The sequence below is a fragment of the Epinephelus fuscoguttatus genome, linkage group LG18 (genome assembly GCF_011397635.1).
Source record: "Epinephelus fuscoguttatus linkage group LG18, E.fuscoguttatus.final_Chr_v1".
In the NCBI taxonomy this organism is placed as follows: domain Eukaryota; kingdom Metazoa; phylum Chordata; class Actinopteri; order Perciformes; family Serranidae; genus Epinephelus; species Epinephelus fuscoguttatus.
The window spans coordinates 10,122,478-10,183,425 of record NC_064769.1 but is presented as its reverse complement, the minus strand read 5'-3'; the positions used below and the strand labels follow the sequence as shown (position 1 = coordinate 10,183,425).

At 40.7% G+C, this 60,948-nt stretch overlaps 2 protein-coding genes across 3 annotated transcripts; one reads left to right on the top strand and one right to left on the bottom strand.

Moving 5' to 3' along the window:
* The first annotated feature begins 3,204 nt into the window (after positions 1 to 3,204).
* Positions 3,205 to 25,804, top strand: agpat2 (1-acylglycerol-3-phosphate O-acyltransferase 2 (lysophosphatidic acid acyltransferase, beta)). The gene is made up of 6 exons (XM_049560023.1): positions 3,205 to 3,620; positions 12,210 to 12,343; positions 16,803 to 16,978; positions 19,190 to 19,285; positions 22,598 to 22,670; positions 22,806 to 25,804. Exons 1-6 carry the CDS (start codon positions 3,439 to 3,441, stop codon positions 22,961 to 22,963), a joined length of 819 nt encoding a protein of 272 aa, XP_049415980.1. The 5' UTR covers positions 3,205 to 3,438; the 3' UTR covers positions 22,964 to 25,804.
* Positions 25,805 to 27,810: 2,006 nt separating this feature from the next.
* Positions 27,811 to 44,208, bottom strand: egfl7 (EGF-like-domain, multiple 7). Of its 2 annotated transcripts, none has more exons than XM_049560021.1 (9): positions 44,029 to 44,208; positions 37,577 to 37,814; positions 36,856 to 36,978; positions 35,820 to 35,932; positions 34,554 to 34,649; positions 33,567 to 33,767; positions 31,600 to 31,676; positions 30,096 to 30,258; positions 27,811 to 28,325 (listed from the first exon to the last, which is right to left on the bottom strand). In XM_049560021.1, the coding sequence occupies exons 2-9, from the start codon at positions 37,654 to 37,656 to the stop codon at positions 28,306 to 28,308; spliced, it is 873 nt and encodes a 290-aa protein (XP_049415978.1). In that variant the 5' UTR covers positions 37,657 to 37,814; positions 44,029 to 44,208; the 3' UTR covers positions 27,811 to 28,305. The 2 variants fall into 2 exon arrangements, with proteins under 2 accessions (XP_049415978.1, XP_049415979.1); XM_049560022.1 differs by lacking the exon at positions 44,029 to 44,208 and adding an exon at positions 41,334 to 41,514.
* Positions 44,209 to 60,948: the final 16,740 nt, after the last annotated feature.

The window sequence follows — 60,948 nt, the reverse complement described above, 5'->3', positions numbered from 1 at the left end:
ACGCAACAACCTCCAAGGCTGAAAAATGAAGCCAAACTGCAGTTCCTCAAATGGCCACTTGAGGCTGGCTCTCGAAGTGAGTCAATCCCCATAGACCCCCATGTTAAAATGCCCAACTTCACAGCAGAAAAAAAACCTTCACAGCTTGGTGCAAAAAACTGTTGAAGTCTCTGTATCTAATTTAAATTTTCATGACAACTGTACAGGGGCGAATTTTTATATAACTTACCCGTTTACATTTTACTAAGACTTAAAGTTACACAAATTTAAGGGTGGGGAAGCTTGAGTAACAGGCTGACTGCGAGGCATCACTAAGGTCAAGGAGTGAGATCCATGGCAGCCAAAATGCTGAACTCGAGGCTTTAAATCTGTAGCCCACAGACCGATGGGTGACTTAAAGGTAGCTACACTCATTATTTTACAGAGTCTGTGCATTTGAGGCGAGAAACAGGCAATGCAGTGACAAAATCTTGATTCATATTTGATCAGCGCTGCCTAGTTTGACAGTTTGATTGAGGTTCATGAGAAGTGATTAGCACGATTAACAGCTGCTTTCTCATGACCTGTGATTGGCCAAAGTCCCCCGTCAAGAGCTAGATTTTTTTAAAGCCACAAACAAAGCCTAGCAGAGGTGCAAATGTCTGATGTTCTCTCAGAAGAAACTGAATGACAACATGCTAAAAGTTTGCTATGGGATTTTTGCCTAGTGACGTCAAAATTAAATTGCCTACCCCAGCTTTAAGGTGTATGCAAGTTCAGTTATTAATGGCTACAAAAGAAGGCACTGCACGGTACCCCTGTCCCTCTCTACTCAACTACTTCAAAACTGTCTGCTGCTGCTCAAAATGTATAGGCTGTCCAAACCAAACAAACATTGGTCCTATCATATAACCGCCTGCAGCCCTGCTGACTCCTATTTGCTCAATGTCTTCCAACCCCGACACAGTCATCCCTCAATCAAATCTCCCTCAGCTTGCTGGAAGTCTCTAGAACCCAAAACATGGCTCTTGCATTTGTTTTTTCAAAAGTTAGCAAACTAAAAATATAAGAAATTGCTAGGTCTGACAGGTTGCCACCCACAAAAGTGAAGAGATACAAAAGGATTACCCAGGATTGTGGAAAATAATTCATCAGGGGGGTTTGAACTTAATTAGAAAACACACATGGGGTGCAAACATAAGCTTCTTTATATAATTCTGTGCAGATATGGGAATAGTTGGTAAAAGCCTCTACAGTGAATGGTTCAGGCCAATAAATACTGAACTCAGGGGTTGCACACTCATGACTCTAGTTTATTGACTTTAACTCCACCTTGAACAGCATCATGCCATACCAGTTCAAAGGCAAACTTTCCTAACTTGTTGTTGACCTGTTCCTGATTAAAGCAGGGTTTGTATAGCAGAGTTCTTATTTGTCTGACTCCCATGCAGTTGATGCAACTTGAAGCTAGCTCAAAGCTGTGGACATGTTATTGCATGAACCCAGACATGCCATTTAAGATTTATGGATCCACCACTGCAACCTTTCACTCGAATTAAAACACCTATTCAAATGGAAAAGATATGTTCATCCTGCAGTGCCAGAGAGTACATTTCACAATCATTCGAAAGTGTACCAGTAAATTTAACAAATGATCCCATGATGTCGTCACAGAACACAGTTGAGTAATAAACTGTAAGATCACACCTACAACATACATGATGAATCACCAGGTAAATGAGCTTTTAAATCAGATCACTTGGACACACAATTAAAAACACAATAAAAAATTGGATGTCAGCAAAATTCTTGATCATCCATTATATGGTCATTCACATATATCCACATGGATCAGTATGACGGTGTTGTTTATTCAAAAAAAAATTCAAAAGGGCATTCCCAACACACTATGTTGTCTGTATGTTTAAACTGTGCAAGTGTACTCATGTAATGCATTTTAGAAGTAGAATAATGGTGCTAAAGTATGACTGTTCAGCAGCGCCATTGTTTCTACGAAGAAAACATTTCTATTCTATTGTACATTACTGAAAATTATCGTTTGCTCCTGTGTATCTTACAAATTAAATAGCAAATTAGACAGTCACATTATTGCTTCTGAGTGAGTAGACCGATGCCAAGTTTAGAGTCTGCCAATGATTAGGATCACTGCACATATTAAATCAGGACTAATGACTGATTGATCCTAATCTTCCAAATCATGTCAAGTAGAGCTCCTCGACATGGCTGAAACTTCATGGTCAGGGCTAACGTTGCTGGATATTGTCAGATTATAGCCGAGGATTGGATTATCACTGCTAATCCAATTATACATGTTGTGCTTTAATCGGCTGTCAAACTGGTTTCATTCTAAGGATAACCCTGCAGAGAGAGTGAATCCATATAGACCTATTATAGCAGCCTGAAATTCGGATGTTTGGCAACAAAAAACTTGTATCAAATATCCTATAAATTGTGACTAATAATCTGATAGTAATGCTATTTTATTTTCACCTCAAAGAGGCTATAAAACAGACATATACTTTTGAAAAAGAAACCCCTGAAGATTTATGGGGTAGTATATGTATAGAACAATAACAAATGAGCCATATGGTAAATCACACAAGACAAAAATATTATAAAACATACAGATACTAAGTGTTTTGACAGCCTTTAGGTTCGTCAAATAAGAAAGTGGTTTCACATATTGTTCAATATCCTCCAAGAAAAAAAAACACTATGCATTTTTTTATTGCTAAATTTATATTTGTGAAAAAAAAAATCATTATCACATTTGTTATAAAAAATATGTCTTTTTTTAAGAAATCAAATACCATATTTTTCTATGATAATGTAAAGTATTTGAAGATGTGATCAGTGATAGGTCTTGCCATGATTTTTCTTGGTGTGAAAACAATGTCAAGATTGTAAAACTGTTTATAAATGTACATCATAGAAAAAGCAAAATGTGTTTATGTATTTTTTTTTTTTATTTCTGCATGTAGTGATTGTCAGGGTAATAATTATGAATATTGTTTAAGGGCACATCGTTATAGACTTATTCACGTTTAGGTTTATGTGGAAGCATCCAGAAGTTCTACCTAAATAAGCATGCACTTACAGAGTTGTTGGTTTGTAGCTTGTGACATCAGACCGTAGGCATCAGACATAGTGGTCCAGCAACCGGAAATGGAAAAAAAACAACCGATGACGACTTGACTCCACCTCATGATGCCATTTAGCAACAGATGAGCAACGATACATGTTCATTTTGGGCAGCCAGAGACAAGCACTGCCATCGCCAGGGTGCCCCAAAGGACTACTCCAGACTGTGTAATGGTTGTCAGGGTCGCGGTGCTTCCCTTCCTTCTTGCACCGTAGCCTGGCCAGTGTTTTAGCGGCTTCCTCGTCCCCAACCCGCGTGTGTGTTTTAGCTGGCAGTGACTTTTGTGGTGGATCGCTATGGATGTGCTATGGGTGATAACGTTACCGCTGCTGCTGATTCCGCTCCTGATGTGGACCAGCAGCACGTTTGTTTTTTATTTCAAAAAGTGCTTTTACGTCGCCTACATGATGGTTTTGGCGCTGTTCGCAATTCCTCTGTGTATACTGAAAAGCGGAGGCAGAGACATTGAAAACATGAGGTGAGTTTGTTTGCATAATAAATGTAGCTCGCAGCGCCGTCTGACAGCTAGCCAGCGTTAGCATGCTAGCTGGCTGGCTGGCTAGCAGCGTTCGTAGTTTACATTAAACATTAAGATTTCGCCTGCTAGCAACGTCACCAATGTTATTGTGGTGAAAGGTTATGCTAACATAACAGCACTGTAACGTCAGGGAGCTTCTAGTCCACCAATATGTCTGACATGTAAAATGAAAACAAAAAATATATAAATACTTGATGCGTTTTAAATCACATATGCTAACATTAGCCCCCTTGACACATTGGTAGAGGAAATGTATGACCGTTAGCTGACGACACAAATGCTAACGTTAACGTGTTAAGTGCTCAGCGAAACAAGTCAGCGCTTGTTTCAGTGTGAGTGAAACAATACTAGCCTCAGATATCTGTAATTACATCTCTGTAAGAATGTCTGCTAACTTATCTTCCCTCCAGTCAAATGCCTGACATTAGCTAAGTTAGACGGGGTGAGCACATTAGTCTACACATCACAATCCTGTCGTTGTTTATGCTAACGTTAACGTATGTTCTGGTATTAGAGCTGCTTGTTTGTGGTGTTTAGTGTAAATTACGCTAGCTAAGTTGGTTCCCACTATATTGATAATGCAGCTGATGACAGTGTGCTCATTTTAGGTACACTTGTGCACTCTACATATACTATCCAGCACCATAGCCCTGCAATTAATCCTATCTTCATTAAGCTTTTAATGCTCTCTTTTCTGGAAAGTGTGTGAATGAGGTGTTAATTCAGTTATTGAGGCTATAGTTAGTGGTAGTACAAGTGGTAGTGCATTGATTGCACTTGTCAAATATATTGACACAATTTCAATTTCAGTGCAGTCCAACACAGCTGCCCTAACAACAATGACAATTCTCTTATGTTCAGTAACATATTGTAGGTTATCATAGGATATTGGCTCTGTTAGGGGTGACCCCTTGACCTTACCACTGGTGGAAATTGGTTAGTTTATACTCGACACACACCGACCGGGTTAACTGATACTGGTTGGGAGTGAAATGTAGCATGTCTTCAGTGTCAGTGTCCACTTTGTAGCAGGGGGAGTTTTTTTGTTGTGGTTAAACCTAGATGCCGAGGATAGGATATTACCGGACACAAGTGACTGCATTCGAGTAATTACCTTGAAGAGACAGATGCCAGATGGCAAGTTTCCTCCTGATTAAAGCTGGGTTACTGAATAACTATGAGCACCATCCTCAATGCAACCTCACTTGGCCTTGATCTACTGTCAGCAGCCCTGTCAGTTACAACAGCAGACCTTACTGCCTTGCTGCTCTAGGAATAACTGTTTCGCAGTCGTGTTAGCCATGGCGGTGGTGTCATGTTGCACCAGTGTGCCATTCTGTTAGCTCAAAGGTTATCTGGACCTGTTGACTGTGACAAAGCGACTGAATCGGGGTCAGACCTCGCTCAGGGAGTGAATAGAGTTTTTTTTTGGATGCACATTTTACACAGTAGCCAGCTCTGTCAGAAAGAGCACTGTGATGCATCAAGGACAGAGAAGTCTGTCACAGACATTTGCTGTCAGACGGGTACACAAAGACCCGGACTCTGGGTTTGACTACTTGTTTCACAGCTGACTTGGAGGACTTGAATGTAACACAGTGAACTATCGTGGGCCAGAACAGGCCTCTGCATGTACAGTCAGTGAAAAGCATCCATAGAACTCTGATAAAACTGTGCTTGCATTTCCTGAAACACTCCCTTGTTAGTTTTCATTTTATTGTCAGTGTTGGCACACTATTTAAAGACACAAAGTGTAACCTGTCACATACACAGGGTTGGAAAGTAACTTTTTTGCCTACCTGCCACTGTAGCTGGTGGATTTCAAAACACACCAGTCACTAAATAGATGACCATTTTTTGGCAGGTAAGTGAAGCAAATCATGCAGCCACTTGCATATTTTACCAGCAATTTGCTGGTGCTAAATTCTAGTCCGGCACGTACAGTACACGAGTGTCTACTTTTGGCCATGGCTCCAACATTAGTAATCAGGTAGGATCTTATGGCATCAGATAAGGGACAGAGGCTTAGTTTTCTCACTCACAATTGCTTGAGCTCAGGTTCCATACTGTGTAATGCCTTTTAAGATCAGTGGGAGACTACCAGTGTTTGACAAAGCAGTAATGTCACTCAGCCTGTTGAGTGACTGACCTTTTAAAGTCTACATAGGTTAAACTACCAATGTTCTTGTCCCTGCCTTTTATGAATGAACTTATCTTCTGCTCTGCCATTGTGATCATGTCACCATGTCCCTGTCCTGAACAACTGTCTGACCTTTAGCACCTGAAACGGCCACAGCACTGGTATCTTTGTTGGTACGATATTTTTTTAGGGACAACAGGTAGGGCTAATCTTTTCAGCCATGCACTGCCGGGTTGTATTCAATCTATTCTAGTAACAAATCTGCATACATGTCATTATGATCTGTAGGAACAGGAACTTATTCACAGTGATGAATGAAGTGAACCAGAGTAAAAGCTTAGTGGATTGGCCATAAAAAGATTCCAACCCAGGCAATTTCATTCCCCTTGAACAATCTTACAATTGCTGCAACACTGGCTGAGACATTGCATAACCAGTGGCTTTTGCACTTGACTGAATGTCTTATCACTGTACTGCTGTGTTACAAGATAACCTAAAAACTGTATAGTGGTTTAAAGGTTATTTTACTATAGTTCACCAATTAAACATATACTTTATGTGCTAGGCAAGCATAGCATCAACTAAGGGATGACCATGTTAGATAGAGTCACAGGGTAGTGAGTGCAAGCAATGAATTCAAGGGTTTCCTCGAGTCTTAGATTATAACATCATAAGCTTTACCTTTGATGTAGTAATTAAATCACTTTGATTTGATTACTATAGATAGAAAGTACAGAAAAAATCCTATAATGGGTCATCATTACCAGCCCATCTTTCAAGTAGTGAAAAAACTAAAGCTTGGTAAGACTTAGTAGAATAATATAAAATGTTCATTACAATGTCTGACCTTGGCTTAGGGTTGTCACGATACTAAAATTTCAAACTCGATATCGATACCCAGGAAAATATTCAATACTCAATACCATTTTCGATACAGCAGCAAAAAATTAAGAGGCATGTCATTTTTTAAATAAAGATCAGAACAGTAACATCAATGATAACAACAAAAAATCCCTCCAAAATAAATAACAACCAGAAACAAGATCTGTCCATACAAATGTATTTGTCTACAGCCCTGTTTATTTTCTGTGCTTCTGGTGAGTTGGCACCATATTTTCGTTGCTGATCAAATAGAGTTGGTAGTTTAGGCTCAGGATGCTCCTGTTTCTACCTCACTATGTGATCAGAGATCCAGGGGTTACGGGAGAAACCAAACGTTTTTTCAGCTTCAATCTGTGACTTTGCAGTTAACATAACTTTTCAGACACACATAATTGTGTTGTCCTGTTAAACTAACATTGTCTATTAATGTTACAGACGGGCATGACTGATAAAGTTTTCTGCTTAGCTCCCACATTAATTAACGCTAGAAGTTTTATTTTAGTTTGATGCTGGCGACGCCAGCTGCTCAGCTGCTAGTGAGGGGAGGGGCTGTACCTGCCGTCTGCAGTGTGCTGTGTTCACTTCACTAAATATTTCCAAAGAGCGCTTTTTCCTTTATCATTTTTGACCAAAACTGGCTGATCCTCCTGCAGCTGCGCTGGCCATATTACAGCAACAGAAATGTGTGCATGCATGCACAGTGACGACAACAAGCTGGGTTGCAGCGAAGGCTCTGTGCCTGCCAGACGCTGCCTGCCAGACGCTGCCTGCACAGCGCGTGTCCGTCGGACCCGTTGCGCGCACCCGACAGGCGCTGAGGTGGCGTGCACTCTTAGTATTGATACTTTTGTAAATTAGTATTGTATCCGGATACAGTGTTTGAGTATCGATACTTTTCAGAGTATCGATACTTTTGACAACCCTACCTTGGCTATGCTGATTTGTATTTCTGCAGAGTTTATCACCAGAGAGTGAATGGGGCGGTGTCTGCACACTTCCCTAAAATCTGAGATTCAAACATATGCTGGGCAAACTTGATTAGATACGTCACTGATAAGAAAGTCAATAAACACAAACCGATAACCACAAATTGACGGGAAAAATGACTTTATTCTAACACCAGCAAAGAAGCCCCACTCATCTGACTCTGGGCCGGACTGAGACCCAAACATGTTGGCTGGCTCCGATTTTTCCTCTTATGCTAACGCAAGCCATCTTGATGTGCGCTGCTCTTTTCACCCTTTCAACCTAGCGCGCGAGCAGCCGTGGAAGAAGCGAAAGTGAAACCTAATGCAAGCAGTGGTGGTGGGTGGAGCGAAGGCCAGATCCAAATTTTCTCACTGAGGGAGATAGAGTAGATTTGCTTCCATGGATTTGTTGGGACTCCAGTCAACACAACTTGATCTCTAAAATCACAAATGACTGACTGTATCTGAAGGGAAAACAAAGGCACATGCAGTTTTGTTTTACCCATCTCAAAGTGTCTTTTGTAAACTTTAATTAAAATCTGTAAACTTAGTTCAAGGATCAACTTTTACCTGATGTACTGCTTGTGTTATAATGGACAGTCCCCGTACATACTCCCTATTGTTAGCACCATTAGCTCTCAGATGAGTGACACTACAGTTTGAATTATGCTTACTTTATTTTCAATAATATTACATAAACTGTACCACTGGCATGTCGACCAAGTCATTAGTAGTCAATTAGAGCATCTCTAAATCCCTAAGGCTTCATCTTCATGGGGTATTGTTTCAGTAATAACACAACAAGACCAAGATGTTGGTCTGCAAATCCCTGCCCCCTCATTCACAGCTAACAGCACTTAAGTTGCCTTTCCAAAAGAGTGTTCATGTCCTGTAAATGTTCTCTTTGGTCTCTTTTATGATCAGCTCTGGCATCAGGGTGAAATACGGGCGATTATAATCCACTCAGTGGCTGTTTTCAATCCCGTAGTTATTGGGAAAGAATTACTGCAGCAAAAGCATCAATCATTTAATATCCTTTCATTTGGGAGAGAATATTGGAAATGATGACTGGAAATGTTTGATTATTGTACAAATTACTGTTGCACACTGTCAACATGGAACCCTTTTAGTTTGGGGGGCTAAAGCTGGAGATTTTCAAATTTCTCACATAGTGGCTTTAATACTTGATTTATAATTTATAAGCATGAAGCTTTCTAGGTATTTAGCTGATGCTCTATCATAAAAACCAAATTACCAGAAGATTAATAGAAGGCACTTTTAAAATGAGGGCATATTCGAACAGCAAAAGGAGGGAGAAGTTTGAGAGGGGATATGATTCACTGATGAGGAAGGGACATGGGGTATTTTTTGAAGAAGAGGAGACAGAAGGTGGGGAGTGACTGTGCTGTTTTCCCTGAGAGGGAAGGTCATTCAAGTTGGTGTTGTAACAGAAGCCAGTTTTGGCGATGTGCACAAGGAAAATAGCTTGTTTGTTATCCAAATTTTGCGGTACAGTTTTGCATAGGAAAATTCTTGTCGCTAAAAAACCGGTGCAGTCTTAGACTGTGAGCTGTGACTGTATGTGCATAGTATAATTATATAGTATTGCTATGATAGTGGGTTGTGTTTTTGTTTCTATAAATGTTCTTTTTTTGTAGTATTATTTGATCACTTATAGACTTGTTCACGGTATATTTGCATTCTTAATAAATATATTTTTATTGTTTTAAGATAGTTTTTTTTTTGTTATTATTTGACAGTCCGTGTAGAGGGAAAGATGGTAAGCGTGGAAAGAGAGGTGGTTATGACATGCAACAAAGGTCCCCTTGACACGAGTCCAACCTCGCCCTGTAAAGACATATTTTATTCAGGATCACCACATTTCAGTTTCTTAGAGAAACCCCACATCTGAACTGTGCCTTTCGAGGTACACTCACATAATGTGACTATAAGGCAGTCAGAGAGTCTGTAATTAGCTGCTGCTTAAGGAGAATAAGAGGCGTCATTTCATGGTATGGGTGCTTTAGTCCACCGTGAAGCGATTATTCTTGATGGTAGCTCGTAGTCTGCAGGATCTGTCTTCATCTCTGCTACGGCTGTTTGAAGTTTACAGCTTTCTGCAACTTTCCGTCTGTTTTTATCAAATGGGTGGTTAAGCCTTTATGATCTGCGCTCAGCTTTTGAATATTGTTCCAGTTCTCAGTAACTTCCACTTGGATGGCGTTCAGCCTATCTGCAGAGTTTGTGAATTGTTTTTCCACTAACGTTTGTTGCCCCCTCACCACTGAGGCTATCATTGACGGCAAGGCTAGCTCAAGTGTGCCATGTTTCTTGTCGTGCTGTGCCAGTTCTTGAGTCGACTCACTCCACAAACTGCTGCTTTTTTGTCCAAGAGGGAAAAGAAGTTATTCACAATTGAATGGTGATCAAATAAAGGCTAAGCGCACTAAATAGCTGATTGAAGTGTGGAGTTGGCCCGGACATAAAAGGCCAAGGCTCACCTTTCAGCTTTACACATCAACATCAGAGTTCAGATACATTTGAAATTGGCAGCCATGCCCTGTGTTTTGAGGTGAGAAAGTGTATTGATTGAGGACAAGGAACTTTTGGAAGTGTTATAGGGGTCAAAGAGAAAATGTCACAGATGTGATGAAAGTAAAAGCGCGATCAGGTTGTGACACGGGTCTCACCTTGGAGCTGTTTGTTTACAATGGCATTAAAACTTTTCAGGGGCAGAGGCCACCTTGAGTATGTTTCAACAGAGTTCATACTGTTATCCCCTTTATCTCTACACAGATGGCGTTTTCAAGTTCCTAAAGATAAACCCTGATCAGAGAGGGTAAAAACAGGAAATGACTGCATGAATTATATGTTTATATAGTGATCAAGTTTAGGACTATATTTAATCTGAACACAGTTCTTGAAGCTTAATTTAGTAATTGGATATTGACATTAAAACAAGTGACAGCGTGTAATCTGAAAGTGCCACTCATTGTGCCAAAATCACTGTAGATGAAAGGTGAATATTTGACACGCTATGCCATAACAACTTTGAAGAGCTGCAACAGTTAATCCATTAGTTAATAAATCTGCAACAATATAGATGTTTCCTTTTTTTAAGCCAAAATGTCCACCCTCTTGAGTCCATCATCTTGACTTTGAGGATTTAATGCTTTTCTTTGTCAGTTATGATAGTAAACTTAAAGGGACAGTTCACCCCAAAATCAAAAATTTGTGTTTTTATTCTGAAGTGCTATTTATCAGTCTGCTTATTGATGAGAGGCTTGTGCCTGTGACAGTGTGAGAGCTAATGGCATCCTTCTCAGCTGTGTTGTTATGTTAGCTAGCTCAGTGGTGCTAGGTGAGCTAAGAGTAGATGCATTCTTTGTCATGCAGAGATACAGTTATCAGGTGTAGTTTGGTAGAAAGAAAATAGTTCCTACGTGAAGCTGTGTCAACAAGGTCTGTGGATTATCTTGAGTAACCAGAGCAGGATTTCTGGAAAGACACATTGCCGTTGAGTTATTTGTGGCGCTTTGAGCCCGACAAGCCAAGTGCCATTTAGTTCATTATTTTGGAGATCACACAGACATCTCTACGGCCGATATCACCAACACTCAGCAACTCAACATCAAAACAAGGAAGAGGAAAAATAGGAATCTTCTGGGGTGAACTGTCCCTTTATTATCTTTGGGATTTGAACTAGTGGTTGAATAAGGCAAGAAATTTGAAGATGTCTCAGTATTTTCATTATTTTTCATCATTAGACAAAACAATTTATCAATCCGCAGATTAATTCATAATGAAAACTGACTGTTAGTGTCAGCCCTAATGTCTAATATCTATTCTATGTTATAATTTCTTAATTTCAGGTATTTAGAAAATTGTGTTTAAAAAAAGTGTTAAAACTGTAACGTGTATTTGAACAAGTAATTTAAAGAGGCATAAAGTGTGCATTCATCCCCTCAACAAAACCCATATCCTGCCGTCTTTGCCACTCTGCTACTGTGGAATGTCACCCCACTTGGAAGAGAGTGGTTCCAGACAAATCACAGTAATGATTATATCTGATAAAGCCTCAGATTGGTAGCATGAAATTACATTGGGAGGTCATACCTTTTGATTTTGTGTGGGGGTTTTTTTTTGTTTTTTTTTTTCAGTGTCAGACAGGCAGATGGGACATTCTTTCTCAAAGCTTACTGGAGCGTTGCTCTTTCTGCAGGCAATTATTCAACCAACCAAGAAACAAACAAAGCTAATAGGGATGTTGTATGCAGTTAATTTAGCAAAAGTATTTAATTTTTTTTTAGTAATTCCTGATTGTCTGATTTAGGTCAAATTTTAAATATTTGTGCTGGCATTCTTACAATGTGCTGTAATACTGTTGTATCACAACAGGCCTTTTACATTCCAGTGATACCTCCAACCTTTCCATGGAGGGTTCTGGTTAATAATATGTAGCCTGCTGCACTCAAATGACCGTGAACAGTAACCTAAACTTATTTAGAACTGTAATTAACCTGTCTCTGCCCCCCTCAGGATTATTCGCGCTTTGGTTCGTCATGTGAAGTATTTCCTGGGTCTTCGATTTGATGTGAGCGGTTGGGAGCATCTGCAGACAGAGGGACCCTATGTCATCATCTCCAACCATCAGAGTTCCCTGGATGTTTTGGGTAGGCGCTTCACTACCTTCATGTATGAAGACATTAATGTCACTCTAAAAATGACAGATGCAATATTCTGTTTCTCTTTAGCTTTCAGAAACCGTGAAATTTAAACACTTTCAAAACAGATATTTATAGCTTCCAACAGTGGAACTGATTATAGTAAACATTGCCCTGCATAATTAGATAGTTGTCATCATGGTTTAAAAGTGCAAAACAATGCTGAGAGGTTTGGAAATGCAGCCAGTCTCATCTAATTTGACTGAAATATTTTTGTGGTTTGCAGTAACAATGATGCAACATGCTTGTGCAAATGGCAGCTTTTCATCAACATTAGTTTTTGTTAGTTTTGTCTCACATTTCCTGCAACCCAAATAAGAAGATCAGACATACCAGTGAAGAAGTGCTGTACATTCAGCAGCTCACCTTGAGCAATTTGACACCAGATTTGACACACATGGGGAGTCTTCTGGACATTCCAGCCGAAGGAACAGCAGACCTCTGCAGCAGATGCAGAAGTCGCAGATAAAAGAAGTGCACCGTGGCACTGGGATTTTGGAATCTGCTCCGGAGCATACATGTGGTGAACCTCCACTCCCTGGCCAATGAAACGGACAAGCTTCTGCCACTCAATGGAACTAACAAGGATTTTTCCCTCTCTGCTGCCCTGTGCTGCATTAAAACCTGGCCAGGTGAATCTTTCCAGCTGCAAACTGTAGAAATATCGTGCCTGGTTTGAGTGCATTGACTACTGACCTGGATGAGCTCACTGACAAAGTGACACAGGAAACCATCCCCTCACACTGTAGACAGTTAACAACTGGTTGATGACCTGAATGTATTTTTCTGTAAGGTGGGCCCAGTTAACACCCCTGACCTGTTCCAACTCAGACTATGTCCTAATGAAGTCGGCTAATTCAGAAAAGCATTGTTTAAATGTGACAACAATTTTGGGGTTGACATTCGCTTTTTCAGGGTAAGGTCAAAGTTACCACCTTCAGGTTTCTGGAATCTACCAACACTGAGTCTGTCATTAAAAAAAGGGCCCAGCAGGATTTACTTCCTGTGCCAGCTGAGGAAGTTCAACCGTGTCTGTTCTCTGCAAATTAATGAACACAGCACCTGGCTGTATTGTGTCCTGGCTACACTTTGGCGATGCCACAATTTCTGTGTCTACTAGAAACATGGCAGAAGTGGAGTGTCTGTTCTTTAGCAGCCGCATCAGTAATATAGTTCAGAGTTGGGTTTTTGTTGGCTGACTTTTTGTATGTATTTGGAGGCACAATACATGTTTGTAGATCATTGAGATGTAGTCGCAGATAGATCATTTGTTGCTTCAAAATGTTTCTACAGTCATTTCATCTGCTGCTCAGCAGTTTGGTAATAACTGTTGGACATGGACAACATACTGTAGTATTCATGAGCCACAATTAAAGGCCCTGTCTACACATATACAGATATTTTCCCCATTTGTTTTTGAAATAATTCTGTCTGCACGACCTTCATTTTACAAAATATGTCTGTCCACACTGGAGTGCAAAAATAGCCCCAAGCACTTGCTGGCGCAAGCTGTCTTCTGAAGTCTCCCTCTTGTCACAATGGTAATAGAGTACACAGGCTAGCCACATCATTCTCACTTGCATATTGGAGATCTCATCAATGTTAATTCCCCTTTTAATGTAAGGATGAAGGCACTCACAAAACAGAAGTGATGCTTTTGCAATATGCAAAAGTTTTTTCTTCCACTTCTCATACAGTAAACAACAATCCCACTCTCAAAACTGTCCCACCTTCTGCTGGTTTGACTGGTCCTGCTGATCCAAAAACATAATTTCTGGTGGACTTTGAGCTTTGTAAATAATCTGCACCGTAAAATAGAACAACCATGTTGTGAATTCTGCTGCTTTAAAATACAGTAGTTGTGACCATAGGGAGCAGGATTGTCTCTGACAGCTGCGACACAACCGGAATGCAGCACTGCCGCATCCTGTTTACATTGGTCCGTTGATCACAGTCTGGTTTGGACAAGAACAGACTCTAATCAACAATAAGGAATACTGAAGACACCACTGGTGCTACCTTGCCTACCCTACAAGACTTACTACCTACATCCAAACTTTTAACCCCTCCTTATTCTGGGAAGAAACACATTTCCTTGTTAGGGTTGCTTCAACAGACTGCAGTGTCGGTTAGGCAATAGTCCTCCTAAAACTGGGACAAATGTAACATTATACCAGCTTAACTGGCCTAACAGCAGCCAGTCTGTGATTAAAAGCTGGTTTAAATTTACTGGATATCAAATTGGTGCAGACTAAGAGCACACTGCGTGTTTCATCTAGCCAATCTCCTTATTCAGTTTCAAGTGTTTGTGATTTTGCACACGTGGTCATGTCTTCTATTATTGCCACAACGCTTTTGGTCCTAAATCTAAGTGATCAGGACACTTACCTAGCAGAGGTATGATTTCTCTCCATCACTGCCTGAGAGAGAGTGCTTCTTAGTGCGGGTGAGTGATTAGGGCAGGCTCGAGGCCAGGGTGGTGACAGCAGGGGGAGAACTAGGCATCTAATTAGTGCCAAGAAAACTCAGCACGAGTCTGATTTGGCGTCCAAGTTGCCATGCCAACTGCTACACCCAGCCATTAATAGCTGCTCATCCTCGAGCTGATGTGATAGGACCATAAGGAGCTAACATCCCTCACCTCCACAGCTGGGTTTCAGGCACTTTTTCTCTGATGTCATTTATCTTTCGTTTGCTCTGTTTTTCACGTTCCAGTATAGACACTTTGACTTGCTCTGCTTTTTGCCATCCGTTATTCACACACTGTGACTTTATTTCTCTAGTATTGTGCGTGCTAGACATCTTACATTGCTCATATCTTCTGCACTAGCTGCGTCTGCACAAAGGTTAAGCAAACATGTCTGATTTCATAATGTATTCATGGAGATAATGTCCATCAATAAAGTGAGATGTCTTTTCCAACATCGCATATATTACACCAGCAGACTCTTAACTGTAATTGATGAAATCCAGGGTTTTGACATAGCCACAGAGAGATAAGATAGAGAGGCCAAAACTCATCCCAACTGAGCCCATGGAAGTTGCATTTAGTCATTTGTTCTTGTAGTCTCAGCAAAGTTTAGAATAATAATAAAGATATACTTCTTTAGCTGGATAAAAGAAAAACTTCAAACATAAAAATAATCTCCAAAAAATTAAACTTCTTTATTAATTCAGTCTCATTTCTTATGCTTGTGGTCACATGCTGCACTCATCTACACGAGCTTCAGACTTTATTTAAAATAATATGCATGAACTTAATGTATTAGAACACATTTGAGTCATGAAGTATTTGAAAATGGCAGTTCTCATTTATGCCATATTAGGGCTACACAATTTATCAAATATTAACCATGACCACAATTTTGGCTTCACACAATTAAATGAAGATGATGGACCGTGATACTGATGTTTAAAATGTGTGCTCTGCTCCTAGAAAACTCTACATATCAAATCAAGTGGTTCCTAAACTAACAGCCAGCCTTCACTTTTGGGGAGCTGTGATGCTGCTGCACATGCACCCTACAGCAGCATGCGAAAAATTTTACTGAATGTTGCAACTGCAGATGGGCAAAATGAAAATCAGATGTCTGGAGCGAAAGGCAAACAGCTAGTCCCTTAAAATGGATTGTCATCCGTTATTTAGAAATATTTTGAATTTAGGGCAAAAAAAAAAAAAAAAAAAATGCAAAGAGTGCCTTAGACTGTGACTGTGCCGCAAAGCAACACAACTAACTTGGTCAGCCACCTGAAAGAACACCAAAATCTGCAGTGCGATGACTGCATGGAGGCAACAAGAAGAGTGCCACTAATGTTACCTCACTGGATCCCCATCCTTGACCGGTGTCATTTCAGACATCCATAACAGTGATGCTGTACAGCAGTCACTGTATCCAACCAGGTCTAAAAGACAGACCAAATAACCAATGCAATCCCATTCCGTTTGGCCAAAGATATGTGTCCAGTAAACACTGTTTCCATTTGGTTGCATTCTGTGGTCGTATATTTATTTTTAGTTAGCTCATATTTTGGTTACAGTTTCATTTCTATTTTGCTTCTTGGAGATGCACTGATTTCAGCTCATTTGTTAATGAGCAGGAATAAAGCACAACATGAAAGTTAAATCAGTGCTGTGTTGATTTAATTTTGGGTAAAAGGTTTTGGTAAGCTTTTATTTATATTTTGTTTTCTAAGAGATGAATAAGGAGGAGTCTTATTTTGACCCCTAAAATCAATAATCATGATAAATGATTGTAACCTCAATATTGATCAAAATAATTGTATTTTGGCAATAACTGTGCAGCCCTTTAACACATCGTCAAATAAAAATGCCATGTATGTACAGTAGTTCTGACTGTCTTCCATGTTTTAAAATTGATGAGTAAGCCTCTTGCCCTCTGTCACTCAGGTTTGATGGAGATCTTACCTGACCGCTGCACCATGATTGCCAAGAAAGAGTTGGTCTACGCTGGCACAGTGGGTCTCGTTTGCTGGCTTGGTGGCATCGTCTTTATTAACCGCAAGAAGACGAGTGACGCCAAGAGTGTTATGGCTGACGCTGCCAAAACCATGTTGAATGACCAGGTAATGCCAACAGAGGATGCTGTTTCATCACTGATGATAGATGGAGCTGAATTTATCTGAGGTGAAGTGGCTGTTGGCAGTGTTTACACCCCTGAACAACTCATACTTCATGCTTTTATGTCACATTAACGAGGACCTATTATGCTCATTTTTAGGTTCACACTTGTAGTTTGGGTTTCTACAAGAACATGTTTACTATGGGTGGGAATCATCAGAGGACTCGTGATACGATATTTTGCGATTTATTACATTTAATAATAAATTTAATAAGCAAATTATTTCCCCAAAGGAAAACTTTGTAGATGTCAGTTTTACCCCATGAGATAAAGTTTTCAGTCTGTTCATCTGACATTAAACATTTTTATAGCAGCAAATGTGATGCAAAGCAGGCAGACTGACCAACTGCGTCATAAAACCTGTCAGAAATGTTGCATACACCTGACAAACTAAGCTGTTGGCAGATTTAACACCCTCTACAAGGCCAGAGAAAGCGTGTAAGTGAAACACTTCACATACAGGTATCCTGCTAACTGAATGGCAGCACTCATGTTAGAGGCGGTGTCTGTTACGACCACAATCCCCCATACTTGTGCTGCATGTTGCAGGATGTCTGCAATGTTTGCTCCGGTGTGACTTTCTTGGACTGCTTTAGTTTGGAGAACATGACACAGCAGTCGCCAGCTCTCTGAGATAATGTGCCATTACTGCATATGAATCCACTGACCTTAAAGTCCAAGTGTCACAAGTTAATGCCACCCTTCCTGCTGTATTCAAAGATTCCTCAGCTTTATGCTTCAGCTCTCTGTAGAGCTTGGGTACAGCTGTGTCGGTGAAAAAACGCAGTGATGGAGTCACATACTGACAGAGTGTTTTTAGCATGTAATGAAAGCCTTTGTTTTCAGCAACGCTGTATGTTGTTTCTTAGCTCTCTTAGAGGTGGTTCTTAGTTTTGTCAAGTTAAGTGTGTCCAGTGATGAGCGGGATTAGCATTAGCTTGGTTGTCAGGGGCTAACGCTATCTCTGGATGGTGGAGTGTGAGATGAGCCCTCATGTTCACAGTATTCCCGGAGTATTCTCATAGGACACTGCTTGCAAATTGCATGAGTCCGTCTGTCCTAAAAAATCCAAAATAAGTCCAGACGTTTGAGTTAAATGGTGAGTTTCTGATTTCTTTCTCCGGTGCCTCCATCTTTGTTTTGATGAACTTCCTGCCAAATGCTGCTGACTGACACCTCTGCTGACCCCACCAAAAAAATATCAGCACCAACTAGTGGACTGAAAAGGCATTTAATTTTATTATTCTAGCACCAAAAATAGTATTAAAATGTGTTTTTGCAAAAATTAATAATGTATGTTATAAAAGATCGATACTTCCTGCCTCCGTATATTGATATAATATCGCCACACAAATTTTCGTGATACTATACTGTATCGATTTTTAATGTTTTCATGCTTTAATGATCAGAAAACACTTCTTTCCTCATACTGTCTGTTTTGGAACACCTGTGTTCACCCTCTGTCTGAGACACTTCGTTTTAACGCCTGTCTCTTTAAAAACCCCACTGGAAAAAGCCCTTCCTGCTGCTGATTGGTCAGCTTTCTGGATCTTTCATGTCTCAGTATCTCTGCAGCGTCATTGCAGCCAGGGAAATAACTATAACCAAGTATAGCAACACTTTGTGCTGTGAAAATCACTAAAAGCTTCTGAACGCAACTGCACATGTTTAGCAGGAATATGATCCTAAATCAGGGAGAAATGAACAACATCAGCAACAAAGATTACATATTTCCCTGACATTAGCATGTAGCTACACGTAGCAGTGCCTGAAGTAGATATCTTTATTAAGAAATCCCTCACGATTTGATGTCATATTGTAGCCAGAGAAGAAAAACTGTTAACAGAGCATTTAGAGTGCTCTGAAGCCTGAGATTTTCACTCACAGGCATTACTTTTACATATGATGACCTTACTATTTGAAACTCTGGCCACCTTCAACATAAACATTCAACATTGTAACATAATATATGTGACAGTAATTAAGGAAAGGCATAATAGGTCCCCTTTAATTTGATTTTTAGTTATTTGTGGTTTTCTTTTTGCTCCTAATCTGTCACAAGGTTCTGGTTTTTGACACATTGAGAGATGAGAGGTGTCACGGGATGATTAAATTGCTGTTCTCTCTTTCCACCCTTGCCCTTTGACCACCATAGATTCGTCTGTGGGTGTTCCCAGAGGGAACGCGAAACCAGAGAGGCGACCTGCTGCCCTTCAAAAAAGGGGCTTTCCACCTGGCAGTGCAGGCACAAGTGAGTACTTTTTCTCTGATCTTCTCAAAATTTCTTTCGGGGTGTCTGTGTATTAAGTAGACCAGGTGTGAGTTATTCTATCCATATCCTATATACATATGAATTAAGTCAACATTTCATGCACTGTAATGCACACCCTCATCCTATTCATTCACTTAACCCTGGCTGTTTTCCAGGAGACTTCTGCCAACTTTCAACTCCTTAAAGAGAGAGAGGGGTAATGTTGCCAGCAGTGTGCTGAGTCTAGACACATGGGGGAGCCAGTAACCTTACACGGCACAAGGCAACATTATGATTTCACCATATCCAATATACAGATGGAGCAAGGCATGCTTTGAAATGGTTCAAATAGTTTGTCCTGTCTGAGCATTTTTATTGTCATTTTTCTCTTTTGGTCCATTCTGAAATTATCCCTGGTGATGCACATTTTAACCCCCAACCCCCCAGCTCCTCACGCAAATGATTAGAGGCAGGGCAAAAAACACAGACTGACTCCAGAGTAATTGGCGTATCAGCTGTGTGTGTTTATGTGCTCTATCTCTTCATGCATGCAGGTGGGAGGTCTCTGTTCTCGAGTTGATGTTTCGTAGCACACACACTCAGGGTCCGACAGGTGGAATGAATTACAAAAAAAAAAAAAAGACATAGTTGAATGAGATCTAGCTAGAAACCGCAACTTGGTTCTCCCCCAGGCAAAAAAAGTTGTGGTGTGTTTGTATGTGTGAGGCCATTTTTTTGTTACTTGCTGCTAAAATTGATATCGGATTGATTTAGAAATGCACTGAGGCTGAGAGGCCAGAAAAATAGTTTTCTATAGGGGCTCTCTTGGCTCTGAAGCTTGAAGCCTGCTCATATTGCTCATACGTTTCACAAATAGTATTTGTTACTCCATTTGGAATTGTGTGTGTGTGTTGGCGTAAGGCGGTGAAATAACTTTATTTGAGATCTGGCGAACACCGTGCGTTTTGGTTTTCCCTGTTGGCTTTGCTTCACACTTGAGACTATTCCTGTGCGAATATAGACTATTTCTATCTCTCTGTGTTTGCTTCTGCTGAGTTATAGTGCAGCCTTTTCCATTTGTACCCGGCCGGCCAGATTGAGTGGAAGCAGGACAGCCCCCAGGGGGAGCCACGTTTGGCTCAGCCAGTCCTGTTGAAGGGGCCACTCGGGGCCTCGAGAGAGCAACTCGGCCTCTATTAGTGGAGGAGATGGAGATTGCAAGTGTCGTGCTGATTGTGTGTGTGTGTGTGTGTGTGTGTGTGCGTGTGTTTGAGAGAGAGAGAGAGGGAATGTGATGTCAGTTCAGTGAAGTATTTCTGTCTGTTAGTTTCTCATCCCTTGGTTTTTCCATAGGTGGAAGAAAATGGTCAAAAGGAAAGTTTAGGAGTTTGATTACTTAAGATTTGTGTGCGTAACATGAATATTAAGGTCTTGTTTACACCTGGTGTTAACATCTGTATTGGGTGATCAGATAACTGGTAGACAGCTCTAAATTGGATGTGAATGCAACCTATGTATCCCCAACGCGTCTTGAAATTCGATGGCTCAGACCACATTTGGAGGTGGTCTGGGCTACATATGGCCACATTTTTTCAACAGTGTACACTCTTGTTCTGTGCCACACTGAAGGACCGCCTACTCAGCTGACATCCTGGCCATAGATTCAAAAAAAATGGATGTAGTGCCCTTGACGTCAGCCATAGGTTTCTAAAGAGCCTCTTTGTAGCTCAGAGGGAGGCTTCCAGCACCGCCATCTTGCTGGTGCCTGACTTTGCCTAAATCCTGGCTAATCCAAAAATGGGAAAAAAGGGTGTGCACCAGTGAAGTGATTTAGACGACTGCAGCCAACAGCTGTACCACTGTACCACATATTCAAATGTTATTCCCTACAATGCTACCTACAGGAAACAGCCGACCTACCCTCCTGACACTGAAACAGCTCCCCTGTCTTTCTGTCTTCACTGCTGGTGACACTAAAAGTCATGAATGGCACCACCGCAACCACCCCAGACATAGCATAAGCCAACTCTAGCATTAACATTACGTAAGTGTTAGTATGGCTAGTTTAATGTTACCATTGCATAACGTTAGCTTACTCATGTGGTGGACTTTTATTTCCAACCTCAAAGAGACATCTGTTGCTCCTGTAGTGGTGTATTATCACCCTAAATTCTTCAGTTCATGCCAGTTTAGTAACTGGCATAGCATATGCTCCTGTTAGCATTGTTAGCCTAGCTAGTTAACAAGCAAACTCAATTGAAAAAATAGAGGATAGACTTCTTGGACGGTCTAGCCAAATTATTTTATCCAATATTTGCATGAGAAACTCTTCAAAAAGAACCAACAACTCAATCACGGCCAAGACGTCACTCACCGTTACTAGCTGAGATGATGCCTAGCCTAGGCCACACCTTTAATTATGTGCAGATTAATAAAATGTGAACAGGTGAGTTATAGGAAAATTCATCCCCTGTACAGTTGTCAGGAATGTTGAAATTAGGTATAGAGACCAAAACTGTTGGGGGCTTTTTGTACCAGGCTGTACACATGTTTATTTCTGCTGTAAAGTTGGTCATTTTAATATGGGGGTCTGTAGGGATTGAGTCTGTTTTGGAGGCAGCCTCAGGTGGCCATTAGAGCAACTGCAGTTTTTGATACCTCCAAGTTAGCTTAATTTCTTAGCCCCAGAGGTTGCTCCTTGGTTCTCGCCTACTAAATCTCTTCCAGATGGTAACTTTTTGTTGCTGCCATTACACAGGTTAGATGCAGCGCTTAAGGACCAGCTCTGGTGTTGCTCTCCTCCCGGCAAACGGACAGTTCAACGCCTGCCTGGTTAGCATGAGCTAACACAGCAGCAGCTATTGAACAGACTCAACAGACTTGCACCAACAGCGAAATGGCTCGACTCTGTCATTAAATCCGTACATAACCATTAGGTAACATTAGCTGTCTGATGCTAATATTTAGCACCCTGTCACTGTGTGTGTGCGGGTGGACTCTCACCAACTGTCCCCAGTGCGGGGCTCACACTTCTACAGCAGTAGTCTTCTATAATGTTAACAGAATGTTGTAGGCTATGTATTTATTTGCATATAGAGCAGGGAGGTAAGATGCGATGACAACTGGTCACTACTTGAGAGGCATGTGGAGATGCATTCTAATGCCAGGTGTGAACAGACGGACATAAAGCTGTCCACTTGTGATCGGATCACCTGAAGACACATGTTAATACCAGGCGTAAACAGGACTGAAGAGGTGATGATAATATTTTGGGAGAGTCTGTTTGATCTTCTTGCCTCTCTTGTTTTTCAGGTACCCATCATACCTGTCGTTTTCTCCTCCTACAGCAACTTCTACCTACGGAAAGAAAAGCAGTTCAACTCGGGTAACTCAGCTTGATTGTTGTTGATTTTTCTTTCTTTTTTTTCCAGTCGCAGGCAGTCCTTTGTATCTGTATGCAAAAAAACAGCTACTTGATGTTCTGTGAGACTTCTGACAGTGAAGTTTTGTGCCTCCTCAGGGACCATCAGATTGAAGATCCTTCCAAAGATCGAGACAAAGGGGATGACGTCAGACGATGTTTCATCCCTCTCTGACAAATCCTTCAACCTGATGCGCTCTGCCTACCTAAGCGTCTCTGACTCCGTAACCCAGAGCAACGGGCCGTTGAGGCACTGAACATATATCACACTCCCGCCTCTTTTTCCTCCTATTTCCCATCTGAGACCCATTCCTCCCCCAGACCTCCCCCCCACTCTCCCCCAGGTTGTCCCATTACCTGGCCAGGAAACAACATGACACCGGTCTCTTGTCATGAAATCTCTTCTTGTCTAGTTGACGCCTGGTCCAGTCCGCCTCTGGCCTGGCCATACAGCACAGTCAGTCCCGACCCTCACTGTGTCTGCAGCAGCAGCACCAGCAGCAGCGCTGCTCTGCACGCCGTGAGCGGAGTGACGGACGGCAAGCCGAACAGTATGGATGTGTGTCGTTCTTCATGCATGCCTTTTGGATGCCTCTGTCCGCCTTCATCCTCGCTTTGTTCTCTGGCTATGGAAGCCTGTTTTTTTTTTCTTCTTTTTTATTGTCTTACTTTATCGCCATTTTGTACTTTTTCTTTTTGGCCTTTTTCTCCACCTGCCTTCTGTTTAGCAGATAATCCTCTGCATTTTTTCTTTTGTCTTCATAAATGTCTGGATATTCATCTGTTCTTCTCATACTGCCTTTATTTTTACACTCTTGCACACATACACGCACACACACATTCACCGTACCCCATCTCCTTCCTTCCTTTCCTTTAGTGTGCTCTCCCCCTTTCTGCATTCCAGTCTCTTGCCTAAAGACAAAAGGAGAGGGGTCTCCATGAGTGGTGGAGCGTGTGGAGGTGAGAGGTCAACGCCGGTCGACCATACACTTCTTAAGATCTGTTGCTATGAATTCAGCTCTATATCCATATTGGCTCTTCAACTCAATGAACAATAACTCCATGACATACTTCATGATGTCAGAAAGCAAGGAATTCAAGATTGCAAGATACAGCGCATAACAATAGCACCCATCTGTACTGAATTACTGGACTTAAGAGGACTGATCAGTTTTCAATGTTGTGCATTGTGGGTGTATCATTGTGCATTCTTTGAGTTTGTCTCTCCAAAAGATTAGGTATAACCTGCGTGCAGCATCGAGCAACCAGTGTCTTCTCACTGTATTTTTGCTTTCTATTTATTTCTACATCGGATAATCTTTTTTTTTTTTTTAGTGATTTTTGCTCCTCTGAAAGGAACTCACAAGTAAACCTATTTAAGATGTGTCAAAAAGGCGATTACATATTGTGCAATGTCCAACTGTTTTTACTGTTCCAAAGTGCAAGCTACCTGCTGTGCCATGACGAGTGTTTTTGGGAAGTTTCCAATGTAAGCCCGTTATTATCTCACTATGACCTGCTTCATCAGTCATCTCACTTCACCAATGATATAATTTACCTTTACTGATGATGTAAGGTAGCTCTTGTGTAGAATTGTGAAATGATTTTAGATCTCAATTGTTTTTTTGTTTTTTTTTTGTTTTTATTGATTTTATTTGTTCTGATTAACTTGAAGATTTGCTAATTACTAACAAACCTGGCTGACTCAAGTCTACATCTCAAGAGTTTAAAGTTTGTCCCTGTTTTTTTTTTTTAATCAACATGAAAGTGAATAACATTGTTTTAGTTGTGACGTTCTGATTCAGTTACTCCTTAACCTCCTAGAAGAGAATTAATTATTTAAGAAGCCGTGGGAATTTTGGCCTTAAGTTTGATTGGTTGTTGTTGTTGCACCTTGGATTGTTCGGATAGTTTTGCTCACGCTCGATTTATGTTTTCTAACATGTACTGACTTCTTACCGCATCATAGAACTTAACTGTTTACATCCAGGTCTTATATTTCACATTGCTCACTGCCTTCACACTGTTTCGCAAAATAATTTATTTTGCCGCTTTTGCCCATCAAACACAATCTGAGAATGTATTCCAGCATTCAGGATATTTGTGCACTAATAATTGCATCTTACTGTTTTGTTTTTTTTTCCTGAAGTTACTGTATTAACATGGGATGTTGTCTTGCATACACTTGGTGTCACATCTAGGGTATTTATTTGACCATTAAATGTTAAATTTAGACTGACTCGTGCACACAGACTGTTCAAGGAGATGATTTTGTGAATGGATTTATTAATACTTCGGTACGAAGCCTGTACACCGCTGTTCATAGTTGAGTGCAACAGTAGTTTTAGTGATACCGGCTTTAAGTACATGTGATGGTCAGGGTTTTATTTATGTTCAAGGCAGGTATTTAACCCATATTAATACGAATTAATCTGATCCTGTTTTGTTTCTTGAATCTATTTATTGACTTTTTATCTGTAAGGGCAGATTTGACCTTTGCAGCAAGTGGTTTGAATGCTATGACGTACTCTACCAAATTGACTTCTTCCAAAATATGAACTATACCATATAAATTTTGCTAGTGGAGTCTTTTATCCATTTATTTCCTGTTGATTTCTGAGTTATTTTGTAATACAGATGTGTGATTTGTAAGCTTTGTGTCATGAGCTTGAACTGATGGAGAACAGGCTCTGCAACAACCCCGCTGGCTGATTTTGGGCAGTTGTTTACGAACTAAGATACTGTAAGATCAAATATTCAAAGTATTCTAAACCTTAATAAAGCACTTTTCATGCTGAGTTTGGGTGAAACAATAAAAAAGGACTTCCAAGTTTTATTTTTTTCCTGATTTTCACCAAAGCTCTTAAAATGTAATTGATGGTAGCTTTACATGGATATGAGAAACAGAGCCAACATCCTGCAGAGCCTTGTATGTGTGTGGTCCCTTACTGTATGTGTGTGTAAATATGCACACATGGTATAGACGCCCATTATAGTATCTGGTTAATATTGACGATGTAGTGTTCTTGATTTCACCTATTCTGGGTAAACGTGAATGCCTTGCAAAAGAATAAATAAAAATCGATTCTTTTTTCTTATGTGATCGTGCACTGAAATGCCTGCTTTGCCTTCCTCTGGGATTTATATTACAGTCAGTGGTGGGAAGTAAACAAGTACATTTACTCAAATACTTCAGTACAGTTTAGATGTACTTTTACTTGACTTGAGTATTTCCCAGAGGTGGGATCGAAGCATTGTTTTGACCGTCACAAGTAAGTCCTAAACTTTTGAGTTTTGAGTCCTAAACAAGTCATACTGAGTTCTCAAATAAAAGTAGTGCCAATATAAATGTACAAAAATGCAGAATCTTTTTAAATTTGCATTTATTTGTTAAAATAAGTTTCTTAAAAGTTACTTTGCTGTTTAGATAACATTAGCTAAGTACTAGGTTGCTAACTATGAAGCATAGAGGTGTGGCATTTAGCTCACCAGGGAGGCTGAGTCCTTAGTGGCAGCCTGGGGTTTGTTCTCAACCTACGGCCCTTTGCTCTATCTCCACCTTTCCTGTCACTTTACAGCTGTTCTATAATAAAGGCAAAAGCCTCAAATAAATTATCTTAAAAAAACTATGAAGCCTCAACCTACTGGTCTTTGTGCAACTTCAAATGTCGAAACCAGTTGGAAGTTGTTGCCTATTTTTCTGTAATTATCAACCTGCATGTTCTGCATACTACTTTATTTGTAGTACATATTTGTTTTTTGTTCCCCACTGCTTTTTTGTGTGCGAACAAAATCTATCATCAAGTATCATTTTCTCCAAATGGTGCTCAGTAACTTAACATAGTTCCTCATGGGTCTGTCCTGCAACTTGATTGAATGTGTTGACTTCTACTGTGTAGAATTTAGTGGCACCTAGTGGTGAAGTTGCAGATTACAACCAACTGAAATTTCTTGGGTGTGCCAAGCATGTAGGAGAACTACTGTAGCTAGTGCAAAAATGTGCATGGTCCTATCTAGAGCCAGTGTTGGGTTTGTGCGTTCTGGGCTATTGTAGAAACAACATGGCAGACTCCAAGGATGAGAACTAGGCCTCCAGAAAAGCAGCTCAGCCTTGCTTCCAATTTTTCCCAGTGGCCACGCAAGGTATTACAGAAAAAAAAATCTAATAGACCACCATTACAAAAGAGATCTCTGTAAAACTGTTGACAAGACACTTCAAACTGCAAATCAATTATGACTCTTTTTTATTATTATTTATTCAAATCAATGGAGGTGTTATATTTTTTTAAACTTTCCTTGACATGACACCATCTAAATGTCATGTCTATGGGCCGTGAAGGAACTTGCGGGCGGGGCCGACACTGTAGCACATATTCAGGGATACTACAGAAGTAAACCGTAAGGCTAGAAACTTTTTTTTGGCGTATCCATCAGGCAAGCAGTTCCATTGGACTGAGTAGACGCCATCTTGGAGTCCAGTATCCAGTTATTATTATAAATCTATTAAGAGGACTGGCCTCCCATGTAGATATAAACGGCTCATTCTAAGGTAGCAGAAACACAATATTTAGTTTCAGGGGATTATATACTAATGAAAATATAGTTATGAATATAATATTCAATTTCTGCCTATATATCCTCCTAAATCCTACACACTGGACCTTTAAAATAAGTGGGGAAAAATGGTAATTTCTGTTGAAATAGTTTCACTGGGCTGACAGATTGTTTTCCACTCATTTTAAGTTTTCCTAAGTACTGTATTGACACACTTAGAAAATGGCCCCTCTGCATGATGAAAACTTTTGATACTTAAATAACATTTTGCGAGTACTTGCATACTTTGACTTGAGTTCAACTTGAAATGCAGGGCTTTACTTGTAACGAAGTGCTTTCAAATTTCAGTATTGATACTTTTACTTAAGTAAAGGATGTGAATACTTCGTTCACCACTGATTACAGTACATGCTGTATATAGCAGAGGTCAACACTGTGTCAGTGTTGTGTTAGCTGAATGGAAAGCTTGTCTGATCTTATATCAGCAGTGTATATAGGACTTTGTAAACATTATTCAGTAATCCGTTCATAATAGTGAGCACACACGGTGTTTTGATTAAAACGTTTTTATTACAAAATGTTACAAAACTAGTTAAAAATGTCTATTGGAGCACTGAGAAATAACTAAGACGTAATCATAATTTAAATAGATAAATACAGATGTCCACGTCTGCCCCAGGACAGAGGACACAGCTGCACTGATGCAAAACAAACACGGAAACAAAGTGGCCAGTTTGACTTTTGACCCTCCAGGGATTCATTCAGATGTTCCAGGGATGATGTCATGCTGAACATGACCCTGCCACAGGTACTGTTACAAAATCAAGATATTTGACAGTGATTCAAGGAGAAAAGTAAATGAAGCTGTTGGGAATAGTGAAAATCACAGATGATGATTTGTGCGATGTGTGCGTCACTGAGGCTGTTTCTGCTTTCTGCCGTCCCCCTTTCTTTCAAACGGCAGCCATCTTGGTGCGTACGATCTCTGACAGGCTGTGTAACTTCATGGGAGATGTCTGGAAATTTTGTGGCTTGTGTTGGGTGGCTAATTCTCCTGGCAAGAACCTACAGGAGAGAGGAGTGGAAAGAGTTACTATAATGGTTTGGCCATTTGCCATTAAATTTAAAAACAATTTAAAAATGGCAACTTAATTTTCTAGACATAAAAACTTAGTAAAAACAAGTTAGTTTGATAAACATCTTTATTGTTCATTACACTGCACATGCTACTTATTATTTATCATTTTCACTGAAATAGAGAGGCCAAGTCTCTCCCCTTCCTGTGGACCACTGTGGGACATTATTTGGGAAAATATATGTACGTTAGTTGATGTTGAGAAACAAGCAATCATTTGATCCCATTTAAGTTGTGTGGAATAGTACACATATGATGTTTGTCAATTTAAAAGATAGTTCTGCAAGTCAAGAAAGTCGAAGTTTGTCGTAAAACAGCTGAAGTATAAGACTGAAAATACATGATTAGAGAGACTACACAAGTCATGTACATAACATCATAGCTTTCTATTGCTAGCGATACGGCGCCTGTGTGTTTCGTACTGGAATAAATTCACATGAGCAGTGGCTCTTGCTCATTCTCAGCTGATAAGAAGACCAGAAGTCGCTGGAGAAACCACGTCAGATTATATAACATTAACTACGTCCATGAAACATTGCTAAGTTACCTAGCAAGCTAGCTAGCTAACTGGTGTTGGTGACATATATGGTGCGAGACGAGAGATGTTGCTCACTGAGCGGTTTCACACAAAACAGATTTTGATTGATCAATTTTTTTCTAGAATAAGGTGCCATGGGGGATAATGCCTCTCTACAAGCAGCCATTTTTAAGCGCTCAACAGTGTGCCGGTCAGAGGCCACATCCTCAGTGTCCCTCGGTCTCTCCAAGGCCATGGCATGTGCAAGAGCCTGCAGGTTTGGACAACACCTTTGCAGGTCTTTGAATGTTTGCTGACGGATTTCTTTGTATACATATTAGTCATAGCCAGATATATAGAACTTACTCCTAAAAGCATGGCGAAAACAGATTTTTTTTTTTATGGTTGTTGACAGGATTTTCTGATTTTTGGAGTGATGAAAAGAGATGTAAGAGATATTCCCTCTGTAAAAAACTGTCGACTGTAATATCTTGACAAAATATAACAACGATTTTGAACTTGGCTTTTGGAAATGTGTTAAAATTAGTGCATATTTAATTAGATAATGCATGATTTCACTGTGATATCTATGTGTTAAAAGTTTGACCCTCTTCACCTCTAGTGTCCCCCCTTAAGGAAAAACTAAATATAAAATACTAATTTACTGTTTTATTGCTTTATTACTGACATTCATGGTTCCCTGATGATGAATGCTGCTGACATTGGTGATCCCCTGACATTTCCTCTAGCGCCTCCATGAGGTTGACATTAGTGGTGCATGCTGACATTAGTATATACAGAGCCACTTACAGACTCCTTATCTAATCTTTACTACCTTAATTAGGTTATAATTTAAGAGCAAATGCATCATTTCACTTACAGTTTGATTTGCTTTTATTGGATCACTGAACTTGCTTAGCCAAAAAGGTTATTACATTACAGGCACAATATTTTATTATGTTATTGGATTTTTATTAATACATTATATTTTATTACATTATGAACAATTGTTACTTTTGGGGCTTTTATATGATCTTTTTGAAGATGTTCAAAAGCTGTTCCTGCTTTCCTGGGAAACACAGTTCCAGTGGTGTTGAACAAAAGGTTGGATTTTTTTTTTTCCTGCTCCTCTGCTCACAACTCTGAACAATCAAAGGTCAAAGGTCAGTCTTTGGTGACTCACATGTGCCGATGCGCTCCTCCAGAAAGCCAATCTGCTCACTCAGGGAGTCGATGCGGTCCAATTGCTGGAAGGAGTGGGACAATAAGGTGGTTTTCTCTGACCAGCCCTCATCCAGCGACAGTGGGAAGAAGCTGCTGAAGGGGGCCAACACCAGCTGCAGCTTCTGCGCACAGGGAGAAAGGGAAGTGAGGGAAAAGAGAAAATTGCTCCAGAGAAAGACTATTAGTCACCTCGTAAACAAAAAAAATCAATGTGACCTAAAGCATAATTATACTTCAACAAGCTAATGTGTGTTTCACTAAAAAAGAGGCAGGGTTGTAATAAAGGCCATAAAACATCTTAAAAGCCATTGTGTGGGTCTGGCATTTCAAAGAATCTTTTGTTTGGGGATTAAATAGCAACTAAGATTTTATATCACACTAGGACCAGAGGTTTTCCTAGTGAGCGAGGCTGGGAGGTATCTGGGCAGGTGGCTTTTATTTGTGCGTTTGTTTGAACATGTGTTTATCATGGGCGGGTTATGACACAATGGGCCCCACCACCTCTCCTACATATGAGCAAGACACAAAGACTTTTTGGTGGTTTTGCATTTCTCTGTCGTCATTACGCATCATTTTGCGGTTTCATGTCTCTTTGTGGTCATTTTGTCTCCTTATGGTTGTTTTGTGTCTCTTTTTCAGTCAATTTGTGTCTCTCTGTGGTTGTTTTGTGTCTTTTTGTAGTTATTTTAGTCTCTTTTAGCCAATTTTATGTCTTATTGAGGTAATTTTGTGTCTTTTTTGGTTGTTTTGTGTCAATTTGTAGTCATTCAGTATATCATTGTGGCTGTTTTATGTCTCTTAGGGGTAATTTTCTGTCTTTCTTGGTTGTTTTGCATTACTTTGTAGTCACTTTTTGTGTCCTTGGGGTAATTTCTGTCATTTTTAGTCATTTTTTATCTCCTTATGGTTGTTTTGTGTCTTTTTGTAGTTGTTGGGTCTCTGTAAAGTAATTTTGTGTCATACTGAGGCCATTTTGTGCCTCTTTGATGTCTTTTTTTGGTTGTTTTATGTTGTTTTGTAATAATTTTGTCTCATTGGGGTTGTTTTATGTCTCTTTAGGGTAATTTTTGTCTTTTGTAGTTCTTTTGTGTCTCTTTATAGTCATTTTGTATGCTTTTTGTAGTCATTTAAGTCTCTTTGAGGAAATGTTATGTCATAATGAAGTAATTTTGTGTTTCTTTGAAGTAATTTTATGTCCTTTTTGGCTATTTCGTATCGCATTGTAATCTTTTTGCGTCTCTTTGCAGTTACTTTGTGTAGCATTGCAGTAGTTTTGTCTCTCTTTGTGGTTATTTTGCCTGTTTTTGTAGTTATATTGTGTCTCTTTTTGGTCATTTCTTCTGGGTCGGTACGTGTTAATTTAAGTGACATTTTGCAGGTGAAGGCCAGGGGGGCCCCTGGGCCTGTGCCCTGTGGGCCTGTTCAGGAATCCTTACATGACGTTCATGTGTTTTCTCGTGTACCTTTTCCAGGAGCTCTACTCTGTTCCTCAGGCTCTGCACCTCCTCCGTCACATTCTCCATCTGGCTGAGCCCTCCACCTGTAGAAACCATACAAATACAGAAACATACATCAGAGGACAGCGACTGTCGGGTTTGAATTTGTGGAACTGGAAACCAAGAGAGGAGGGGTGGGGAGGGAAGGGTTAGAACATGGATCAAAGGCGAGAACAAAGTGTGTTTAATCCTCTCTCTCTCAGATCTTAAGTTTATATCTCGGAAGATTCCTTCGAGCATCCTGCCCCTCATCAATCCCTCTCCTCAAATGATTCATGGCCACTGCAACGTCTGTGAACTCAAAACCATGGAGAGGGCCGCAGAGCTGCAGGGAGGCTGGGGGAATTTAGGGCACAGAGGGGGAATCATGGATATGGGAACGGCTGAAAAAATCCGATACACAAGCCGAAAGAGGGGTCACCAGAAATAGACGAGCGCTCATTCATGCCTCCTGTGAACATGCATCAGTTACAGGGAAGTGTCTGCCCGGCTCCACCCAGGAGGAACGTCCCAGGAGCAGGCGGGACCCAGATCGGGATGCAAAGTTAGGGACCCCCTGCTTTCTGGCTGTGCTTTGGCAGACAAAGCTAAAGCAGCTCAATCTCTCCCAGATGTAGTCCATTACTGAGACAAGAATGGGTTCAGAAACAGGGTGAGGAGGAGGACGAGGAGGAGGAGGAGGAAAAGAGAGGTGGGGGCTGGCGATGACCCCCAGCAGACAGGGTTGATGGAGCTCGAATGAGACTACAAGTGTTGGCCAAGAGCACAGTGAAAAGGGGAGATAGAGGGGGGAAGATGGAGAGACACAAACGTAGTCCAACACTCCTCCACAGCAGCTTGGCAGAGTCAGAGTGATGGTCTAATTTTTGAGCATTTAAACCTGTGTTTATATTTGTGATCTCCATCAACACCCCTCTGACGCTTGCATAAAAGATAACGGAATGCAGTCTCAAGTAAAACATCTCTGCTGGGCTTGCATTTTTTGCATCTAAGAGCTGCGCAGTGAAACTGAGCGCGCTGCCACAAATAACACATCCGTCGCTTTCACAGAGGAGAAAGATCTGTCATATTTTGGCTTTTCATCCTCCTCTTTCTTCTTATGTCTTTTTGTCTACTCAGCAATACTTGCAGGACTCGCGGCGTGGAGTCGTGGGAGTGAACGGTCTCAATTTAGCTGAGGAGTTCCATTTTGTGTGACTTTCTTCACCACAAAAACACTGATAAAGAGGAGGGAGTTTGGAGCAGAGCCCGAGAAAATTTGGCACTCTCACATTTACATGAGAGCTCTTTCATTTCCTGACAAGCACATGAGACAGAATCCCTTTTAGATTTACAGTTTGGTGACTCACAAAAATCCCCAAAGGTGGAAAGATTTGGGAGAAATGAGGAAAAGGTATGTCTTCTTTAAGGCTTCATGTTGCAATAATTCCCAAAGCGGCAATAACGTTGACACAGAACAGGAATTAAAAGACATGTCCTGAGGTCAACTACTACATTTGTAGACATGGAGGGGGGTTGTATTATTTTGTTGCTAAGTTACAGGAAGCACACACAAATGAAAATAGACTTTTTCATGGTGAGAGACAACATGGCAACATTTTTGTCTGTATTAACGTGGGAGCTCTATTAGAGTCAGATGTTTGCTTTACTTGCAGGACTCATAGGAGTCAACTGAGTCATTATCAAAGAGCAACTGGTCCCAGGCTCACCGCATGGGGGCCAGACCGCAGGACGTCTGTCTGGAGTCGGCACCAGTCGCAGTGCATTATTACTCACGGTACGAGTTGAGAGTGGCATAGCGCGTACCAAAAGTAATAATGGACCGCGAAGCTGGCTATGTTTCCTTTCTTCTGTGCTCCAGACACTTTGCTGCTGCAAGAAAACACCAAATGATGCTATGTGAATGCACACACACTCCTACGCTGCTTATTTACCCGCATCAGTGTGACCACCCACTGTTGCCTGGCTGGTGTGGGTGGTAGGGGGAGGAGGAGGTGGAGGAGGAGGAGGAAGGCCTTGACAGGAACGGCCATCTCCGGCAAGCATGAACCCGTCTCTGCACGCACATCGATAGCTGCCAGCTGTGTTCACACACTCGTGGGCGCACGGCCGCTGCTCGCTACACTCATCGACATCTGACAAGAAGACAAAGGAACAGGTTGATATGTGTGTTCACAGAGACTAGCAGAGGAATGGTCTCAGGTAATATGACATGGATTTGAGTCAGACTCGAGTCACAAATTTGATGACTTTAGACTCGACTTGACAAAATCAAAAAAGACTTGCATCTTGAACTGACTCATGACTTCACTCGGACTTGAGCCTTTTGGATTAAATATACTTGATTACTTCCCCCAAGCCCAAAAATTAAAAAGTGTGTTGTTTAAAAAGAGTGCGACAAATCAATTAATTTCCCTTCATTTCCTGAATCAACTAACATTAATGCTATTCCATTCTTAGCAAGCTAACATCTAATCAAGCTGCAGGAGAGACCATGAAGAACTAACGTTACATTACTGAAAGCTGGTTGAAAACATGCTAGCAAAGATAATTTCGTTAGCATACAAAGCCTACATAGCGGTCAACAAAAATGACTGCGGTATGCAAAACGTCAACACGGTCGACAATTACAGGTGGAGATGCAACAATTTTCAATTTCATTCGACATTTAAAGTTGCACAAAGAACTATGCTAATGATAACAAACAGTAGTAAGCGAGCTAATGCTTAGCTAACGTTATTACTCCATTGCTAAAATTGTGGTGAAGAGCGCATTATGACTTGTTTCAGACTCATAACTCAAAGTTTCTTGACTTTGGGACTTGACTCGGGACATATCTGTCTTGACTCGGGACTTGAGTGCAAAGACTTAACTAATAACTTGGTCTAACCTTTGGAGACTGTGTGTGTGCATTTGTTTACCTGTTTGACATTGATTTCCTGTCCAGCCTAGCGGACACGCACACTGGTTGGGTCTCAAGCAGGTACCTCCATTCCCGCAGGGATGTCCACACACAGCTGTAAGAGAAATTTAAAGGAATGATTCAGCATTTGGGGAAATACATTAACTTGCTCTCTTGTCGAGAGTTAGAGATAAAAAAAATAAAATCAAAAACATTCTCATGTCTGTGATATAAATATGAAGCTACAGCCAAGGAGATGGTTAGCTTAGCTTAGCATAGAGACTGGAGGCAAGGGGAAACAGCTAGCCTTGCTTTCTAAAAATCTGCCAACCAGAGGCCCTAAAGCTCTCAAATTAAAGCACTATATCTCGTTTGTTTAATCACAAAACACAATGTGTAGTAATTACAGGCTGTAGTTTTATGGCTGGATGCACATTTTGGAAAATAAACTTGATACTTTCTTGCCAAAAGTTAAATAAGAAAATTGCAGAGGTGGGACCTACTAATCGTTTTGCAAATCACAAGTACATCTCAAGTCTTTGCACTCAAGTCCAAAGTCAAGACTGACAAGTTTTTTAGGAAATAAATACAGAAGCATCTTCATCTGTAATTTTTGACCTGCGTGTTTGCATACTGCAATTTGTTTTTTATTGACCACTAGTTTTTGCACCTAAACAAAATGATCTTTGCCATCATTTTTTTCTAACTGGCACTCAGTAAAGTAACGTTAGTTCTTAATGGTTCTCTCCTGCAACTTGACTGAGTCATCAATTTTGTGACTTGGCTAAAAGTCGTGTGACTTGAGTCCACATCTCCAAAATCATTCTCATGTCTGAAAACTAAATATGATGCTGTGGCCAGAACATAGCTAGCTTAGCCTAGCATTAAGACTGGAAGTATGGGGAAACATCTAATAGTTGTTTCTAATTTTCACTTATTATCATGTTAAATGTCATTCCAAAAATAAAGTTTAAAAAAAACTTTGTTTTTCTATTGCATTTTTTTAGTACTTTTTTTTTTTTTTTTACCTTTAGACAGGAGTGCTAGCTTTTTCCCTTTTCCAATATTTATGCTATGCTAAGCTAATTGCTGCTAATTGCTCCTTGCTGCAGCTTCATCTTAAGTGTAGAGGTTTGAAATTGATATCTATCTTCTAATCTAACTCTCAGCAATAAAGTGAACATGCGTGTTTCCCAAAATTAACTATTCCTTTAACATTAGAACAGCTGCAGGCATTGCAGGTACAGATCAACACATAAACCCATCACGGGCCCCTCCAAGTTACCTTGGTTGCAGTTGTGAGAGTGAAACCTCCGCCAGCCCGGGCAGCACTCTGAGTAGAAATATGAAGGAGGTGCTGATCTGCTCACCTGCCGGTACGCCACCGAGTACACAGTCCTATGGAGACAAAACACAGACACACACAGTTAGGGATTCCTGATTGTTGGCAATGCTGTCATCGCCCTCATGTGTGTGGTTGAGTTGGTCTAGTCTTTTTCCATGTTCTGTCAGACCAAAAGAACGCTGATGAGAGAATGGGAATTTGGTGGGATAGTGAAACCACGGACCACTGGATTCCAAGAGTGTGTCAGAGATGAGATAGGGATGGAGGGAAGGAGGCAGGGGAAGTGAAGTTGACTCTGGTATGTTTGGTTTACAAGGAGAGATACAAAGTGATAAACTGAGACTGAAGCTAAAGACAGGGGAAGCAACAAGAGTGGATCAAACAATTAAAATAAGGAGAATAACCCAGGGATTAGAAGGCCTGTAACAGTCTGAGGTCTGCGCACATGATGAGAAAGAAAATCCAAAAGTGAAAATGAATTTTGGTGGTGAGGGAAGAGTTAAAAAAAAAAAAGATTAAAACGGAGGGAATGTAAGGAGGGACTAGACGCTTCAGAGCTAGAGAGAGATTGAGAGCACGCAAGTATGGAGGGAAATGCGGTCCAAAATAAACATGACCGCGGTCTCTGTGGGCAGGCAGTTCATTTCCCGTAGTTACACAAAGTACTCGATATTTAGATTCCACCCAAATATGTGCCACCATGACCCAGTTCTGTGTAAAACATGGATTTGTGTGTGTGGGAGAAAGTCTAGATCTATTTAAGACTGCACTTCTAACCCTTTCCCTTCCTAAACATGTCAAGCATTGTTTACAACCTTAATTAAATAAAGTAAATGTTGTGATGGCTTAATTTTGACACTGCTGTGGCCCGAGTCCTCGTGTACATGTGGACTTTGTTCAGCGCAACAAAAGCTGGAGATGTCTGACTTTTGGGAATTTGTTGAGGAGTGTGTTTAACTAGCAGTCTGAGCCTTACTTGTATGTGCTGCAGAGGCGATGCCCCTGACACAGGGTGATGTAGGGCTTGTGCACCGGTTGGACGTATGACTCTGTTGCCATGGCAACGCTGTGACGGAGGTTTTGGCCACACACCCTCCTCCTGCGAAAGGGAGAAATGAGATTGAACATTTAAACTTGAACATGCATTGGCTTCAAAGAGACGCTGAGCTGGTTTTACATGAGAAGTTTCTAAGTAATTTCCACAGAGATATTTCGGCTCTAAAAAGCTCCCATCTGATTCAGGAAGCTTGAAAACTCCACATTAGGAGCCTCGAGGTTTCTGTTTGTCACCAGAAGCTGGCGTGCAGCCTAATTGCTTCTGACTGACCCGTGAAGTCACTCCTGAAAGTGTCAGAGTTAAGAGCTGATCTTTGGCCTCTTTGGCTCCACTTGACCTTTCCTTTGGCTTTTGGTTTATTTTAATCTTTGTGCAGATCAAGTGAAAATGACAAGACGAGCTTGCAGACTCCCCCATAATGCTGTAGTAATAATAGTATTGGACACAAGGGTGGAGCTTTGGTCCTGAGAGAGTGCACTCCTAAATGTTTAAATGTCATTCGACTAATTTGTATACATTCACAGTGGCTGAGAATGTTGCTAAAACAAACAGGTCTGAATGACAGCTGTAGCCAGGAGGACCACACCGATCAAATGACAGGCCATAATAAACACAGGAAGAGCATTAAGTGAGCTGTTACCCGTGGTGAGCGAAGAACTGTGGACTGCCCATCACATGAAGGATGAGGAGGGAGGAGGACAGAAGCAGCGTTTGGTACATCGTCTTCCTCTTTCCCACGTTCCCTCACTCGGTCTCTCACACTCTTCTCTGTGCCAGTCGGAGGGAAGAGGGGGAACGGGGGGGGAGTCGTGGATCGTAGCCAAAGTGTCCTCACGCTGAATGTGTACGTTTTCCTCTAGGAGGACGACTCCAGCTACCTGTAGAGGGGATTTGATGACATATTAAAATGGAGATTCAGCACTGTTTTTGAACAGGTTTATAAAAAGTTGTCCTGAAGTTGTTCTTCATCTGCAGTAAAAATTTTAGCCAACAAATGAATGAAATCAAAGGTCTCTTTAGGCCATGGAGCTCTTAGCTGAAAGAGAGATGGAGCATGTCATGTATAAAATTGAGTTGCATATTAAACTGGGCCTACAGCAACATGTCAGACAGCCTTAAATGCCATGCATAAACATAACTTTTTATGATGCATACAATTCTAAACTATTAAAATAATAATCATTGGCAGATTTATATATTAATGCATCATGTTTGTTTCTAATTTGGATGGTATGTCATAGCCTCTGGCTTGAAAAGTATGAAACCATCCATCTTGCTACACAAGATCGTCCCTACATGTGAAACAATAATAGGACACAGCTAAGAGGCCAATATGCTTCAACAGTATGTAACTGTACTAACTTCGCCTCGCTGTTACAGACAGGTGTCTCATATTGATTTTCTGTTAGCTAACTAACATGATCGCACAAGGATTCATTGGTAACGTTAGGGCTCATTCACGCTCAACGTTACAGAGGTGGAGGCAGGCGGAACCTCCTGTCCGTACTCAGCGTTCATTATGTCCATATTTGTGCACGTTTTCTGGAAGTGTACAGATAGGGACCAAACAGAGCAGTACCACCAGAGATCATGGGGGCAGTGTAGTTCAATTCAAGCAAGATACGACCGTAGGCGACAAAGACAAATTAAATAATGTGGAACAGAACGAATTGCTAACAAAGTGAAAGCAATTCTCTGTTCATATGTTGCGATGTGTTCAATGACCTCAAGACCACTGTCTACAATGCTGCCTTCATTAAAAGGTACAATATTACCACCTCCTCTGCTGTCGTCTCGTTTGCTGCTGTCTGAAACTTTTGACTCCGCCCTCTGGGGCCATCTATTGGCTGTATCTTTGCCATCATAGAGGATGAATGGGTGACGACATCGACATTTACATTTGAAACGGACGTTATCTATTTTTTCTGTAAAGAACGTATAAATGAGCCTTTAGCCTATCGTCACTGTAAAAAAAAAAAAAAAAATTATGAATAGACAAATTTATCTTTGCTTATAATACATTGGATTCATGTGAATGTTTTTTTTTTCATACATATTTTTATTTTGAGATTTTTTTTTTTAAATATGCAAAAAATAATTTGGTGGACCTCCTGCAGTAACTCTGAGGACTACCTAGGGGTCGCGGACCCCCTGTTGAAGACCGAAGAGGATATCTCTGTGAGACTTTTTTTTTTTTTTTTAATTTTGTGGTTTGTGTCATTTTGTTTAATTTTTGTTGCTTTATCATTTTCAAAAGGTTGACATGATTATATATATATATATATTTTATATTTTTAAAGTATTATTTTCTCCTATGTCATACAGTCTAATAGCCCACACAAGTGGCCACATATGTGGGAATCTATGCATTACATGCACTCCTATAGTGTAAATGCAGTCTTGAGTTTTTGTGGACAAAGCAGGTTGAACTCTCTCTGACCTGCACCTGCATGCACTCTGAGACAGTAACCCAAAGAACAGAGCAAACGGACAAAGTACTCTCCCTTCGGAGAAATGTTCACTTATCCCTTCACACCATTTTTGGATTATTACATACTGTACAGGATTAAAGAACGGTGAAGTGATTCCAGAGTGCATGACAGTCAGCTTGGACCTGCTCCTGCTAAGACGCTATCCCACAGGCACGTTTTCAACAGACCAGATACTAAACCCATGGGAAATCTCTAACAAGGCATTAAAGCCAGCTGGGTGAGATGGCAGGTTACGGGGATCATAGCCTGCAGGAGAGTCTTCGGTTATCCTGAGGAGGGGGGGCGATGCTAAGCCTAGGTTGACAGCTTGCATGTCTCTCTGATCCCCCACTGGCTCGATGCCCAGAGACAGGACACACATCTAAAACCTGTGTTCATTCACAAATCAGAGCAGCGGGTGTGACACTCAGTGCAGCAGGGGGCCACTTTGAAGACATCATTTGCACACGTGTGACAATAAAGCATCATTACGTTGGTGATGAGGGAGGCGCTGCAGGGCAGAACATGTGTCCAAAAAGTTTTTACTAGTTGGGTGTAGTATGATATGACTGCCTAATAGCTTTTTATTATGATGTTGTGGAAAGCTATTAAATATCTAAATTTAATTTGTTCTTTGGAGGTTCATTAAGTACGTTACCAACATTTCTACACAAGGGACTGTTCTTTATTTATGAGAGAGGAGGGGGTGGTGCAAAACACGCGAGTGGGGACTTCATATATTTTTGATTTTTTTCAAGAACTAATTTTTAATTTGGTTGTGGGGAAGGAAATTCAACTTTAAATGGTTACATTTTGTATTTATTCTAAATACCTTAAGAATCCCAAAACTCACAAGTGGGTTTGATAGACATGTTTCTTTGACAAGTCGCCAAAAGTTACACCAGAAACTATCATCAGATTTTCACACATTTCCAACAGTCCTTTGAAGCATCATGTGCAACAAACGCTTCCGTAAAGAAACGTTATCAAACCTAAACTTAAACTGGTGATATTTAATCAAAATCGCTTTATTTTACGCCATATTTAAAATGTTTCTTAAAATAAACTGTTTGTAATAAACAGATCCTGTTTGCTGTCAGCTTTTAACTTTCTGTCATCAAATGTACCGGTGCGCTGTCATATCTAATTACGTCTGTCATGCCAAGTTACTATTTCTTTTACTGCTGCTGCCACTGTTGGTATGTTACAGTTTATTTTGGAAAACAAGCAATATATGCGTATGTTGCTACAGGCAACATGACTGTTTCTTAAATAAAATAGTCGTGTTTTGTTTTGGTGATAGCTCCCTTCATGATGATAACTTGTTGAATTTGGTCCATACCTACATTTGGTCTGAATATATGGTTATTTATGGTTGATGGAGGGTCATGCATTTTCACCCAGTCACTCAGGAAGGCTAAGAATGGGGGTTTTTTGTAGCTGCAGGAAGGGTCAAGATAAAAAAAAAAAAATTAAAAAAAAAAACGAGCCATCCTTTCCTCTAATAAATAGAGTACAGTCCCTAAGATTAAGCAGCAGAGAGCTCATTTACGGAGGCAAAACTTACATCAAACACACTTAATTATTCAAAATACAATAAGTGCTGGCCTATTGACACATTAGGAATAACATAAGCGGACACATTTCCTGCATTTTCCATGAGAGGGCGCTATTCTACAGCACTGTACAGATCACTGTGTGAAGAGCAACATCCTTCACTCAGAGCACTGTCTCTGTAATGCTCTCACACACACGCACGCCAGAGTTACACGCTCACGCATGACTCCACATATCAGGACATAAACGCACAAAGAACCACATCCCTGCTGTGAACAACACGCGGGGGGTGCTGCCGGACACGCACGCACGAGCCATCACAAGCCAATATCAAGGGGCGCATGCATGGATACGAAAATAATCACAAACCGTGCAATGAACAGTCAGCTTTCTTAAGATTAATCCCCCCAAAACAACACAGTCCTACACTGCAGGGAGTGAAGAGACGCAGGAGGCTTGAACAAAGTTAGTCCTGTTATATTCCGCTGCTGAGTGAACAAGTCCAGGGATGAAACTCCGCTACTAGTCAGGTTTCTCATGGAGCTCAGACTGTCAGGAGCATGGGGGGTGATGGTAGGACCTCCTCCCACTCCTCCAGCTGGGTGTCCCGGAGCTCAGACTGCCTGCACTGCGGGGACCCGTGCGTGACGTCATTGTACCGGCTATATGGAGTAGGCTACATAGACTTTTTCATTCATAACTGTCACGATTTATTGCTGATCATATCTACCCTCACTTCATATTACTTTGGAATATAGTTATTAATTCAAATCCTTCAGCAAAAAAACCCAAATTTATTTAATTTAAGACCTCTTCTTAAACCCACAGACACATATCTCACGCTGGCCTTTGATAGAGAGACCTTGCAGTGTTGTTTTATGGTGGCAGCTGATACAATTAAAGGTTAGGCTCACAATTTTTGAAGTCCGTCTAATAACAATATTCAAGTACACTGATGAGCATTGAACCATATTTTGGGCGTTGGAATCATTCTTTCTGTTCATTCTGGCCATTAAGAGATCTCATCCTAACTGCTTCGGTGTTTCCTTGGAGGAGGGATTGTAACACAAAATAGGAAATCTCTACTCAAAAACACTGCAAGGTTGGACTATATCGTCGTGATTTGGCTGACACTGACTGATAAACCCTCATATTAACCTTAGATGAACTTTGGAATAAGTTTTTCTTGTTCAATGGAACAAGGACAGGATAATGCCCAGGGTGGAAAAGAGGAACGATTATAGCAAGCAAAACCAGTTTCCAGGTTAATGTGTGCCTTACTTTTGTTTTTACAGCAGACTTGAATGAAAGTGAAACTATCCTTTCATTCACTGTCAAAGGAGAACTGAAGAAAACGAAAGAACGGCAGCCATTCAGGGAGTAATTAATTAAAAAACAAAATGTTGATGGAGGTTAGGTTTTCTATTCTTAGTGAGTCCCGAATCATTCAACCTAGCGTATTTAGCATGATCTCTAAATAAATGAATCAGTTAATGAAAAAAAAAGGAATTTAAAACTTTCCTGTACATGCAAAAGAAACAAATGTCTATCAAATTTTAATTAGAGAGTAATTAGGAGCTTTAATTGTTTTTTTCTTTTAAGAATTAATGTCAACACTAGTACGTCAATCTCTTTTCTCTGAAGCTATGTCCTATAGGCAAATCTGTTCAAAATATGACTTGCATTTAAAAATGAATAGAGATAATATCAAGCAAAAAGAAAAATAAGAATAATTTCTGTATTTATGTCATGCTCTAGACTACTACTATAGACAGCCTATACTACATGGCCATTATTTCCATTAAGAAATACTTATGGGACATGGATCCTATATTCTATTGTCAATTTACTGATTTTTAGAGGTATGAAAATCCCTAATGGGCATGATCTTACAAGACAAAAAAAGTCAGAAATCCCCAAATAAAAGGCACTGCAATGTATTTCACTGTTGCACTGTATAGTGTGAAACGCTGCACAACAGCATGTACATAATGATTCTTTTCCTGTCATTCGTCTGTATGTAGGCAACACACAGGGCCGTAATCACCTAGTTAACATTGGGGGGGATGGACAATTTTCAATCTCAGCGACCCAACCCTTTAGGGGGGGTTTGTCGGTAACTCCTATGCAATCTAATTTTTAAAACATTAACAGCTCAACTAAACATTTTAAAGCATATAGAAACAAAAATCTTAGATCAGAGGATCTCTTTTTTTGTTGTTTTTTTGACTGAGTGACTCGGAAAAATTATGGCGGCCATTCAGGAAAAGTTTGCATACTATGACTCTCTTATGACTTACCAACACCACAAAATCGATAACGGTCGACAGTAATATAGCCTATGTAACACTTATATTACACTCTAGTTTTCCACTTTTAATGCATTTGAAAATAATGAAATAGAGATAGCAGTGTTTGACATTATTCGTACCTACCCACAGCAGTCGAGAGCTGCTAACAGATACACTACTTAGACAAACCACGTACGAACTGCAGTCCATCTTAACACTAGAACAGCAGGAATAATAATGGAACTTTGTTAAGTTTATTTATGATTAGGATTACATTTGCTAATGTCCATCTTGGGCAGTAGTGCATGGTTGCCTGTGATAGCATAGCTTTTTTTCTTTATATTTTTTAATCAATGTATGGGTGGAGGGGGGCATTTTGAGTATTTAAATATTTGGTGGGATATGTCCCCACAATATATGATTACATACAGGCCTAGGCCTACTTTCAATCTAGGCCCATAAAAACAAGTCTGTATTGTCCATGCAGAATGTAGGCTATTATTTAGCACTACCTGTAACCATACAGTGGCCTACAGTATAGTAAACTATACAGTTTGATGACCAGCTCTTGCCTGTATAGCCTATAGGACTAATAGTTTGCTTATATAAATTGTGTCTGCATTTCCTTCTCTGTATTTGTTCCCTGTGTGTAAGTAGGCCTAATGAGAAATAAAATTTAATTTATTAAAACAAAAAACATAGTTGTACAGGACCTAAACGCCTTAACATGAACATAAATAAAAAAAAAATAAATAAATAAATAAAAATCTTACCGTAGCAGCAAAGGGTCATCAGGTGCGTTTGCGCGCGCAAGCTGAGCGGCGGCCATGGGCACAAGCCGCCGGACCGGTGGATTAGAGGGCTCTTCCATGCTGCCAGTTTCTTTTAAAGCTGGGGTTGTTGGGTTACAAGTAAAACCCTCGCGGCTGATACGAGGTGCTCCCTGTGAGTAGAGCGGCCACAAATGAAATGTCTGCGGGCGTTTACGGTTGCTTTTATGCGGAGCTTCCTGTGGAACAGGAATTGGATGGACAATCCCATAGCGGACTTCCTGTGAGTGTTTGGTGCTGATAAAACCCTTCTCCTGTACAAACACTCTCCATCCTGCTCAAGCCGCTTCGCAAATCTGATTTTGAAGCATTTTTCAGTCCCCATTGTGGTGCAGACATCTTGAAGGGGGCCTTCTCACCTCATGGCTTCTGCTGCCTTTGCAGTCCAGAGGAAAACACGGGAATCATCAGTACTGGAGGGTTATTTGCAGTTACTGAACCTTACACCTAGCCTAATGTAATACCACTTAACTGGCATTTCAAATATTTTAGCAGATGCCACAGTGGGAGTTCATATAGGCTCATGTTTACAGTGGTTAAGATCAAATCTGTTAAATTGCAGGTTGTTAAAGCCAAACTGTAGCACGATAAGACACAAGTTTCTTTTTCTTCCTCGTGCTTGTGAGTTTCTATTGCAGCTCAGTGCACCTTAGAGGGAGGAAGGGTAAATCACTACCATAATATATATATTTTGTCACTCTCATCCACACTATAATAATGTCCAGTCACAAGTAAGTCTCAAGTCTTAACATTCAAGTAGGCTACCAATTCAAGACAGGCAAGTCCTGAGTCAAGTCCCAGGTCCTGAACTTTTAGTTGACAGTCCTTGACAAATCAAAAAATACACTTCACCAAATGTAATGCCAACATTAAATTTACAAAAATCATCAATGCTTTTTTAAATAATCAGTACATTTTATTATTTTCTTTTGAACAAAAACAGCATCAAAAGTCTACGGGGTACAAGGACTGGAGAGGTTACACAGTTGTATGATTAGACAAAAGACAATGGTGAGACAAACTGACAAAAAGACAATTAACAATTCTAAAAAATAAAAATAGATAAGTAAATAAAAAAATAGAAGTAAATGAATTAAAGAATCATTGGCAGATTTGAGCCAGTATGTTATCATATAGTTACATCAGGGACCTTTAATGAAGGAGATGTGATTCACCCACTTACCATGGTGTTTCTCCACCTGATTAATAAGCCTAAAGGAGAGGCCCTCATGTGCAGCCACAGTACCCAGTTGGGAGAACCACACCCTGGTTGGCAGTAAGGTGATCGCCTTCCATTTTGTTATAAATATGTTTGATATGTCTGGACCCAGTCTGCCTGGGGTGCAGGCAAAGGTTTTCAAGGGACAGGATCACCAAGGACAAACAAGCTTGGGCAAAATTAGATGTCTAATTTAAGGATTATTTTGATATGTACGGCAGATCAGAATTTTTGTGCAACAGGACAGGACCACAACATATGGAGGAGTGTGCCAACACTCACCCCACACCTCCAGCAATTTGGGCTGTCTCTTAATTTCACCCTAAATAACCTTGAGGGGGACCAGTATACCCTGTTCATTATTTTAAAAGGCACTATCATTCAAAGTTCCCGTGATGTTTTCTTATAGTTCTTTTATATGTTGTTTTATTCCTACTCTGTGAATGTTAAGTTAAAACCATTCTCCTACCTAGGCTGACTTAAGAATAGAGCCCCAGTTGCAAACAGGAAACAATATTTCGATGCCTCATGACCAGTATCAAATATTGTAACCACATTAGCGAGAATGTCAGAGCTTGGTGGGGAAGTTGTAGTGGAACCGAATGTTTGAGTAGGAGATTTCGAATTTGAAGAAAAACCACGAATGCTTTTTTACAATTTGTATTTATTTGTTAAAACAACCTTGTTAAAAACCTCCTGAGCTGTTAAGCTAACGTTAGCGAAATATTAGGATGCTAACTATGGATGTGTTCCATAAACTGTCCATGCATTCCGAAACTCATATTACCATACTAAATAGTATGCCAGAAAAAGATTTATTATGTCCAATACATATTATGTCAAATGCCGTATACCAAAAATACCAGGATGTCCTACTATATCCAGTCGCATTTTGCAGTGTGCAAGCCAGCATGCTTTTTTGACTATTCTGACCCGCAATCCTCTGCACAGCGATTTGACAGCTCTTTGACATCTGATTGACAGCTCTCAGAAGTCACGATGACAGGTTACAGCGCACTGAAGTATCTGATGACCAAAGGAATAGTAATAATAGGAATATTATTGTTTGAATTAACAAAATAATCAATAAGAATACAACAGCAAAATCATAATAATGACAGAGAAATGCGAAAGTAATTAACAATATGTTAGAATCTACAGTGTATGCAATTATAATTTAAAAGATAAAACTACATACATTGCAAATTAAGAGCAGCAGAGCTCTCTGGGTTGACCTATGTCTCTGGTGAAGTAAGGTAATGTATATGAGGTAGTGTTGCACGGTATACCGGTACTAAAATAGTACCGCGGTACTAGAGTATTCCAAACGGTACTATACTGCATTTGGAAAATACCGGTACTTGAAATTGAGTCAATTCATTAATTTAGTTAATTTATTTTACTCATATATGCACACAAACGCCTTTCTTGTTCCTACTGGAGCACAGATTGCACAAGTGGTGTGTAAGACAACACCTGTATCAACATTTGCAGCTGGCGCACGTGAAAAAAGACAAGGGAAAGTCTGCCTTGCAAAGGGAGACAACATGAGACAACACAAACTTGGTGGAACATTTGAGTTACCAAACTGTAACGTCCGTACCGAGGTACTTACAGAACCATGATTTTTTTGGTAACGTTACACCCCTACTATTTATTGTTCTAAAGGTTTGTATCCAAAAGGACTTTTCCTTAGGAAAAGTACCGAAGAGTATCGAAAAGTATCGAAATTCATATTGGTATTGGTACCGAAACAAAGATTTTGGTATCGTGACAACACTAATATGAGGAAGAGAGTCAGGGTGCAATGTTACTGCATGCAACAGTAAAGGGCAGCTGCAGTACCCACTAAAAGTAAGAAGGAAAAATATGCGATTTGGAACGCACCCTGTACATAATGATAGATGACATGACAGCTTAAAAAGTGAAGCCGAAACATCTTGATTGCCTCTCGGTGGCTGGCTGCAGTATAGGTCAGAAAGCCCGCCCCCTCCATGTTAATGCATGGAACATGGGTCAAACTAAAAACTCAAAGCACACATGAAAAAAAAAAAACCATTCTCAAAGATGGTTTCAGTCATACAAGGTAGTTTTAATCAAACTGATGTAAGTTCAAGTGTTCGTTTGTCTTCGTTTGGTTTTAGTTAATTATTTAATGCTCTAAAACAGGTTTTACAACATAACTAACAACTGCGTGAGCTACTTGGTGGGCTCACATTCAGTGGGGCTGCTCACAACTGGTCGGACAGGTGTATGGGCCGGAACCTTGATACTATCGAGATCACTACTGGGCAGACTCTGGCTCCAAATGACGTCACCAGAGCAAGATGGCAGCAGCCATATCAGGAATATTTTAGCTTCACTTTCAGTACAGTGGGTTAAAGTGGAGGCATGTCATCCATCTTTACGTACAGTCTATGGTGCATTTGATAATGCTCACCCTGGCACAAAATGTACTGTTTGGTTATTCGGAGCACCACACTCTCAGAGCAACACAGTGTACTCTGGGCACTCTGTCTGGGGAGACGGAGCAGCAAAGCATTAAACAGAGTGAATGTGTGATTCATTTAATGGTTTGTGAATTCATGCAGAAACAGAAGGCTCTATTTCTTCAAACAACAGCACTCTTATTTGAATGAAGCATATCAGATTTGATTTATGACTGCACCCTATGTTAATATTTGCCTCGACTTACTGTTCTTTGTGCAACATCAAATGTCAAATGCAGCTGAAAGTTACTGAAGCTCCGTCTGTAATTTTCGACCTTCACATTTTGCATACTGCAATTCACTTTCTGTTGACCACTGCCTAGGTTTTTTATGTGACAAAACTATCTTTGTTATCATTTTTTCCAATTGGTGCTCAGTAACCTGAGTTCATGGTTCTCTCCTGCAGCTTGACTGGATGCTGTCAGATTGGTTAACAGACAGTGGATCTGAGGAATTAAGTGGTGACTTGCTGGAAATGAATAGTGTAATGTTAGTTGATTCAGGAAATTAAGGGAAATGAATTTATTTGTGGCACACTTTTTGAATAACATGCTTCTTAATCTTTGGACTTGGGAGGAAGGTATCAAGTATTTTCAAGTCATAAAGGCTCAAGTTGAAGTGAAGTCACGACTCATTGGGGTTAAAATCCAAGTTGAGTTGCAAGTGTTTTTTTTTTCTCCGAGTCTAAAGTCAACAAACTTTTGGACTCGCATCTGACTGGTGTCCACGTCATGTGACTTGAATCCACACCTCTGGAATTGGAAAGAACATGCTCGAGTTTTCAGAGATGTTTGTGTTGATCCTGTCGACAGGTTTGATCTATTTGAAACAGAATTGGAACATTTCAGTGATTCAGTAGTAAAATAACCCAAAATCCTTCTCACTTAATTCATGTTTTGATCCTGAGACCCTTAAAGTGTGCTAGATATTTTGTAAGAGTTAATGATTCAACATGCTGGTCCGTAAGACTTTCTGGAGTACAGGAACTTGGTACTAGTCTACAAATTCTTTCGAACTGACAAGTGACCTCTTCTGAGGCCTGTTTTTTTACGTTTCCCAGCTTTCAGCTTCAGATGAGGTATCTAATGTGAGTCTTAGAAAGCTTTCAGTAGTGATACAGTAGCTGACATCATGTATTGAAGACAGACAGGCTGCTCCTCCCCTGCCTTGAAGCTGAGCTTGACTTAGATCAGTCTGACAACCAGGACTCATTTGTCATTCTAAGCATGTGCAGAACCAGACCACATACTCACAGTTAAATGTGCATGCACGCGTGCACACACAAACCAGTTTTCTGTGTGTATGTGTGTGTGTGTGTGTGTGTTATGAGTGGGTGGTTTGTCTTCTGGGGGCATGAACCAGAACTTTACCCAAATAGAACAGAGCATGGAATGCTTCTCTGCTTAAATTTATGATCACAAATAACTTGATTTATTTACGTTCACCCAGTATTAGTGTTTGTTGTTCTGTCGGTTTTCACTTAGAGCCAACACTGACTAAATGTATAATTTGATCCTCCCTGCATACAAAGAACTATTTTCTCTGCGATAACAAAGAGGCTACGTGCTGAGGCACCATGGGAACACTTCACTTCGGGGTCGCAGGTGACCACACACCATCAAGGCTGATCGCTCAGAGGGGGTGCATTAGAATATAGGAGGATGCAAAATCAATGTGGGCTTGTTTGTGAATGCGCTGGTGTGTGTGTGTGTGTGTGTGTGTGTAAGCTTGTGTAAGAGGGACCAAAGTGGGAGGGTATCTCTTTTTAAGGAACTCTTTTCATTCTTTGAAATCAAGACTTGGCCGACACAAGCAAAGTTTTGCAGTTGGCGTTCCAGATTTGTCCCAGAGAAGATGCGGGAGGGGGGAAAAAAACTGAAGCAAAGCAGCACTTCCTCTTCAAGAGGAAACAGGAAAAGGCTGGGGGAGCGAGATTCTGCTGGCTTCTCCCTTGGAACAATAAAAATCTCACTTTGACAGGAAACGGATCTGCGTCAAAGAGAGCCTGACAGATTTTGCTAAAGGGCAGGCGCGGTGACCCTGGATGGGGCATGAACAAGAGGGCAGCTGTGCCCAACAATAACTCCAAAACAGTAAAAAATTTGAAGTACATAACATTTTAAACACAGAGATTTAAAATCAGTATGGTGTAGACAGCTGTGTAAGAGATACACAAAGGGCAAGTAATGTCCAAACCTTCACAATAAATGCGAGGGAGAAAGGTAGAGGATGTAACACAGATTAAATGTTTTTTAATGTCTCCATGTACAATAGCCCGTGTACATGAAGGTGTGATTTTGTTATTCGCCTAAGTCTGTTTGTGTTTTAGTTTGGTGCTCCATTGACTCATAAAGCTTTACCGTCGCATTTCAAAGCAATATCTATTTAGAGGTGGTGATATTTTTAATGCCTTGGGATGTCAGAGTTTTACTTTCTATTTTATTTTATGTTGACTATCAGCATAAACATGCAAAGACATAGTTGTCATTCCACTCCACTGCTTAGCTAGCCTTTGGCCACTCTGCACTGTGCAACCCCCAAGTCAGGTGGGAGCTAACTAGCAACACCGCTGATTCGGCAATTACCGCCGGGAACACCGTCCCATCACTTGAATGACATCACCAGTTGCTGTGGAAACATGGTGGCCACCCCCTGGTCTACCCCCAGGTAGCCCTGATGAGTAAGCAGCTTCATTTTGAGCTGCAAAATGCCTTTCACATTGTTAACAACAGCAAGTAAGTTAGCACCACTATCTGTGCTGACACTGCTAACAGTGCAATCAAAGTTGACAGTAGCCCCTTTTAAACTTTAGCGAGGAGACCAGATGATGGGTGCAATGTTGCCGTGACAACTCTGATGAGTCAAGACAGCATTGCTGGTGGTAATCATCGAATGAGCGGTGCCCCTAGCTAGCTCCCACCAGACCAGGGTGGTGCACAGTCCAGTAAACTGAAGAGCAGCAACATTAATATATAGATTGACTTGTGTAACCAGTCTAAAATAATCTTGGCAGTTCACTGACTAACATTTAACTGCTGAAATCCCTATTCTGAACCCAAAAATGTTTTGTTTTTTTTAAACATGGAGGAAAGAAATGTACAATTGCTTTGGTGTCATTATAATTATTATTTTTGTCCAGAAAAAATGAAGAGAATTCAAGTTTCAGCTCAGCTTCAACAATGTTGTTCTCTCCCTTTGTCTCCGTCTGAGTTTTGAATCAGTGTTGTGTGCCAGTGTTTTACGGTCACAATTTAGGCATCACCACTAATGGAGGAGTGTAAGTCAGCAGTATGAACAATGTTTTACATAACTGCAGCTTTTAGAGATTCGATACTTTAATATGGTTATAACACGCGTAGCCGCCTGGAGAAATGAAGCCTGGCTTAATGTTGTATGATTGTGTTTGTGGTTTACTGTAAAACGGGCAGAGATGGGTATGACGATATGGAGACTCGCTGCAGTTGTGCAGCATCATTCCCACATTTCCCCCACATTTCCTTCATTTCTGGAATTCATATTAAGTTCATTAAGTTCATCAAGCTGAAATGCTGAAATTCCATTGTTTCAGATTTGATCAACTTTGCTGATTCACAAGGAACAGGACAAGAGGTGTAGCATGTGTAACAGCTCTGTAGGATTTCCACGCTGAGAAGCCAAACAGGACATCCTGTTATCCAAGGCCTGCCACTAACACCATCACTCCCCTGTCACCCTCAGCATCAGACAAAGCTGAGGCATGCACTCATCCAAAGCCCTGCTGGAAATGAAAATACTTTGTGCTGGTCATGCTGCCACTTCCTGTGCTTCACTTCAGCAGCCAGTGGTAGTTTCAAAATACATAATTCAAAACTGATGTTGTAGAATTCCCAACCAAACCAAAAACTAGCCTTGACTAATTTTGTCCTGTGTGCCTATTTAACATGTGAGTACATGCTGTTATGTCCCTTGCAATGGCCTCACCTTCATAGTATTTCCATTCTCCTGCTGCCAGCTCTCCTTGTCAGTCTGTCATCAACAGTGTGGAGAGATTAGGGAGTTTATTCACATTCCACCAAACTCTGTGTCTCAGAAAAACATGTGAGTTTGATTGGCTTATTTACCATAGTAATCAAATTCTCCTGCTCTGAGGCTAATGTTTGGAACAGTGGCCATGTCCACAGTGGTCCAACGTCACCCCAGATTTTTTCTTTAAGGCCAGCGTGTTTAGTGTTTGCATTCACTGTGTTGCAACACTAATGCTGACTTTTTTTTCTCCAGCTTTTTCCACAATGATTTAATGTTCTGTTCACACTCAAATATTTATCGCCTCGACGCTGAGGTGTCACAGCAAGTAAGGCTGTTACATGAAGAGCAATATCATGTTTCTTGGCTATGAAATTCACCACAGTGTTGCCAGTTTTTTATGATGACTTGTCAGCAACAGTATCTGGCGTTCTACTGTTTTGTGTGTTGTTTCCATGAGGGTTATCCTTAGATCTCCTCTATGGATTATTAGCCAGCTTTTGCAAAGTTAATTTCAAGAATAGTTAAAAGACATGGAACAAATGAAATGTATGTTTCATAAATATTCATTCTGTTAACATCTGATCCACTGTGTTTCACATAATAGCAGTGTGCTGATTAAGATCTTAAAAGGGTTTAATCTGCTGGTCACGCAAGAGGAAAAATCAGGGGATTACCAAAGTCATGAGGATTCATCATCTTGGAACCACAAATGTTGAGGCCAAATTTTATGCCAATTCATGCGGTAGATTTTGTGATATTTCACTATATAATGACAAACTTTGTCCTGTTGGTGGCAGTAGATAAAAAGTCAGGAGATCACCAAATTGATTAAAATTCACCCTCTGGGGACCATGAATGGTACAACATGTCATGTCAATCCATTCAATATTTGTTGAGAAATTTCAGTTAAAACCACAGAATTGGACCGACCTAGGGACAGAATGACATCACTATCCCTAAAACTAACGAGACCAAAATGCTACAGCCATGCTAGCAGCTCTGTGAGGCTGTACATTATCACTGTAATGCTTTGAGCTAAATGTTAACATCAGAATTCTAACATGGTAACAATAACAATGCCAACGTATTGCTGTTTAGCAGGTATCGTGGTTACCGTGTCCACCATCTTAGTTTAGTGTGCTAACATTTGCTAATTAGCACTAAATTAACACTAACGGATTACATCTGAGGATGATGGGAATATTCTTATTTTTTAGGGTGTTTGGTCCTGTGGAGAACATGAATGCTTGCACCTAATTTCATGACAACACATCCTATAGTTGTTGAGCTATACCAACTTGATTTATATATATGTATATATATATATATATATATATATATATATATCTTACTATATAATGACGAAAACTCTGTCTGTCTGTGCGTGTGTCTGTCTGTGTGTCTGTTCCACATTTTTCTCCTCACTGACTTGGTCAATCCATGTGAAATTTGGCACAGTGGTAGAGGGTCATGGGAGGATGCGAATGAAGCAATATTACATCAATTGGCCAAAGGGGGGTACTATAGCAACCGATTGAAATTGCAAACTTTGAATGGGCATATCTCATGCCCCGTATGTCGTAGAGACATGAAACTTTGCACAGAGATGCCTCTCCTCATGAGGAACAAATTTGCCTTAACAACCCATAACTTCCAGTTATATAGATTTTCCGCCATTTTGAAGTTTTTGAAAAACACTTCAAATCGATTTCTTCCAGGAAGTTTGTCCGATCTGCATGAAATTCGGTGAACATAATCTAGGGACCAATATCTAAAGTTCCCTCTTAGCAAAAGTTGGAAAACTTACTAAAACTGAGCTTCTATAAGGCAATGAATATTGCGGAGGGCGTGGCTCATCACATAAAGGTGTATAACATCTCAAGGGTTTCACCGATCACCACACAACTTTGTAGGCATATGACCACACATAATCTGAGGGGACCCCTCCATTATTGACCCGGTCAAACAGAATGGGGGTGCTAGAAAGCTAATTTCTTATCTAGGCCTAACCGCCATTTCAATTTTTACTAAATTTGGTAGATATGTAGAACAGGACGCCTCAAGGTGACTGCAGAAATTTAACTCTGATTGGCAACTGGGTAGCGCTATAACAACAGAAAAATGCTTAAAAATATGACCGATCGCTGTGGCTCCCCCTGTGGCCCAATGTTGTTGTTTTTTTCTAATTTGTGGTATGACTAAGTCATGGTATGGTATGCTGTACTCAATGGGTATGGACTATAGATATGAAACTAAAAGTCAGGCAATCTCCGTAGTTGATACAATTCATCCCCTGGACACCATGACTGTAAGAATTTTTTTTAGCAGTAAGTTCAATATTTTTGACAATTCAGCTTTGATAACAGTATGTACCTGGTGTTTCTCCAAAGTTATTGTAAATATTCAGTGCTGTATGGTCAGGGAAGTGCTTGTGAATTTACTTTGCAAGGAAAAAATGCTAAGAAGTACATAATAAATTTAAAAGACTATGAAAGCTCCATTTAAATAATTAAGAGCAGTTCTCTCAGTATCTACAAGGCAATTCTAGAAATAAGGGTTGACTTTTAAAGCTATGCTAACCTGGGGCGCCGGTGGCTTAGTGGTAGAGCAGGCGCCTCATGTATAAGGCTGTTGCCGCAGCGGCCTGGGTTCGGCTCCAGCCTGTGGCCCTTTGCTGTGTGTCACTCCCTCTCTCCCCCTTTCACACTTGTCTGTCCTATCCATTAAAGGCTAAAAAGCTCCAAAAAATATCTTAAAAAAAAAGATATGCTAATTTCCATTTTCATCTGTTCAACACTTTAAATTGGACCAGACATAAACATATTTTTGCCGAATTACCCCACCCTGGTTGTATTAAGTCTCTCAGCTATACTTCAACCCAACTAATCCTGTTCTCTTCTGCTCTCCTCTCTCAGCACATGAATCTTAGCAGGACACAATGAAACCAAATGATTTTCCATCAGCAAGACAACGACGCTCAGCTTTTACCAAACTCTCCACTGCTCATAGATCCCCACATGATCCTTGTAACCACTGATTTATCTCCTCATTCTCTGCCCTTTCATCATCCCTCTAACCTCAACAGTGAGTTCTTGGTAAACTGACCTGTGAGCTTGTCTGCTTTACCCAAAAGGCTCAACATGAGTGTGTTTCGTCCTGCAGCAACTGAAGAAGCCCAACCAGTCAATTTTATAGATTGTTGGTGCATCCCAATCTGGTGCAGCTCTCGTGAAGTCCACAAGTATGTCATCCATACTGCTGAACACAGGAATACCACATCAAAAGGGAGTGGGTGACTCAGAGTCGAGCAGGAAGGTTTCTGCAGCCATCTGTTTCAGACTTGTCCTCTGGGAGAGTACTGGACCATGAAGACCAAGACCACCCAACACATTCACTGCTTCCTACCAAAAAGTGAGATTCTATTTCATACTAACCTGCCAATAACACGGCTATTTACAAGCATTCCTTATTCATATTTGGCTTTGTCGCGTTTGTAAAAGTGTCAATGGAATTAGGGATACAAACAGCACTTAATTTCATTATCATATCAGTCAGGCTTTTTTTAATTAGGTATCAATTCATTGTTTATCTATTACATGTCAGAAAATAGTAACAAATTCCCGTTGTAATTCCCCAAAGCTAAAAGGGATGTCTTCAAATAGCTTGTTTTGTCCAACCAAAATACCACGTATGACAGAAAACAAGCAAATCTTCATATCTGTGAAACTGGATTTTTAGTGGCTTCATGCTAGTGTCAGAAATGTCTTCATAATTGGAGAATCAGTCAGTTGAAAAATGGCAAAATGGCAAGAGGCTCACACTGTGGAGGAGCAAGGGGTGGTTCTGACTGAGAAGCCGAGGACACTATCAGCAGACAGTCTTCACTCAAAGTGGCCCATCCTTAATTATGCTTAACTTGAAGCCTTAAAAAATGTAGACAGGTGAGTTATAAAACATTTCAACCCCCATACAGTTGTCATGGATGTTGACATTAGCTATAAAGACCAAAACTGTTTTTTGTACCAGGCTGTAAACATGTTTATTTCTTCTGTATAGTTGGACATTGTAACGTGAGGGTCTAGGGCATTTACTGTCTTCTAGAACCAGCCATTATTGCAGCCCATAGGGACCGCTGCTTGGTCAGTCCCTGAAAACTCTTAAGGTTAAAATGCTCTACATTACAGCATAAATAAAAATGTTTAAAGCCTGGTAAAAAAAAATATTTTGGTCCCCATGACGGTCACTGTCTATGATTTATACAGATCTTAATGTATACCCTTCTATTGAAAAGAAGAAATATCCCCCTAGTCAGCTTTAACACTTTCTCTTCACCAGGCTGCACATCTTTTTCTGCTTCCTCTCAGATATTTGTGTAATTTTGAGAGAAAAAATATTTAATGGAGCATGCAGGACTGTAAGTTAAGAGTGAACGGCTGTCAGAGCAGCAGCATGACTCCTTGTGACGATGAGAGGTTTATGAGAATCCAGCTCTGTGTGTGTGAGTGTGTGTGAGACTCCAACCTGGTCTCTTCTGTCAGGTTATAACTTGATTCTCATTGATGTGGTGAATAGTGTGGACTAGCACAGCCTGTGTGGAGCACACGCTCTTGCAGTGCAGCTCTATAATGAAATAAAGCACTGTTTGAATTGTTGTATGTAGGGGAACCATCGCTGGACCACAGACAGAGAATACCAGCCCAATGCCGTTACTTTCTCCTAAAGTCTTAATAATGGGTTCATTAAAAAGGTATCTAGCCCACTAATTAAGTACAGATGGCCCAGAAGCAGCTATGGCCTATCAGAGAGAGACTCTGGAGGAGACTTATGCCAGACCACAAAAGTCTGTACCACCGCAGCTGAACCCCAGGAACCTTGTGTAACAGCCTCAACATTACAGCTATTTGATCTCCTGTCTGTCTCCGGTTCTACGTGACATTCAAAACTTCACTGTCCTTGACATCCATTTAGTATAAATGAGATTATTCACTGTAGCTTTGGAGAACAGATTGAGGTAAATCAAAACTGACGGTTTGTTCAGCAGTTCCTGTTGAAGGGGTAACACATGGGGCATCAGACACTGTATCTCCACAGATTGCAAAATATATCCAGAGTTTCTGCTTCTCCCCTAACGGTGTCAATCATTCTAATGAGAGAGCATGAAAATAGAAATCATGACCTCTCGACCTTCGATGAGCATGAGCAGCAGCAAAATGTGTCAATAAACAAGGCTGACAAATGGGTCTCTCTCCGATGGGGTTTACAGCTACTGCACGCCGCTGCACACAGGCTTTATGAGGCAAGGCGCTCTCATAACTATGTCAAAGATATTAGCAGTGGGGTCCTAATGTGCCCACAGAGTGGGAGTGGCATTGCCCCATCAACAGACTGTCTGCAGATCAACAGTGCTGATGGCATGAGGAGACAAGCATGGAGGAAAAGTGAGAACAGCAAGGGAGGGTGATAAAACAGGGGAAGACAGGCTGAGCTCGCGTGCAAGACAAAACAGGCCATCAGCAAAACAACTGCTGGGTTCAGTGTGTGTGTTTTTTTCAAATGGGCTCCTTTGTCACACAAAAAGAATTTACAAATCTTGACGCATTTAATGCCGCCAAACTAAAAGGAGGTATATGTAGTGCTATCACAACTTAACTGTGTTTGTTGTGACACAAGAAGAAAAATAAGAAACAAGAAGAAATTAATTTCAGCAAAATAAAATTATCTTAATTTTACAAACTTTTCTTCTGAAATATTGGACAGTGTTAGATCTTTAGGGCTGTCAAAACAGAGTTCCTACAGGCAAATTAGATTTAAAGGAATAGTGTTTAAGATTTAGGGGGGATTTAGTGGCATCAAGCAGTAAAGACTGCAACCAGCTGAAACTTCTCCTGGTTAGAATTTCTTCAGTGTTCATTGTTCTGGAGGTTTTTACCTATCTGCAGAGGTCTCCTCCTTGACCAGTAAAAACACAGAATAAAGCAGTTTCACATTACAAATCAGTGTTACTCCAATGCTGTTTGGCATATTGGCTGCTAGTCCAGATGTGTGCTCATTTTTTTTTTGCTCTGTAATTCAGGAACTAGACATTGGGGAGGTTTTTACCAGGAGCTGAACCGTCCGCAAATGTTTCTTCCTTTCCCAAACAAACGGATCCAGTGATTTGCTCTGGTAAAAATTAAGCCGCTTCACATAAAAAGAAAAATCAGAGTTCTTTCAACGCTCTCATCGCAGAGGGGCAGTTAACAACGGAGTTGGACGCGAAAACGCCAATCGCCCTAGAGCCAGTGTTTCGTTTGTCTGTTCTGGGCTACTGTAGAAACATGGCGATGCAACATGGTGATCTGCATAAACATGGATGTGCTCCCTATGTGGATATAAAGAGCCCATTCTAAGGTAACGAAAACACAACAAGTCTTATTATTCTTTTTTACACTTAAGAAAACATATTTATTATATTCAATTTCTAAAACTATTTCCCCCTAAATCCTATTTTAAAGACATCTGAAGGATTGTTTTTACACACTTTTATATGAATGAAGGCCTAATGTTGAGTTCAATGAATTCAGTGCCTTTTAAGCCTTTTTAAGGATCTGCTGGAACCCTGAAAGAAAATCTGAAATTTGAAAATCTAAAATGGAAGAAGCCATTTTTGACTGAAGTGCTCACAACTCACAGACCTCTACAGCCTGTGATGAGAGGTTGCAAGTACACATCACTTTGTACTAATGGGGTAACAAGCCCAAAGGGGGGTGGAAATTCATGTCCACATTTCTGAGAGAAGACAGGATTTGGAAAAAGTTTGTTGTATTCCACTTCAAATCCCTCTGCTGCTGACTGCAGTTTCCTAGACAGTCATTAGTGGGCCTGAGGTCTTTTCTTGAGAAAAATGGTGGATTTCCGGATGTTTCTGTGTGTGAGGGGAACTGGGCATCGTTGAGATCCCTGGAGAGTTGTACCCACTTGCTAATAAAAGCCTGTAGACATGCTGTTGGTGCATGACTAACATCCTGTCTTCACCAGCACAACACAATGGAAGTGCCACAAGTTTGGAGGAACATACTTGTCGGGCCGAATTAGGGTTAAATTACGGGGAATAAAGTTAACAAATATGTGACTTGTACATGTTACATATGACGTTGATAGTACTCCAATGCACAGACATATGCACACTTACAAGCACACATGTACTCACACAAATACACATACACACAGACTTCCTTTTAAGGGTCAGTGTTTATGTCAGTGTATTGGGACTGCAGGACTGAGACACACAAGGACAGGCCCGCCACAGGATGTGAGAAGGGTGTGGTGCTCAAGTTGCTCATTCTCCCACAGACGCTGGGACACATACAGGACATAAAACACACACACACACACAGAGTTGTTGTGAAACCAGTTGCATGTGATTGGGTTAGCTCAGTCTGACTTCAAAATGTAGCTAAAATGCCACAGAGATAGAGGAAGACATTGTCGATGCCCTCTCCACACACTCATTCATTCACAAACACGACAATACATACACACGCCCAGAGTCCTTTCCCACCTCAGCGCTCCCCTATGCAGAGGTTAATGAACTTGTTTTGAATTCCTTCGCCTCTTGACAGGAACTGCATTCCAAGCCTTGAAAATAGCCGCTCAAACAAAGAGAGGAAGTGATGTGAGACCACTTCCTATCGAATCCCCTCTGAATTTATCTCAATCCTGCAGACTTGCTCACCCCTTGCCTCCCGCTTGGCCCCACCCTGACCAGCACTAAGAAAAAGCGGGGCAGATTTGCCGCTCAAACCTTTTATCCACGCACATCAGTTACCCGGCCATTTAACATCAAGCGAGCAACATCTTCCAATTGTTGCCCTTCTTTGATCCTCGCTGTGTGAACCAGCCAGCCAAAACCAGCCTGGTTGTGATTATCCGCCCCGTTTGGCCCAAAGTTAAATTTCTTCTCCATCCCTTGACGTAAATGCAGATGTATTGGTGGTGAGAAGTGGAGGATACATGTGTAACATGTGTCGGGGTGTATTTTGCGCTTGATTCAATGCAAACCTGCTGTGACCTGCAACCCCTGATTCATATGGCATTCAGCTGCAGGGACCGTGGTGGGCAATGGCAGTATTAGTAGTAAGCAAAATGCCTTTGGCAGAGCTGGAGGAGGGTGTCTCATGTTGAGTCTGTACGTTCCCCTCGACTGTTTATTTTGTCACGATTCATTTCAATGTGATAAATGTTCATCACGCAGACGACTTCTTTTTGTAAAATATGTAAACGTTGGCTGTTCCCACAACGGAAAATATCAGCATTTCTTCCATCCCAGCCACTTTACAGGTACCGTTAGTTGACTGTATAATAAATTTGCTAACCCATGAATGACATGATTGTTTTTCAATGTAGGTTATACAAGCATACACTCTAATCTGCCATTTGAGTGGATAGCAAGGATATAGTATGAGGCTTTTAATGTTGATGTAATGGCAACATTAGAAGGGGAATGAGGGGTGGGAGACAGGAAGCGCCATTTAGTTACTGGCTCAATCTCCAGAAGCAGATCTTCCGGTTGACGGGTGCTTCCCTGTGTTAAGGCTACAATAATATATGAGTCGAGTGTGGGCTGATAGATGAGGAGATGAACAGGAGGAAATGGTGGACTGAGACGAGGATAAAAGCGGTGCAAAACCACACTGTGCTGCAGCAGTGGAATTAGAAATCCATGATGCAGATAGGCAAAGAGGGTGGTCTGTTTGGGACAGTAACAGCAACATTGCCTGGTGCTCAGTAGCGGTTCTGCAAACAGGGAAAAGGTGTAAAATAGTCTCTGCTGTTGTGATTTCTGCAGGGGGAAACTTTTGCACACAGGATTGGGTGTGTGAAGTGAAAGGGAGATGATATATACAACACTCTAGTCTATATTTCACCACAGGAGGTACATTGACATGCTCGCCAACCCTGCTGCCAGTGTATTTTTGAAAATAACTCAAGAAAAATAAATTCAATTCTTCCTCGACCACACTGCGCCTGGATTAGGTTGCATTCAAGGACACAAACAAGTCCGATGACTGGGTTTCCTGCCCCACGGATGCAGATATTCCTGTTTCTGCCTCACTACCTCTTAATCATCCTCTTGGGTCTCTGTCACTGGCACCATCTGCACCATTTCCC

What these genes read in the sequence shown, in the direction of transcription:
- agpat2 (XM_049560023.1), top strand. Translation starts at nt 3,439, where the DNA reads ATGGATGTGCTATGGGTGATAACGTTACCGCTGCTGCTGATTCCGCTC. An exon ending in AGAGACATTGAAAACATGAG is followed by an intron (nt 3,621 to 12,209) that starts GTGAGTTTGTTT and finishes TGCCCCCCTCAG; the next exon opens with GATTATTCGCGCTTTGGTTC. An exon ending in AGAAAAGCAGTTCAACTCGG is followed by an intron (nt 22,671 to 22,805) that starts GTAACTCAGCTT and finishes GTGCCTCCTCAG; the next exon opens with GGACCATCAGATTGAAGATC.
- egfl7 (XM_049560021.1), bottom strand. Translation starts at nt 37,656, where the DNA reads ATGTACCAAACGCTGCTTCTGTCCTCCTCCCTCCTCATCCTTCATGTG. An exon ending in AGGAAATCAATGTCAAACAG is followed by an intron (nt 33,768 to 34,553) that starts GTAAACAAATGC and finishes TCTTCTTGTCAG; the next exon opens with ATGTCGATGAGTGTAGCGAG. An exon ending in GGGTGGTCACACTGATGCGG is followed by an intron (nt 31,677 to 33,566) that starts GTAAATAAGCAG and finishes TGGTTTCTACAG; the next exon opens with GTGGAGGGCTCAGCCAGATG.